This window comes from Onychomys torridus, chromosome 4 (assembly GCF_903995425.1).
Source record: "Onychomys torridus chromosome 4, mOncTor1.1, whole genome shotgun sequence".
NCBI classification, from domain to species: domain Eukaryota; kingdom Metazoa; phylum Chordata; class Mammalia; order Rodentia; family Cricetidae; genus Onychomys; species Onychomys torridus.
Genome location: NC_050446.1, coordinates 123,512,981 through 123,584,157, shown reverse-complemented (window position 1 = coordinate 123,584,157; position 71,177 = coordinate 123,512,981). Strand labels below are relative to the sequence as shown.

The window sequence follows — 71,177 nt, the reverse complement described above, 5'->3', positions numbered from 1 at the left end:
TATGTATGCATGTGTAGGGGTGTATGAGTATGTGTATGTATTTGTATGTGTGTGTGTAGGGGTGTGTATATGTATAGGGATGTATGTATGTATAAAGGGGTGTGTGTGTGTGTATGGGTGTGTGAAGGGATGTGTAGGTGTGCCCATGTGTGCTATGTTGGTCATGGAACTCAGGGCCTCACTCTTGACAGACAAGTGCTGTGTCACTGAGGCACATCCCCAGCCCAGCTGACAGTTATCAATCAATTCTGGGGCCTAGGTTATGTCTGGTGCCCTTGCTGTGCCCCCAGAGCCCTCATCTCTCCCATGAAAGGGCTGTGACCTGCTCACTTCTCAGAGCAAGATCAGAGAGGCCAGGACACTTTGAAAATGGTGGAATGGTAGATGCAGACACGATTTTATGGTAAGAGGGCTCAGGCTGTAATCCTCTTTTTGGTGCTGTGGTATGTGGTGTGGTATGGTGTGGTATATGGTATGGTGTGGTGTGGTGTGGTGTGGTGTGGTGTGTGTGTGTGTGTGTGTGTGTGTGTTGACTCTTTTAAGTTCATAGCAGTTGTGAGTATTGCTGTGGAATTCCTCCGAGGTGGCCCTGCCCCTGTGAGACCTGATTTGCTCTGAGATGCCTTTTCCATAGTGCAGCACAGGGACCAGCTAGCTGCCCTCACCTGGCCCACCTGTGCACTTATATGTGGCTACAGCTGTTTTGCCCTATGGGCTATCTGGATGGTTGAGGCAGACACTGTATGGCTCACACACTTGAAAAGACTTTGTCAAGTGTAAGAGTCCTGTCGCTACGTCCCAGGGTGGATGACAGCAGTTAGCACTGTGTGTGCCATGAAGAACAGTGATCTGAGAATGTCAGCCTCTGTGTGGTCTTAGTTAGGGTTTTACTGCTGTGAGGAGACACCATGACCACAGCAACTCTTAATAAGGGAAAACATTATCTCTGGCTCACTTACAGTTTAGAGGCTTAGTTCATTATCGTCATAGTGGGAAGCATGGCGGCATGCAGGCAGAGAGGTGCTGGAGAGGTAGCTGAGAGTTCTACATCTGGATCCACAGGCAGCAGGAAGTGAATGCTGCTAGACCTGGCTTGAGCTTCTGAGACCTCAAAGCCCACCCCCTAGCGATGCACTTTCTCCAACAAAGCCACACCTACTCAAACAAGGCCACACCTCCTAATAGTGCCACTCTCTATGAGACTTTGGGGGCCATTTTTATTCAAACCACCACTCGAAGGTACTGGATGAAACAGTATTTTACAGGAGAACAATCAGCTCAGCTTCTGTGATAAACATTGCCCCCCTACGGCCTTTTGGCTGGGACCAGTTCTGGGCAGTGAATTACAGCATGGCACAGCCCCCTGTGAAAGGGCTCTTCACAGGGCAGGCTTTGCAAACTCTAGCTTCAAGTGACATGCTCTTCAAGCCAGCAGAGACTCTGATGGTCCTGAATAATCTGCTATTAACTAATGAGGTCTTCATGTGTTTCCAACACGTTCACTTTCAGACTCTCAGGTACTTAGAGCAGGCATGTCTCTGTTCTCTGACTTAGGGACCTATTGTGTGTGTAAAGCAGTGGCCCAAGGACCTACTGTGTAAACAGCCTCTAGATATGCACTGAGCTCAAAGCTAGGCTCAAATATATTTCATTTCCCTAGAAAGGATCTCAGTAACATTGCCTCCCTGAGGGATTTATTTCCACTTCACTTAAATCAGATTTGTCCACTCAGAACGCTTCAGGCTAAGGCAAAGATCCTTAAACTTGGACTCCAGTGGAAGTCACAACTGGATGACTCCAGAACTGATACTAAGTATTTTCAGACCTCCCTGGAAGTCCTCTCTGGAGGTGAGCACCATACATTGTGTAGAGAGTCAGTACACAGGGAGTTTTACAAGCAAGTGTTCACTCTAGATCCCAGTGGGTTCAAATCCAAACCTCATCATTTAACTGGCTTCTGTGTGGGTTTTGTTATCCAAATGATAAAAATGATGGTCAATGGGCTGAGGATTTAGCTCAGTGGTAGAGCGCTTGCCTAGCAAGCACAAGGCCCTGGGTTCAATCCTCAGCTCAAAAAGAAAGAAAGAAAGAAAGAAAGAAAGAAAGAAAGAAAGAAAGAAAGAAAGAAAGAAAGAAAGAAAGAAAGAAAGAAAGAAAGAAAGAAAGAAAGAAAAGAAAAGAAAAGAAAAGAAAAGAAAAGAAAAGAAAAGAAAAAAGATGATCAATTCAATCACATAGATGTATGCAGCAGGGATTTGGATTCACACTGCTCACTTAGGCTGATCTACATAGATTTTGAAGAAACTATTTGCTGATACAGAATTCTGGGGCAGAATAGCCTGGGATGAGCTCTGGCTGAATGTAGTCTTTCTCCTCTGGAGAGACTGCTGCAAGAGCTCCATGTTTTAAGGTCACAGCTGTTGTGACAAGATGCTGAAAGGGATCCCAGCCAGTCATTGGAGGGTGTCCAGACCTCCAAGGAAGGACTGGAGGACCTGGAAGGTCATAGCCTGCAGGGAAAGAGAAAGCAAGTGGGGTGTGACCAGGGGCTGTGTGTGCATGTGTGTGTCAGAGAGGGCAGGTGGCTCTCACCTGGAAGATAAAACTGTTCTCAAGTTCTAGGGAAAAGAGCTGCTGAGCCCTCGGCCAGGGCCTCTGATGGAGCCTCTTCTTCACAGAGAGTTAGACAGAGCAATACACCAGCCCCTTCCAGATCTAAAAGTCCAGGTTCCTAACATTCCAGTTGAGAGAGGGGTGACTGGTGAGCATGGTAGGGACAAAACCACTTCTATTTTAGAGGTAGATGCTCACCAAGAACTTGGTAAAGGGTGGCCACACAGATTTCCCAGACTGCCCCCTGATGAAATGCTCAGTGCCCTGACATTGCTCAGCATCTGTCCATTTCTGGCAAGGTGGAGAATCAGCCCAGATCAGCACCATATGGGAAACTTGGTCTTTGCTCAAGAATCCAAAGGAGGCCCTCCAAACACTTTTGATATTTGCCGAGGTTGCCTGCGGAACTTCAGAAGGGCCATCCAGATGTGGCCCTGGTGTATCCAGAGCGCAGCTGCATCTGGACTTCATTGTCACAGTCTAAGTCATCCCCAGCACTGGCTTTCTTATCTGCCTCAGTCTACATGAGCAAGAGACACCAGCAATAAGGCAATCAAAGTTTATGAGGCCTGGAACGACATTCGCCGTGACCCATTTCAGATAAGCCAGGTTCTCCCTCCTTCCACACACCCTCCAACTATTACCATTATATACAATTGCATACACCATTACCAGCGGACAAACTGGTAATGACCTCCATGTTACTAGGGGCATCCAGTGAAGCCAGTGCAAACTCAAGAAGAAGGTTCAGAGGAAGAAAAAGAGTCTCAGCTGTGGAGGAAGAGGGGCTGGAAATGCCCTGGGGCTGGGGAGGCAAAGAGAGGCTAAAAATGGATGAGGAGAATGTGGTACTCGCACACGATGGAGTTTATTCTGCCATAAAGAAAAACAAGATTATAGAACTTGCAGGGGAGTGGGTGTGCTCTTAGGTGAAACACACCCAGTCCACAAGACAAAGAGTGTCTTCTGTCGTACATGGAATCTAGATGTCTGTGTCGCACAACAGAAGCAGAAGAGGGTCTGTTTCAGAGAGAAGGAGGGAAAATGGGTAATGGAAATAGATATGAGCCAAGGAGGTGACGTGCCTGTGTGAGGGTGTCCTAACAAAACCCGTTACTTTGTATGAGCGTTTAAAAAACATCCATTTCCTCCATGATAATAAACAGACGAAAGAAGGAAGCAAGCAAGCTGGATTACAAGAGAGCATGTGGCTGCCTGGACAGCCAGGCACACTTGGTTCAGCCAAGTGTCGGCAAGCCAGATTACATTTCAAGATGGTCTCATTTTTCTAAGGGAAGCTGGAACCCTGGGTTTGCGTGTGAAAACACTTTCAGAATAATAGTTTACCACTTTTTTTTTCCGAGACAGGGTTTCTCTGTGTAACTTTGTGCCTTTCCTGGATCTCACTCTGTAGACCAGGCTGGCCTCGAACTCACAGAGATCCTCCTGGCTCTGCCTCCCTAGTGCTGGGATTAAAGGTGTGCGCCACCACCGCCCGGCTATCACCACTTTTATTAGAAGTGGGTCCCCTCATCTGGGGGTCAGTGACAGAGGTCCACACAATAAACTGTGCTCTGGGGACAATCTGCTAGCCTTTGAGCAGAGCTGAGTCCTGTCCTTCCCGAATGCGAGGGGCCAGGCTTGGAGCCCAGCCCTGCTTTCAGAGCTCATGTTTCCCTGTGGAGTTGGCCTAGAATACCCCACGCCCCAAGCAACTCTGCAGGTCTAGAACCTTCCTGGAGGGAACTCAAGTCTGGCGTTTATAAATGTAGAGCTAGTTCTTGATTGGGGGAAAAACAACTGTTTCCTGACTGGTTTCGAGTCTTTAGGTACTGCCAACACTCCAGAGAGAATTTACTGGGAGGAGACTCTGTCAGTGGCTTGCGGAGACATTGTGCCAGAGGCTGAAGGCTGACAGAGTGATCTGCTGGCATTTGTCACTTGCCCACCGTGTAGGCTTGGGAGCAGTGGATACAGTGGGTATTGGGACCTGAAAATTAGCAGGGAAGCCAGTCACACTAGTGGCCTGGCTTCTTGTCAAGAGCCTTAGTGACTGTGGCATTGGTGGCCTCATCCTGTCTCTTGGTCTGTTTCCTCTCCTAAACATGAAGAGATGGCTGGTTTCTGAACCCTTTCTTCATCCCAAAGTTGTGTCATTCTAGTGGACTTATATCTTCCAAATTGCTCTTTGTCATCAGAAGGACTTCAACTGTGCATGTGTGTATGAGAGAGCATGTTAATGGTGTGTGAGTATGCTTGCGTGAATGGACTCATGTGGATATATGTGAAGGCCACAGGGTAGCCTCAGATGTCATTCCTTGGGTACTGTCCACCAGTTTTTTTGAGACAGGATCTCTCACTGGCTAGAGCTTTCCCAGAAGACTTAGTTGGCTGGTCACCAAGCTGCAGAGAGCCTGTGTTCTGCCTCCCTATAACTGAGATTACAAGTGACCTACCAGCCTAGGGGGTAGATTCAAGTCATTGTGCTTGTAATACAAGAGTTTTAGCAACTGAGGTATCCTCTGAGGCCTGTTTGATTTGTTTGTTTATTTGTCTATTTGTCTGAGACAGCATCTCCCCATGGAACCCACCTTGTGGCCCTTCCACTTCTGCTGTGGGATGTTCTGTATGCTGTGAATGTGTTGCTCTGATTGGTTGATAAATAAAATGCTAATTGGCCAGTAGCCAGGCAGGAAGTATAGGCAGAATAAGCAGACTAGGAGAATTCTGGGAAGGAAAAACAGAACTGAGGAGACGCCATCCTGCCATCCAGAGAGCAGTATGTAATGGCACACAGGTAAAGCGACGGAACAGAAATGGGCTGAGTTTAAGTGTTAGAGCTAGTCAGTTGTTCTGAGCTAATGGCCAAGCTGTTTAATTAATATAAGCCTCTGTATGTTTACTTGGGTCTGAGCGGCTGTGGAACTGGCAGGTGAGAGAGATTTGTCCTGACTGCTGGCCAGCCAGGACACAGGAAAACTTCAGCTACACACTTCAGCTTCCCAAGTGTGGCAATTTCAGGCATGTGCTGTACTCCTTTCTAAATAAAATTTATTGTCTATGTTTCTTAAACAGCTACTAGGCAAGTGGTGTGCTGGGTACAGTTAGCAAAACTAAACACAGTTGGAGTTGAGATGTGCAGTTAGCAGAGCGTTGCCTAGCACCCCATAAACAGAAACTAGTGGTGCATACCTAGAACTCCAGCACTCAAGAGGCAGAGGCAGAAGGATCAGAAGTTGAAGGTCATCCTTGGCTACATGGTAAGTTTGAGGTGAGCCTGGAATCCGTGAAATCCTGTCTCAAAAAACAAGAGAAAAACCCATAGTCCATGTTCATCTGGCATAAAAAGTCTTGAGGCAGATGTGATGACCAGTCTCCAAAAGAAAAAGTGCTAGCCTGGCATGGTGGTGTATGCCTTTAGACCCAGCACTCGGGAGGCAGAGGCAGACAGATCTCAGTGAGTTCAAAGCCAGCCTGGTCTACAAGGGACAGCCAAGGCTACATAGATAAACCCTGGAGAGACAGGGGAAGAGAGAGAGAGAGAGAGAGAGAGAGAGAGAGAGAGAGAGAGAGAGAGAGAACAAGAGGACAAAGGGAGTCAAAAGAAAGAGTTACCTACAGAAGCTTCTGTGACAAGAGAAAGGTGTGTTCACAGGTAATTCAAAACTGGCTGGATAGGGACAGCTCCTCTGAGGAAGTGACTCAAGCTCGGGTCCAAAGGGCAATTAGGGGTTGGGTAGGACAAGAAAAGCCATTGCAGAGGAGGAACAATGTGGGCAAGCCTGGATCAGGAGGGCACAAGGCTAAATTAAGGTTCCAAAAGGCCATATTGTCTCACATAGTGGGAGAAAGCCATGCACTGTGAGGCCAGCAAGGTTTAGGGAGAGCTGGACCTGCAGATCTTGGGGTCCAATGCCTGGCTCTCTGGAGAGTGCCATGAAGGTGAATCTACCTCCAGTTTCTGTGGCTCCATTGTGACAGGTTCCAGCAGCAGCTTCCATGGGGTGGGCATCCTCGGAGATGGCCCCATGACCCTCACTTCCTGATTTCCATGCCCTTTTATCATTGCTTCCTCCAGAGCATGCTGGGTTCACTTGCTGACTGGAATCTAACCAATCAGAGGTACCACGTGGAGAGGTCAATGTTGTGATGACAGGTGACAGGCTTGGAAGTGGATCTTCTGAGGCTTGTCAGCACCTAGTGAGGAATTGTGGAACCTGATCTCACCCCAGACAAACCTTGAGGTGACTGTTGGTAAGGTTGATGCCTTGATTGCAGCCACTCAGAACCCCAGTGAGTCAGAATCACTCAGCTAGGCCATGTTCAGAACCCACCCTCAGAAACAGATGGAATTAGTTCATGGTTCTGGCAACTATGTCCTGGGTGACCAATTAAACAGTAAGAGTAGACCATCACAGCTCATCCCCCTCAGGCTGTGCCTGGCTCCACTGGCTGGGATGGAAGGGGTAACCCTTGAGTCTGCAATTGAAGAGAGGCAGCAGGGGTTTACTGAGTGGGTAGGAGCATTTGGCACTGCTGCCAGCCAGCCCCAGCCCTGCTGGGGTGCTGGTCAGAGGAGGGCCTCTTGTTGGGGAAAGGGACATTCTGAAAGCTGATATTTATTAGTGGCTTCTCCACCCTCCATCTGTCCCTGAGTAGAGCAGTGAAGCTGGCCCAGGTTCCCAACAGGCATCCACTGCATGCCCAGATCTTCTGTCTTAAGAGTCAGAAGAGGGACTTTAGGGTTACCCCTGGTACCCAGGGCAGCAGGGAAGGAGGTTTCAGTGATGATGGGGAGCCCGTATTCTGCCAGCTCCACAGTTCTCATGCAACCCTGGTGAAGCCGGCACAGCCATAACCCATTTGCCAGGGAGAAGGTGGGCCACGGGTCTTGAGGCTGCGAAGTTCAGGACTGTCTGTCAGTCTGACCCCAAAGTTGTCTCTGCCTCCACAGCCCTTCCCTGATGAGGATTATTAGTGCTTTAGCAGTTTAGGAGAGCTACTTTGGGATAAGACGGGAGAGCTGTAGAGGCAGGAATCCTTATCCACTAACCCTGCTCTTAGGACACCAACTGGACCATGCCATGTCATGGAAAGTTCCATTTGAGTCAGCTACAAACCCCAAAGCCAAACCAGGCAGCATGGCTGTTCCAGAACATGCAGTCTGATCAGAGAACGTTCCAAGTCTCAAGTCTCCATGTTCTGTGTCACCTGGGAGCTGACGGAGGTTTCCCAGCTCGTGGGGATTTATGATTGTTGAAACACAGAGAAGTCAGGCATGAAAAGCTGTAAGCACAAAGCAAGGCACTGGGTGAATGCTTGGAACGGTGCTGCTGTTTGTTTCGGGATCTGTAAGGGGGTGTCATGTGGTGCACCACTGAGGGCATGCATTCTTGAGCTAGGAAGCAGACCTGGTGGGTGGGGGTGGGGGTGGGGGAGGGGGGAGGTCTGGTGGGTTTTTCCCTGAAACTCAAAGCTGATTAGACAGAGGCAGAGGAGGGATTGCCTGCCACCACTTCCCGGAGCCATAAATCTTGGCTCATTTTATTGGCAGCACCAGGGAGATTAAGCGGACTCTGAGAGGAGCCAGAGGCAAGCAGAGGCTGCCTCCCAGGGCCTCTGAAGAGCTGAGGGCCTGTTTGGGGAATGACCAACTTCTCACTCGGCACCCAAATCCATAACACCAGCGCTGGAGGCAGCTGGTCCTGTCCCCGCTGAACTCTTCCGGTAATGGTTGCTTGTTTGCATGAGGAGTCATCTGTTTCCACAGGGGTCACCCCGAAATACACAAGAACTTCTTGCTTATGCCACATGAATGTGTTGCTATCAGCTTGAGTACCTACCACATACCAGTGGGATAAACGGGGAAGGACTGGGCACTGAGCAAGAATGAGTCTGAACTCTCGGGAGGTAAAACAGCTTTCTTCAGTCTCCTACCTATGATGGCCAGACTTGGAATTTTCTGGCCCTGTGCTGGAGTGGAAACAGAACACATTCAGGAGACTGTAGTCTGGACTTGAAATTTATTATTTTGTGAACTAGTGATTTGAGGTGCAGTCTTCTCTTGAGGTACAGGTCGGTGACAGGAGGTCACAGCTCCAAATCACCCACACCATCATGGGGAAGAAAATGGACCCACTGAGCTTCCGTGGGTGAAGCTTTTTTTTTTTTTTCTCAGTTACTTTTCTATTGATAAAATGCAATGACCAAGGTAACTTCTAAAAGAAAGTATTGAATTTGGGGCTCCCAGTTCCAGAGGGTTTGTCACTATCATGGCAGGGCAGCAGGCAGGCAGGCATGGTGCTTACATCCTGCTCCACCAGCCGGAGTCAGAGAGCTAACTGAGATTGACACGGGCTTTTGAAACCTCAGAGCCCGTCTCCACACACCTCCTAACCCTTCCCAAAACAGTTCCACCAACTGCGGACCCCGCATTCAAAGACAGGATGAGCCCGTGGAGGTCATTTTCCTTCAAACCACCACAGGGTGTCCAGTGCATATTACCTAAAACATTTTCATCTTCAGTGGTTTAATCCGATTGCAACCCTGTCATCAACTGCAGGCAGTAAGTGCTGTGACAGAAATTAGAATGGGTGAGGACTGTACACATGGCTTGTTGCTGCAGAGATGAGTCAGTCAGTAACGTGCAGGGATCTGAGTTCAGGCCTCAGCGCTCTTGTAAAAAGCCAGGCACTGGGGTACATGCTTGAAATCCCAATGTTGGGAGGCAAAGACAGGAGGGTCCGTCCCTGAGGCTTGCTGGCAAGATACGACAGCTGAATCAGTGAATTCCAATTTCAGTGAGAGACCATGTCTCAAAAAGTAGGTTTGGAGAGCAGTTAAGGAAGACATAAAGTGACCTCTGACTACCACATGAACACATGTACAAACATGAACGTTTGTGCACAACACATGAGCACGCATACACACATGAACACACACACATACATACACAGGGACTATGGCCACAGTGATGCTGAGTCGTTTCTGGATTCTACTGCTCACACTGATTTTGTCCTGGTGTCCTCGGGAGTTTGTTTTCAGGCCCCTCTGTCTTGAAACCAGGTGCTAGGAGAAGCTGAAGCTAGATGGAGTGTCCCTGCGTAGACACCATGGCATCAGTGTCAGCCCTTGGAGGAGCTGTCCAGTCACCCCATCGCAGAGGGAGCCTTCAAATGGCAGCCTCGGCATCTGACTGCAACTGTCTCCAGAGCCGTGAAAGGCGGCTACTCTAAGCTGTGCTGGGTGGCTTGTTCCACAGTAAGGCCCTGCTGGAGGCCGGCAAGATGGTACAATGCGGGGAAGCTCTCTTGTACCCAAGCCTGATGACCTGAATTTGATCTCTAGTCCCAACTTTCAGAAGTTGTCCTCTGACCTCCCACACGTGCTTGGTACCACACACCCCACCAAAATAATAATAATAATAATAATAATAATAATAATAATAACTTTAAAAATAAAAAGCTGGAATATTGGCAATCTAGATGGAATGCCTTTGAACATAGGCCTCATAGAAGAAAAGGGCCTTGGGTATCTGAAAGACCAGAAATGGTCAAGTTTAGCTGGAGTCTAGTAGGCAGCTGGGGTGGCAGAAGCAAGCATGGGCCAGACTACAGGGAGTGTTGAATGTTTGGGCAAAGGCAAGTGATTCTGTCTTAGAGAACCCTTCTGGTGTCTGAGAGGAGAGTAGGTGGCAGAAAGACACAGACCATGGGGAGCCAGTGGGCTTATGCTTATGGGTGATCCTGGTGACTTGGAGCAGGGAGGTCAGACTTAGTGGCTTGGGAGTAAAAATCATCAGGTCTTGATGGGTAGGACAAAGGTTGAGGCCAGTTAGTGGGGTTTGGTTTTGATCAACTGAATGGCCAGTGATGCCCATTACTAAGGGAGAGCAGGTCTAAGAAGGAGCAGGTTAGAAAAGAGGATTCTTTCTTAACCCATGGGAAGCCTGGGGTCCTCAGGAGCAGCCTCACAGGGATGGATGTGAGTGGACAGTGCCTGTGTCAACCTAGTGTTTAGATGGATGTGAGTGGACAGTGGAAGTGTCAATCTAGTGTTTAGAGGAGGGTTCTGGGCTGGTCAGCACACAAAGCTTAAGCTAGATGAGTTGAGCAAGTGGTGCCAGATCAAAGAGGGGAGTGAGCTTGAAGGTGTCCCATCATCTGAGGTCAGGAGGAAGAAGAGGAGGCAGTGTGAAGCAGACAAGGAAGAGTGGCCAGTACGCTCCTAGGAGAACCAGGAGAGTGCTGAGCCCTGGCAGCCAAAGGAGGGAATTATTCCAAGAAAGAATATGGTCAGTTAAGTGCTGCCAGTAGGATGCACACTAGCAAGAGTTTAAAAAAAAAATGCTAGTATAATTTGTAATAGCCAGAACCTGGAAACAACCTAGATGCCCATCAACTGAAGAATGGATTAAGAAAATGTGGCACATATACACAATGGAGTACTACCCAGCAGAGAAAAACAATGACAGCATGAAATTTGCAGGCAAATGGATGGAACTAGAAAATATCATCCTGAGTGAGGTAACCCAAACCCAGAAGGACAAACATGGTATGTACTCACTCATAAGTGGATTCTAGATAGAAAGCAAAGAACAATCAGACTGCAACCCACAGAACCATAAAGTTATATATATGGCATGGAGGACCCTAGGAAGACTGTTGCTTATAGTAAGATTTGGTTTTACTCAATTACTGAGCAACCCTCAATGAAACATTACACTATTAAGGTAAGAATTCATACTATATCAAGTGGATAATGGAAAAATAAATCAATTAATTAATCTAAAAAAATAAAAAAGAAAAGAAAAATTTGAACTATTAAAAAAAAACAAACATATTTTGCTAAAGCAAAAAGGGGAAACTAGGGGCTCATCATTCCTCTCCACATTCTATTCTTTCCCTTGTATTATATAGTTAAAATTTTTTAATGGTGGATTTTGCTGGAGTATCTACTACAGATAAACACTGAAGGGCTCCTATTGCAAATGACCCTCTGGAGCGATGGAAGGATCTTTCTATTGACACTTGGAGGGAAACCAATCTGGTGTTGGTGTGGGCCTGGAGTTCTGTTTAAGTCTTTCCTCAGGACAATGAAATTCCTCATTGGGTTTCTGAGCGCTGACAGCACCCCCAGGCTGCAGCTGAAACCCAACACGGCAGAAACCTATTGGGCCTTCGTGAAAAACTCTCCCCTTGTGATGCCAATGGGGATTGAAAGCCCAATAGGGCCAGCTTTGGCAAGCATTAACGTACGCCTAGGAACTTCAGCCATGAGGTTGGATTCTCCAGAAGGTAATGTATGGTAACTGCTTTTTCAAGTATGTTTGAGAATGTGTCACCCAGACACCTAGGAGATTGAGGATAACACTGAAGATCCCTGACCTCTATTTATTAACAGTAGCGTGTCAGCTAAGCATTTTCATTCTCACAATCCTATTCAAGCTGAAGCAGTACCTACTTCTCAGGAGTGGCTCTGTGCAACATTGATTGGCCTCCTGAAATTCATTTAGCCCCCTTTGAAGATACCTTAAAATTTGTGAGTCTGAATTTAGCCATTATGAGACCATTAGTTCTGCTTCTTGTGAGATGCCTATTTTTCCTTTATGGTTCTTAGTTGTTCTTTTGCAGAGCTGCCAACTTAAGTCATGCTGGGATCAAGAATAATGGGCCTCGGTGGTTCATGTTCCTGGAGTTGTGTCCATGCCATTGGATACCCACAAGCTCCAGAAGACAATTTGACATCACTGCTGGCATTATTGCTGTTGTAACAGTGATGACCACTGCTACTACTGTTTCTGGGATTGCCATTTCATAATTGGTTACTACAGCTAGCACAGTGGAGACCCTGGCAGCAAAAGTAGCTACCTCAGTTAATTAATTTATCATTCTGTTGGGCATGACAAATTTAAATCAATAGTTATATACATTTCGATTGGCTTTGAAAGATATAAATTTACAAACTCAAGTTCCATTTGCTCTTGGGATACCATCTTACAAGGACTCCAATTTGCAGTAAGACTCGTTAGGAAGGGAATATCTCAGTTGCCTTTAGCCTACCAGCTATGGGTTAAGACTTCTGTTGGTCTTTTCTGTGTCAAACACACAGTTTGCAAGCCCAGTGCCACTTAGAGATCTTTGGCAACAGTTAACTCTGCAGCTCTCACACAATTGAGCCTGTATGATAATGAGTATTCAGAGATGGGTAATGCCTGTGGGGGCGCTCACCAACCTAAGACAGAACGCCTGTGTGGCTTGGACAGGTGTCTTCATGACGGGTAAGGTGACCTGCTGACGTCCCATGCAACCTAAGTCAGAAGCTCATTTTTTAGTAAAAGGGGGGGACCTGTAGGTCCCTGGCCCCCGTTTTGGGTAACCGTTGCCTTGCTTGATGACCTTGACCTTGATATCCTCCCTATGCTAATTCCCTGCGAGATTCCACCCTCCTGAATGCTCAAGGGAAGCTCCTTGTCTGTATATCCAGCATATTGGGCGTTAATAGCTTAGATACAACATTGTAAAACATCAGAAGGGGGGTTGGAAATTTAGCTCAGTGGCAGAGCAAGTGCAAGGCCCAGGGTTCGATCCTCAGCTCAAAAAAAAAAAAGCCCTCCAGGGTTCTCCCATTGTGCTGTAAGCCTGTATTTAAGACCTCCTCCCTCCTTCAATAAACTGCATTTGGCATTCAAAAAAAATGCTAGAACTTAGGGAAGCCATTTGGCATTATCTCCTACATCCCCTGATAAAAGGCTGGACCACACCCCTTCCTTCGGCCAATGAAGCATGCACAAAGGCTGTATGTATGCTGTATACACAGCAGTTTATAGTGCCAGAGAGAAAGCTGTGGGTAAAGTACTCGCTGCACCAGTTTGAAGATCAGAGTTCAGAACCCATGTGCTCATGTAAAAGCCAGGCATGGCTGCTCATGCTTGTAATGCCAGCGCCTTGGGGTAAAGGTAGGAAACAGGAGGAGTCCAGGGACTTGCTGGTCAGCACTCTAGCCAAAATGACAAGATCTAGGCTCAGCAAGAGACTTGATTTCACAAAATCAGGTTGAGAGTTATCAGGGATGTAACGTACATTCAATTGACATGTATTGTTAGAGCACACAGAGAAACTGTCTAGAGGTAGGGTTGAGATTAGTAAAGAATATCTGTTGGAATACCTGTGAGGGCATTCCCAGAGAGGGCTAGCTAAAGGGGCAAGAGCCGGCCTGAACATGGGTGGCACCATCAGATGGTTGTAAAACACAGACAAACAAAAGCCCGATGGCACAGGCATGCTCTATCTGTTTCCTGGAAACCTTGAGGTAAGTCCTCTGCTCATTGTGCCTGACAAAATGGACTGAAAGCCTCTGATGCCATGAACCAACATGAACCCTTGTTCTTAATGTCCATTCCAGTCAGATATTTTTCGCAGCAATGAACTATTTGGCTAACACAGACATTTTAAATAATGATTAGTTATAAGATGTAGATTGACCCTATCTGAGTTAGCTATCCTTGCCTACCTCTACCCACCCCTAACCCTGGAAGAAAGCCCCATGTCCTTAAAAACAACTGCCTGGCTAACCACAGTGGAGACCAGATGTCTTCATCATTTGATCATTTAGTGTTTACTTTTTTTTTAAAGGGTATTTCCACAATGAATAAATTGGCAAATCAGGTCCAGGATGTTCCATTAGGACAGCGGTTCTCAATCTGTGGGTTGAAACCCATTTGGAAACCCTCTATCTCTGAAAATATTTGTATTATGGTTCATAAAAGAAGCAAAATTAGAGATATGAAGCAGCTACGAAAAATAACTTTATGGCTGGGGGACACCACAACATGAAGAACTGTATTAAAGGGTCGTAGCATTAGAAAGGCTGAGAACCACTGCATTAGGAGCTCATTTCTTGAAGGATAGCTGATATAGAAAGTGAACATTTAGAGTGCATCCTCTGCACACTTTTAAAGGTGCCATTGGTAGCCTGGTGGTGGTGGCCCACACCTAAATCCCAGCACTGGGGAGGCAGAGGCAGGCTGGATCTTTGAGTTCAAGGGTAGCCTCATCTACAGAGTGAGTTCCAGGACAGCCAGGGCTACACAGAGAACCTTGTCTCAAAAAACCAAAATAATAATAATAATAATAATAATAATAATAATAATAATAATAATAATAATAAAGATGGCATTGTTGTTATGGTTTGAATGTGAAATTTCCCCTGTAGGCTCATGAACTTGAACTTTTGGTTCTCACCTTATGGAACTGTTTTGGTAGGAAGCTGTGGGACAGTTGTCAGGATGGCCAAAGGGACCAAGGAGACTGTGGGACCTTTAGTGGGGCCTCATGGGTTATCGCCTGGTTTTAGCCTGAGCACACTCCCTTTCCTGTCCCCTTCCTGATCCACTGAGGTTTGAGCAAGCAGTCTCCTTCTCTCGCTGCCATGGACATGGCCGTTTTGAAGGGCTATCATGGCTTCCCTGCTATGATGGACTGTACCCTACCAAAGCGTGGGCTTTGCTTCCTCTTTAAACTGCTACTGATGCACAGAGGTGAGAACAGTAGTTACTATGAAGGCCTGTTGCATGCTAGACCCAGTGCTGTGCTCTGGGTGCTCAGAAGGTAAGAGGAGCAGAGGCCAGGTGAGTCCTTAAATCATGTTAACTGTACTAAATGTCAATAGCCCAATGGATGAGGCCCTTTCAATCATAGTGAGTGCTGACAATTACCAAGGAGTTCAGAGGACAGACATGTGCTTCGGACTAGGGGCTATTGAGGAAGTCTTTGTAATGGCCTTTGAGCTGGGTCTTGGAAATCAACAACTTGTAATCACTCAGAGAAAAGAAGAAAGCAGGGGTGACTTAGGTAAGACAGCAGCCTGAACAGAACCATGAGTACCTTCTTACTTTAAGATTTCATTTTCTGATCGAGTGTGTATTTGTGGGTCTGAGTCTGGGTGTGTATGAGTACATTGCCCATGGAGGCCAGAGGCACTAGATCCCCCTGGAGCTAGAATGTCCAGTGGTTGTGAACCACCTGATGTGAGTGCTGGGAATTGGACTTGGGTCTTCTGCAAGAGCAGTCTGCACTCTTAACTGCTGAGCCATCTCTCCATCCTTACATCTTTTTATTGTATGTTATTATTTTTTATTATATTTGTGTTTTAATTTTACATATCAGCCATGGGTTCCCCTGTCCTCTCCCCTCCTACCCCCTCCCCTCCATTCCCATCTCCTCCAGGGCAAAGACTCCCCTGGGGATTCAGCTCAACCTGGTAGATTCAGTACAGGCAGGTCCAGTCCCCTCCTCCCAGGCTGAGCAAAGTGTCCCTGTGTAAGCCCAAGGTTCCAAACAGCCAGCTCATGCACTAAGGACAGGTACTGGTCCCACTGCCTGGGTGCCTCCCAAACAGTTCAAGCTATTCAATTGTCTCACTTATCCAGAGGGCCTGATCCAGCTGGGGGCTCCACAGCTTTTGGTTCACAATTCATGTGCTTCCATTAGTTTGGCTATTTGTCCCTGTGCTTTTCCAATCTTGGTCTCAACAATTCACTCTTACAGTCCCTCCTCTTTCTCAACAATTGGACTCCTGGAGCTCCAGTTGGGGTGTGGCTGAGGATCTCTGCATCCTCTTCCATCAGTTATTGGATGAGAGTTCCAGCACGACAGTTAGAGTGTTTGGCCATCTGATCACCAGACTAGGTCAGATCAGGCTTTCTCTCGACCATTGCCAGTAGTCTACAGTAGATGTATCATTGTGGATTTCTGGGGACCTCTCTAGCACTTTGCCTCTTCCTGTTCTCATGTGGTCTTCATTTATCATGGTCTGTTATTCCTTGTTCTCCCTTTCTGTTCTTGATCCAGCTGAGATCCCCTGCTCCCCTAAGCTCTCTTTCCCTTCAAACTTGCCCTTCATTACCCCCACTCTCATCCAGGCTGTTCATGTAGATCTCATCCATTTCTCTGTCATTGGGCGATCCCTGTGTCTTTCCTAGGGTCTCGTTTTCTAGGTAACCTCCCTGGAGTTGTGTAGCAGTCTAGTCATCTTTGTTTTACATCTAGTATTCTCCTATGAGTGAGTACATACCATGTTTGTCTTTCTGAGTCTGGGTTACCTCACTCAGGATGATTTTTTTCTAGATCCATCCATTTGCCTGCAAACCTTTTAAAATGCTCTAGTGAGATACAATTTATGAACCACACACTCACCCCCTCAAGTGTGGAATCCAGTGTTCTCAAGTCTATCACCATCATCCTTAAGTTCACAGGAATTTCATCATCCCCCCAAAAAGCACTCATTAGCAGTCACTCTTGACACCCCACCCCCAACCCCATGCACCCATGACTAATCTACTTTCTGTCTATTGGTCTGTTTGGGGTTATTTTACATGAATGGAATCATATAATGTGTGGTCTGTTGTGAGCAGCTTTTTTTCAGGTAGGAAAATGTTTTCAAACTACATCCATGTTGTACACACATCGCTACCTTCTTTGCACTGCGGGTTAATATTCCACTGTGTAGACAGTCTCCATTGCCCCTTACCAGTTAACGCAAGTCTGGGTTGTATCCCTCTTTGGCTGCTGTGAATGCTCCTGTACGTTTGTGTGGACATGTATCTCACTTTCTGGTTTCACCCTAGGAGGAACTGGTTGGTCAGATGTTTCTCTGTGCTTACCCTTCTGTAATACGCAATTGTTTCTCCAAACACCTGCAACACAGAGTGTCTCTGGTGGATCTGTGAGGGCATTCCAGCTTTCCACATCCTGCCCTTACTTGCCATTCTCTGCCTGAGGGTCACAGCCCCCATGTGGGTGTGATGTATCTCTTCGTGGTTTTGAAGGGAAAGCTCTGCTAAGTATCTTTCCATGTGCTCCGTAAGCCTTTTGTATAGAGCCCCTCCCTCCCTCCCTCTCCCCCACTTTTTTTTTTTTGTGTGTGTGTGTGTGTGTGTCTGCGCACGCGCACGCACGCATGCACATTTTCTGCCATGTAAGACTTCAATAGCATTTGAAGACGCTGTTAATACTGATCCATTCCTCTTCCAGGTCATTGTGAGGGGCTAATGGTAAATGCTTGCACAATGTCTCACTCTGGGTCCCACATTAGCACATGGTTACTTTTCCTGCAATTATTGTTAAAATCTAGCTCTGGGCCTAGGAAGATGGCTCAGTAGTTAAGAGCACTTTATGCTCCCGCAGAAGGCCTGAGTTCAGTTCTCAACATCTCACAATCACCTGTTCCAGGAGATCTGACACCTTCTTCTGGCCTCCACAGACACCTGCATGCATGCAGTGTGTGTGTGTGTGTGTGTGTGTGTGTGTGTGTGTGTGTGTGTGTGTGTACATTTATATACATATAAAATAAAATACATAAGTCTTCAAAAATTAAAGTTGTATTTAAAAAAAACAGCCCAGCTCTGCCCATTGTTTGGTGGTGACTTTGGCCGCCTCATGTCATTACCTTTCGATGGGCTTCCTTTTCCTCAGGACCACCAGGGGCCTCAGTAATGCAGACTGAAGCATCATCAAGTTCAAGAAGCACCCCCCCCCCCCCCCCCCCCCAAGGAATGGGCCGATGAAACAGGAGGAGAAAGAAGGGGAGGGTGTCTGTGACAGATGAGAGACAAACTGCTAGGACTGTGAGGATTTGGCACTGCAAAGCACCGGGTGTGGGAGGCTTGTTAGCACTGAGCAGGACCAGCCAGGCCTGGGAAAGAATGGAGGGGGAGTTGGCAGAGAAAAGCCTTTCAGGGGGGTTGGGTCTGGTGGTGCCTGGTGGGGCTTGGGCTGCTGGTACTCATCTTCGGCCAGCCCTGAAGGGCAGGACCACTGTAGCCCAGGAAAGCATCAGAGGCCAGGCTCCTTCCTCCTGGATCCTCATGATGGCTGCTACCCAATTCCCTCTTCCTGGCTTTGCCCAAACCTCCCAGCCTACCTCCCATCTACCTCCTCTCTGCTGTATTCACCATGGAAGGCTTCTCTGCCATCTCCCCTTTTGGGCAACTTGGCAGCGGTCCCTCTCAGGGCTCCCCACTTCTGCCCTGGCTGGACATCTCCTAGCTGGACACAGCTTTCTAGAGTAGCAAGGAGATTGGCTGCCACGACTGTCCAGACCTCCAGGGGGCGCCCATCATGAAACTACATCCCACTATTTCCCTGTCCTGGGGCTAAGCCCAAGGTTTTGAGGAGCCTGCTGCTTGAATGCTAGTGTAGGACAGCATTCCCATTTGGGTATGACATGTATGTAGAAAAGGCACAGATCACAGTGTGTGGGGGCTCACACCTGTAATCCCAGTGCTAGAGAGTTGAGGCAGGAGAATTACTGAGGGTTTGAGGCCTGGGCTGCTTAGTGAGTGAAACCATCTCAAAAGAACAAGAAAGGGGGAGGGGTGGGGAGATGGTTTGGTGGACAATGTGCTTGCCTAGCAGTTGTGAGGACTGGAGTTCATATCTCCTCAGGTAAAAGCTAGGCAGGCCTGGTGGCCACCTAGAATTCCAGCATGAGGAGACAAGACAAGGGATTCCCAGAGCAAACTGGTGAGTTAAACTGTCAGGAATTGGTGGGCTCCAATGTCAGCTTCAGCCCTCCCTCCCCCCTCGTACGCGCAGCACTGCACGCACAGTTGGAGGCGGTAGGCTGAGGAGTTTGGGGTCATCCTCTACACCAGAGCAGTCTGAGACCGGCCTGAGGTAGCTGAGACTCCGTCTTAACTAAAACTTCCCTGGTTTTGTGATGACAAAGGCAACTTAGGAGAGGAGGTTTATTTTAACACACAGCTTCACAGGGATACAGCCCACCATGATGGGAAGGCACAGGGACAGACCTGAGCGCTGCCTGGTTACATTGTGTCTGTACTCAGGAAACAGGGTGGATTGGTGGTGGGCTGGGCTATTGCCTCAAATCTCACCTCCAGTGAGACTGCCTCCTAAAGGTTCCACAACCTTCCCCATCAGCACCACCAGCTGGAACCAAGTGTTCAAACATGTGAGTTTATGGGGACATTTCATATTCAAACCCTTCCCCAGGTTAGGGGAGGAAGGAGGAGACACAGATGTTAAGTGCACAGTTACCAGTGTGTTTTCTTAAACAACTGGATCATGCTAACCAGCATCCAGACCCAGAACACTGCAGGCCCCCAGAAGCTCTCTGTTCCAAGTGCCCTTTCTAAGTTGTTGTTCAGCCCTTAAAGGTCTCCACCACCTTGACCTCCATCATCGTGGACCAGCTAAGTCTGGGATGGAGCTCCCAGGGAGTGAAACCATCTCGTCTCTGCTCACTAGCAGCTGAGACACAGCCTGCTGTCCCACAGTGCCACACTGGTCGTTTCTCTCCCCTGTGGTATTATCCACAGGACTGGTTGCAGATCCCCTCTCTATGCTGTGAGTGTCGGACCCTATGTTGTTTTCAGCTTTGGGATATCTGGAAAGAAAGATGTCCTGAGAATTCTTGCTTGTGGCTTTTGGAGGGCATGTGGGCTCCCATCTGTCTGCTCTATGTCCAGCAGGGCTTGCTGGCCCAATGAGCATGCCTCTATTTAAGCATTTGCCTAATGTTCCCCAGGGTGATGTGCCAAATCTCCCTTCCCACAGCCCATTCCACATCTTCACTGACACTGTGTGTGTGCGTGCGTGTATTATAACGTACTGATAGACTGCTATGTAGAATTTACTGTGGTGTGACAATATTCTCACATGAGATTATTATTTTCCACTTGTAGGGACACATTAAAATAAATAAACAACCACAGAAGAGCAGGATGTAGTGGCAAGACTAACTTTACCACTTGGGAGGTGGAGGCAAGAGGATCAGCAACTCAAGGTCATCCTGGGCTACATAGTGAGTTCAAGGGCAGCCTGGGCTACAGGAGACCCTGAGTCAAAATAAATGAATGAATAAACAAACAAATAAAAACCCCAGTCCCGATCGAAAGTCATGTGAGCTAGTCAAGCCTTTGTTGTAAAGTGGGTTTTGGCCCAGCCATAGGCTGTTGGAGTGGCCCGAGCATCCCTGAGGGAGGCTGAGCTGAACAACGGCATCTGGCTGCTTGTTGCAGTGACTACATTTTGTGGAAGAGCGTGAGGACTTGGCAGGACACTCACCTGGGTGGGCTCAAGTGGAGGCCAGAGACTGGTGTCCAGATTCCCTTCCTCATCACTTCTCCATTTTGTTTTCAGAGACAGGGCTCTCACGGAATGGGGAGTTTGGTGTTTCTTCTACACTGACTGGTCAGGGAGTCAGCCCTAGGGATCCTCCTGCCTCAGCATCCCCAGTGCTGAGGTTGCAGACACTTTCCACCCTGAGCCATCTCCCCAGCCTGTAAACACACATTTACTATAAAGCTTAAAGTTCTGTTATAACTCATTGTAAGTGGATAAATGTGCATTTTTAAAAATTCCTTAATTTTATTCTCTCTGTCAAAGCAATGGTAACTTTACTTTTTATTTTGACAGATTGGATTTAAGAAGAATACAAAAGGAAAATGATGTCTAGCAATTTGGACACAAAAGTAAATATTTGGTAAGACTGAAAAGAAACCACGGCAAATTGTCAGAGACTTCTAAGCTGCAGATTCCTTTCTCTGAAGTTTCTGAGGCCATTTCCCAAGAACTCTTTCTCTCGGATGCTTCCTGGGGTGGCCAAGCCCTGCCTGGAACACAGCAGAGCTCCCTGGGCCGACATAGATGCACAGATGTCCCAGCCACGGTACTCGGTACTCGTGGCTCCCTAGGAAATTATCTCCCCCACCACCCACAGGCTATCCTCACTTCCAACAGTTCACTACCACACTGCCTCCTGGGCCCTGGCTGATCCTCCTCAGGCTCCATTCTCCACAGCAGCTTCCCTGCTCCCTGCCTGAGCCCACCCCACCCAGGTAATGAACACTATACTGATAAACTGTCATGTGCTGTTCGAGCTTACTTAGAAGCTACCTCTGGAGGTGGGGTTCATCACCCCCCATTTCAGACCCAAGCATGTGTGTCTCAAAAACGTCTTCTAAGGCTCCTTGTCTGGGGATGGAATGGCCACCCTAACTCTGTGATAGGGAGTAGAGGGAAACAGCAAAGCAGGTGGAGAATAAAAACATGTGTCCTTACAAGCAGCTAGAAGGTAACCAATTCCCGGGACATTGCTATTATCCCATGATATGAAAGTTCAATTGATAGCCCATCCTCAGCCGGGCTGTGCTGGATGTTGTAAACACCCAGTCTGATGGTGCTGTGGTTTTGGTTTGGTTTTGTTTCTCTGTGTAGCCCTGGCTGTCCTAGAACTCATAGAGATCTGCCTGCCTCTGCTGGGATTAAATGTGTTTGTTCTTTTGCCTGGAAGCCTCACCTGAAGGCACACTCTACTCTGCCTGACTCTCTCAGTCCATTTCTGCTAGGTGCTTTGAACCTCCAATCTGATTATGTTTTCATCTCTCTCTTACTTTGTTTGGCTTGCTATCTACTTACTGAACGCACTTATTCAAAATTGAAAATAGGACTATTGTAGATTAGTCTCAGAACCACACAAAACACTGTGACAGGTGATGGCAGTGTGTGAAGTCGGGGACAGTGACCGTGAGCCATCTGGTATGGTTGGTGCTCTGGCTCTACTATCTATTTCTAAATGGTGTGACCCTGGGCCTGTACCTCTCAGGTCTCTCTTGATCTGCCCTTCTACATAACGGGGATGACAGGACTCACGACCTCATGTATGCACAACATTTAAGGGAAGTTTGGCTCTTAAGACAAAATGGCCAAATGGCCAGTGGGCTCTTGGGGTCCATCTGCCTCTGCCTCGAATGTTGGGGTTACATAGCTGTTGGGGATTCAAACTCAGGTCCTCATGCCTACAGAGTAAATGCTCTTACGCATTGAGCCAACTTGGATCTTAGAACTGATACCACATCTCTGCTCTTCTTGTCCCTCCATCTTGGCTCATCTCATCCCTCCCTGGAGTATGTTCGACATTCTATGGGGCAGTCTTGCCATGGTGACCTTGTCTCCAGAAAGCCTAGTGTAGCACCTGGTCCATATTAACTCTGATCCATATAGGTGTCTCTAAGCTATAATTCCCAAGATGCTCTAGACCCTTGCCCCGCCTACCCCGCCCCCATGGGTCCAGCAGCCACCTCTGCATTCGTTGTGGTGGGAGCTGATTAAACAAATGAGACCTGCCCCTGCCACCTGCTCTGGCCCCATCCTGTGTGTCTTGAAGCCAGAGTTCCTGCTGCCCTCTGCGTCCTTGGCCCTCTGTGGTTTGCAAGGTCCCCTTCCTTCCACAATCTCAGTCCAAGTTGGGTAACAAGCAGTGTTCAGGTGCTCCATTATAACAGAGGCCCGGGGAGGGCAAGTTACTTCCTCATAGTCACATAGCAAGAGCGTGCTGGGAGATGGGACATTAATCACCCAGAACTCCTCAGTGGGGACATTTCACCCTGGGTCCCAGGGCCATTACCATCCCTTCTGGGGAACTCTGCCAGCTAGCCATGTGGGGACACTCAGCTCTTCCAAGAAAAGTAGAAATGGTGGGCGCAGCTTTTGTCCTTATTCTTTGCAGGAGCATGCCCTGATCCCACCCATGTGTCACTTTCCCTGCCGTTAAAAAAAAAAAAAAGGAATCTTAGCAAATGAAGGCAAATCACTGCTCTAGCTGACCTAGCAGGCATTTTCCCTTGTCTGTCTGTCTGTCTCTTGTCTGTCCCAGAGTGACTCCAGAGGAATGGATGTTGAACTGACGAAGCTAGACTCTCTGCTCCTGCCTCTGGTTGTCTTCACTTTCTTTTTCAGAGATAGGGCCTCACTGTGTAGCCCAGGCTAGCCTTACCATGTAGCCTAGGCTGGCCTCAAACTCATAATCCTCCTGTTATAGCCTCAGTGCTGGGATTACAGGCATGTACTACACTGTTCAACACTTCTTGACCTCGGGCAGTGGCTGAGGATGCTGTCTAGAGGAGGCTCTTTGGCCAGTCGTGAAGTGTGAAGGGTGTAGGTCCAGGGTGACCTGTGATGGCCAGAGTGAAAGCAGTGGGGGATGATTAGGTGTTTACCAAGGCCCCGAGGAGCCCTCTGACTTTACCCAGTGGGCTGGAGTACACATAATCACAGACAGCTGTCATGAAAATGTAACAGGCTCCCAAATTGATGGCACTGCCCCCTTCCTCCCCCCTCATTTCACAGTGGCAACAACCGAGACCCAGGGAAGAGGGGTAGATTTTCACTGATCATGCCCAGGCAGAATCCTGAGACTGGACCCAGGCCACCACTCCAAGCTCAGCATTCTGCCTCCCTCTGCTCATATTAATTATCTAGACAGCTTTATTGAGGTAGAATCCACATGCTTTGCAAGTCGCCCATTAAAGTACACAGTTCAGTGGCCTCAGTTCAGACAACCACATCTATCAGCACAGTTTACAGCATTTCCATTACCCACTCTAGTTCTAACTCCGTTCCTCAAGGCCCAGGCAGCCACCCATCTACTATATCTGCTCTCTGTAAGTAGCACCATCCATTCTGAGAGCTTTCGTTTCTTTCTCTCTCTCTCTCTCTCTCTCTCTCTCTCTCTCTCTCTCTCTCTCTCTTTTTTTCCCCTTACATGATGTTTTCATCCTTACTGTAGCGTGTCTCAGGGATTCATTCCTTTTCATTGCCAAGTAATATTGCATGGCATATACATCATATTTATTTATCTCTTAATTAAGTTAATGGGCAGTTGGGTTGCTTCCACTTTTTTGTCTGCTATGAATGATGCCACTGTGGACATTATTGAACAACTTTCTGTGTTCGTGCATGCTTTCTTTCATTTCTCTTGGATAAATACCTGCAGGTAGAATTTCTGGGTCATAGAGTAACTCCATATTTACCAACTGGTCTTCTGACCCTGACTTTCTCAGACCCTGGGGCTGCTGATGGGGAACAATGTGTGGATAAACTCAGGACTTCCAATTTCCAGGGTTCAGAAAACAAGCCTGCCCCTTCCCTGCTCTCCCCATATCCTCTCCTCTCCTCTCTAGGCCATTCTTCAGAGAGCTGTGGGCCAGCCAGATCCCAGCTCCTCTCTGCTTGCTAGGGCTTGGGTGAGTTTGTGACCTATGACTCTGTTGCTCTGGAAGGTGGCTGTGGATTCATGTGAAGGGAGTCACCGAGCGGTGTTTTGTGTCTGCAAAATTTTCTCAGCACTCACTGAGAATATTGCCTTGTTCTTCAAGGCTAAACATACCATCCTTTGGATACAGCTTCTCATTTCGTTGGGCTATTTCTTTTCCCTCTTGTCACAGAACCCATGGGCTGCGTGGGGCTGCTAGTCGCTGTGTGCTTGCTCAGGCCTGTGCTCAGGAGGAAGCAGGGGAGACCCTAAATAACACCCCTGGTCTGGCTGTCGATAATAGCGGTATATACAACTTGTCTTTTCGTTCCCCGGTGGCTTCCAAAGTGGCTTTTCCCTTGTCTTCCAGAGAAAACATACCTTTTGGAGCCTAATAATTAACTGTAGAATGAACCTTTGTCAGGAGAGGAACCAAAAAGGCTCTGGCCACACACTTGCCTAATCAGTAACTTTTCTGCGGAACCCAGAGTACCCGGTGGCTTGCTGATAAGGGCAGCTTAGGAGAAAGGCCGACCCCACCCCCAGCCGATCTGCCCACACAGCCCTGTCTGTGCGTGCCTGCAGCCCAGGCGCAGTGGTCATGTCTAGAGACACCTCCTTCTTCTTTGGTTTGTTGGCTTTCTGAACAAATCTTTTCTTTGTTCCAGTCACATGCCCTCCAACCGCTGGCTTTTTTGACTAGGTTTCACTGTTGCGCCAGCCCCAAGGTAAATGTGCTTGGAGGAGGCACGGGCACGGCCCCACCCTACCCTCTCTCTTGGACTCTATCAGCGTTCTGTCATTCCAGGCTGCAGGCTGAGGGGTGAGCTGGCAGACACCCTAGGCAAACAAGTGCAGCTGGAGAGGAAAGGGCCCCTGGGGTGAGAGGACAGACGTGACCCACCCCCTCCCCGAGGGCTGCCAGGCATGTATGAAGGCCTCCATCCCAGGAGTTCTGGGCCCTGGTGAGCAGGGAGAATGCTGGGAGGAAGAGGCCTTCATGCCACACTCTGCGCTGGGCATAGCTGCTTGTGTAGACTAAGGCTCAGTTTTGCAACCTACCAGCTGTGTGACTTGGGGCAAATTGCTTAACCTCTCTGTCCCTCCATTTCTGTAATCTATGAATAGGTGAAATGGCACAACCTCCAGGGTTTCAAACATCCCAGAGGGAGATTTGGGAGTGTGCCACATACACACATTTGAGACATTCTGCCTTACCATGGGAGACCCACAGCAGGAGCCAACACATGTCTGTCCTGTGCAAACAGCTCCATTTCTCTAGGCTTTTATTGAAACAAGCAATGGACCTGGTGTGTGTGTGTGTGTGTGTGTGTGTGTGTGTGTGTGTGTGTGTACTTGTACATGGAAGCCAGACGTCAATGTCAGGTTTCTTCCTAATTGGCTCGCCAGCTTATTTTTTGAGACAGGGTCTCTCATTGACCCCAAGATCCACTTGTCTTACATGCTCAGCTCCATCCTCCAGTTACATGCTCAGCTCCATCCTCCAGTGCTGGGACTGTGAACTTGGGTGATGTGCACCCGGCTTCCATGTGTGTGCTAAGGCTCCAAACTCAAGTCCTCATGCTTGTGTGGCAGGCATTTTCTAGCTGAGCCATTGCCCCGACTGTGGCTGTACTTTTGGATCTCAAGGAACAAGCAATAAGTAGAAGTGTTTATTGGGGGTGGGGGTTGGTGCTGGGTAGGCAACAGATGGGGCACCAGTCAGCTGAGCTATGTACAGCTTGGCCCCTCCGTGTGAGGGGTCAGCAGGCAGGCAGGGAGCCAGAGCTGGCGGCCTTGACCTCCCTGGAAACCTCGTGCTGTGAGTCTGCTCCTGCCTTAGAGCACCCAGCACACAGGCAGGTGCAGAAGTGGCTGCTTACAGCCCCTGCCACCTGCATAAACATCTGCCTAAGACGCACAGAGGCAGAAGCATCTGGCACAGCCTAGGAAGGCCTCGGAGAGGTGGCCTCCTTGGAGAGGTGGCCTCCTCGGGGCCGGGTTTCCGAAGCCCAGTAAGAGTCCTCCATGTGGGGCTTACTTACGGGAAGTCAAGACAGTGGGTCCCACCCAGCCCATCCTTTTCTCTTGCTTGACCACCTCTGCTTTTTAGGGGAGTTTCCCAGAGTCCTTTACCTGCTGGTCTCTGGTAAGGATCTGCCAGCAGACAACGAGAAGGAGGATTAGCCAGACCAGCCAGCCTCTGTGGTAATCCCTCCACAGTGAGATAGCCCTTGTCACCTTAGGGCGTCCAGAATCCTGGGCCTTCAGTGTCTTCCAAGTCTTTCAGAACCCTTCTCCATGGGAAAAGACAGCTACATTTATTTATTTGTGACATTTATTTATTTGTGTGTATGTGTCCGCATGTGGAGATCAGAAGACAACTTTCAGGAGTCAGTTCTCCCCTTCCACCATGTGGGTACAGTCATCTTGCTTGGTGGTAGGGACCTTCACCTGTTGAGCCATTTTACTGACCCTGTTTCTGTCTTCTAGCGCATCACTTACTGAATCAACGCCCAAGCCACCCTAGCCAGCAAAGGGATGCAGCATCCAGGGATCATAGGGACTTGGCACCCAGGAGAGGTGATGTTAGGGTTATTTTGCATTTTGTGTGTATGCATGCTTGTGTAGGTATGCATGAAATCTGTGTGTCTGTGTGTCGAGTGCCAGCACGCATGTCTGTGTGTACCAAATGCCAACCCTCGGGTGTCATTGCTCAGGGACTATTCATCTTGTTTTTGAGATAGCCTCTAGTCAGCCTAGAGCCCACCAAGGAGACTAAACAGTTTAGCCAGTGAACTGGGATTTTTTATCCCTAGAAGTGGAATTATAGATGGGCACCACCACATCATAGTTTGTCACCCCAACACACAACCAAAGGTGACCTTCGTGTTAAGCCAAGTAGATGAGGAAAGACAAGGAAGAGTATTCCAGGCACAGGGAACAGCATGCAAAACTTAAGAGGTGAATGAGAAGGAGGACACTGGGGGGCACAGGAAGTTCCTGGCTCTGCAAGTGGGAGGGTTTGTGGATAGAGCCTTGAGTGCCAGGACAGTGTAAGGCCAGGTTAAGGCTTGGGCGAGGAAGCAGGGAGTGGGCCCAGGTGTGAGTGACCCTCTCCACCCACCTCCCTCAGAAGCTCCCAAAGGATAAGGGCAGATCTTGTTTAAATGTGAAAAATAGACCTTTATTTCAGTGCTCACATGTGATTCAAAAGCATGCCCACTGCCTGCTTGGAACCCGAAGTTTGCACAAACCAACAGAAGCGGAGCTGTGTGGGAATGGGGCAGATACACGGCTCATGGTGCAATTCTCTGTGTAAAGCGAAACGTGTTAAAGGCATCATTGTGATCCTTCCCAAGCTCTTCTCTGGGATTTCAGGGGGTTCCAGAGCCTCTGACCGCATCAGCCAGAGACCCCCTCCACTTCTGAAGTCTTCCAGCTTGAGGGCCCAGCCATGGAGAGGAAGTTGGGGATAGTGACCCATAGGCTCCCACGCTTTTTTTGTAGACAAGTGTTGTGTCTGGGGGTGCTGGCTGAGGAAGAAGGGCCAGTGGAGGCATGGCCCTGGTGGGAAGTGACCAGCGTGGACAGTTAAGGTTCCTCCTGTGAAGTCTAGTCTAAGCACTGTGAAGGCAGCTTATGGGTAGTCCTGGAACTGCATCTGAGGGACCCGGGCATAGGTGAGAAGCAGGATGGCCTGGTGCTGTTGTCTCCTTTCCAGAATGCCCTGGGCCTGGATGGCAGGCTTCAGAAGCATAGGGCCAAGAGACTCTGGAGGTGGACCTGCCAATCATTGCTCTGGTGAAGGAACATCAAGCCCAGAAGAGGAGGGCAAAGTGTGGCCCTCCTTGGAGCTCAGGCCTAGGCTCTGACTCCCAGCTCCCTAGCCTCCCTGTCCTTTCCTTACCCCCTCACCCCAACTGTGTCCTTCCAGATTGATCCCATATGGCTTCACTGACTCTCTCAGGTCAGGGCTGATGTCACAGATGGAGCACTAGAGCCCAAGCCAGATGGCACAGGTCCTGTTTCCAGGCTCACCCACTGGCCCCACAAGTGATGGCAGCCTACTGGCACAGCCCACCATGGACAGCCTCAGTTTCCACCCTGCAGTTTCTCATGTGCAGTAAAAAGGCTGGTGGCCCTGTGAGAACTTGAGGTGCCTAGCACATAGTAATTCCCTTTCATCAGGGAAGTGGATGGGAGACCGACGGCCAGGGCAGCTGGGTTCCTTCATTGGGCCAGTGGGTTCACCATCCCTCTGTACTTGCTCTGAGGTTCTAGAGACAGTTCAAACAACACAGGGTGCTGGCAATGGCCCTCTTCTCCCCCTGGTCTGCCAAGGCCAGGGTTTCCACTGTGTTGGCACAGAACACTCCTCACAGCTAAGGGGACAGATGGGGAACTGGACCAGAGGAACAGGATGAACCGGAAATACAGTTCCTTCCAAAGAGCCCCCAGGGAGCCATGTCAGCCTGAAGGGGTGAAGTTGCTCATTATCTTGGGATAAAGACCAGGTTGAGTTGAGGGTCGGCAGCAGGTGATGGGGAGCTGGGTGAAGGGGTCCCTTAGGCTGGGCCAATGATGACGTTCCGGTAACCCTTCACAGACTTCAGCTTGTCACACTGGAAGTTAACCACCAGCTTGTGGAGGCCAACTTCGGTCGGGAACAGGTCAACCCGCACCTTGACCACTTCTCCTGCTGGCACGGGGTCTGAGCTGAAGAAAAAAAGAGGGTAAGGAGTCAGGCCTGGCTGCCATGGGGCATCAGTGAAGACACACAAAGACTAAGTCAGGGCCTCATCGAAGGAAGACTAGTACCGGTATTAATGTGGGTCCTGCTGGTGGTCTCTGCAGGGCTTACAGAGTTGGGCCTCCTAGAGTGGTGTGTGTGTATGTACGCATTTGAGTGTGTACACAAATCTGGGTGTGTATGAGACAGGAAGTATACATGTTCGTGTGTGCCCAAGTATGTATAGGTGTGAGCAAGAACGTTGCTTGTGGATGGGCAGCCATATGTGGTACATAGATGTGCCCATGTGTGCTGGCAGTAGGTGATGGGGTAGGGTAACACGGACATGCTCAGTGGCAGCAGGAGAGACAAGGCATCCTATGGCTTGTGCACACACTTGATTTGTTTTGATTGTGTGAGTTACATGGCACTGGGAAAGAAAAACAGCATGTGTTCCTACACGTGCGTGTGTAGATAGGAATGGACGAGGGCACACCCATGCATCCCAGTTCCGTGAGGACTCTGTGGAGGCAGCACATGGTGACGGATGGGTCTCACTCACGTCAGGTGTGTGCTGGTGTAGGAATGGCCTGCAGTTAGCACACTGTGAACGTTGAAAGGGGGGTGGTGGATGCAGATGAACAGGAGTGAGTGGAGTGGGCTACAGGCTGAGTTGGGCTCAAGGGCCTTGTCTCCTGGCTCCAGCCTTCTCCTCCCTGAGACCTGGGTTCCCAGCACTTACACTTCCCCAGACTTCTGCTCCTTGGTCAGGCCAGCCCCCTCCACAGTGAAAATGCAGTCATAGAGGGGTTCAGAGAGCGGGTTCCTCAGGGACACCTCAGCCACCAGTTTGCGGTTCTGCTTGGGTTCCCCCAGGATCTGGAAGGGGAGCAGATGAAGGTTAGGGCGGGGAGCCAGGCTGGATGCCTACAGAATTTGCCCCACTGTTTGCTAAATGAAGCTGCTCCCAGTTCTGACATGCCCAGAACAAATCTTGGTGTCTGTTTCCTATTTGCAAAGTGCAGGTGATGGCTATGGCCCAGGTCTCTTTCACCGAGCTTTACTGAGGCTCCCCATGACCTTGGGGGTGTGTATGAAGGGTCTCCTTTGTCCCAGGGTCTGAAGCTTACTGACCCTGCCCTTCTCTACTGTGAGATTGGAGAAACTGGGACCCTCTCTGAGCCCTATGAAAGCTGCCAGTTCTTCAGGACAGGTGAGCTGAGGCGTGCAACACTTGGCAGACCCAGGCCCATGACTACAAGGCACTCTAGACTCTGGGGCTCAGGGGCACCTCAGAAGAGGGCTAGGGGGAAAATGGCCATGATAGCACAGTCGGCTTTCACCAACTCTCCAAATATATAGGGCATGCCCTAGTTGTTTCCTGTGGCCATACATCAATTCTCACAGCATCTCCAAGTGCCAGCATTGACCTAGTCCCACAGAGGAGTGAACTTGGGATAGAAGGGTGAGTTAGCATCTTCAGAGACACCAGGCACAAGCCTGGGCCACCATGCTTGCCACCCTTCCCTGGCCCCAGCAGTATCACCAAGGTGGGTACACTGGTCTTTTAAGGATACCCAGGTCCTAGATCCTGACAATCTCCCGACCCCAAGGCTTTAGGAGCCCTTCCCAGAGGCTCAAGTCCTGCATTCTCTTAGCTCTATGACACTCTCCTTCCACGGGGACCCTGAGGCACAGAAAGGCTCCAGGCTGCAGTAGATGTATATGTGGGTGCAGCCTGCCTTCTCCCCAGCCCTGGGCTTTCCTGGGGCTTCATCTGCTCCTTACCCGGATCTTGATTTCAGGATTCTCCAGGTAGAGGTCTCTCTCGGCCAGCAGGTAGCTGTTGGAAGCTGGCTCAACAAGGAGCCCCCGCACCTTGATGAGGTTTGATTCTGTCAGGCACTCACTGTACTTCTCGTAGAGGATGCGAAGGGGGATGCTATTCTCTGTGATGAGGGAGAAGGAGGGCGGAGTGATGTGTGAGTTATGAGGGCTGGATCCAACCAACTGTGGAGATTACAGACACGCACCACCACACGGGACAGAAGCCAGAGCCTCACGCACACCAAGCAAGCACTCTCTCACTGAGTTGTGTTCCTGGTTTGCCTCTGTTCCTTCTAGCTGATGTCCCGGCCAGTCTCTACCTTCTAGGACCTATTGATTCTATGTGGGCAGTATGGGTGCTTAGGAGGCTAGGAAGGGTTTCCTGAATGGGGCAGGGAGGCAGCTGACTGTGAGGGTAGGACAGCAGCTGCCCGCCAGGCACCACGCCTCTCCCAGTGCCTCCCATTTCACCGTCTTGACAACCCGAGCATGGATGTGCTTACACGCAAGGAAAACAAGACTTGGACAAGTAAAACATATTGTCAGGCATCACCACACAGCTGAACGTGCCACCCAGGCATCTGAGTCAGATCCCTAGCATCACCTGTCCTCTGAGGGCGAACTCACTCCCCACTGGGCCCACAGCCAGCTGGGTGAGCCCAGGGAGATGACCACCCTGTCTGTTCCCTCTGTTCCTGGATCACTCAGCATATTCAGGGCAGAGGTCTGACCGAGATGATGATTGCAGAGCAATGGCACACCACACAGCTGAGGGGCTGAGGGTGGGCTTGATCTCAGTTTTTTTCTGGAGGCCTGAGGACAGCAGGGGTCGGTAGGATGCAGAAGGGTTTGGAGAAAGGAGACCAGGGAGGTCTCTGGGCTTCCTGGCACCCAGGCATCCATCATGGTCCTGCAGGGAGCGGCTAGCACTCTGACAGCAGAGGCGCCCCTCCCCTTGCTACACCAGCATTTATAGATCCTGACTGGAATGATTTTCACACACTAGTAGGGTCCTCATAGTTTGCATGGTATTTTTCTATAACCTGCTTTATTTTTTAACCTTATCATCATCGTTATTACCATCACCATCATCACCACCATCACCATCAGCCACATCACCACCATCATTATAACCATCATCATCACCACCACCATTACCATCACCACCATCACCATCATAATCACCATCATCACATCACCACCACCATCAGCCCCATCACCACTATAATAACCATTATCATCACCACCATCATCACCATCATCATCACCACCATCAGCTGCATCATCACCACCACCATCTTTTGCTAAGAGAAGATTTTCATCATTATTTGTAGCAAACTAACAGCACAATAATTATAAATACAAACCAACCAAGTCTTGCTTGCTGCACTCTGCCAGGACATCATGTCACAGGGGCTAGAGCTAATGGATAATGAGGGGACAACTCGAAAGGGCTGGGGAGCCAAAGGCAAATTAGCACCGCTCGGCTCCCACAGGGACTGCTGCTCAGGTCAGCTGGGGGATTGACAAGGCTGAGGGGCAGTGGCCTGCTCATTGTTGGCTCAAGCCGCAGGTGGCACAGGCTTTAGAAACAGTGATGGCCTTCCCTGTTGCATTATCCCCAAAGGGACCTACTCCAGCCTGATGACATGATGGAGAGCAAAGCCCTATGCCCATGAGGACAAAAACCTGGAATGAACAGCACCACCCTAGGGGCAAAACAGAAAGGGGAAACACTGGACACTAGGAGGATGTGGCCAGAAGGCCAGCCAGGCCAGGGCAGGTCCTGGAGAGCCCATGTTCACAGATCAGTAACCAGACCTTGTCCTTGGGCCAAATGCTGGCTGGGAGGAGAAACTGAATGTGGTCAGCCTCAGTCCTCCCTTGGACATCATGCCCTGTTCTAGAAGGTCCCCTGGGGATGGTCACTGGACGCTGACTGCTTTCCTGACCTACTGGTGGCTGAGGAAGGAGAGAGGTGGAGGGAGGGGAGAGCGGCTGGACTGAGGCCAGGCTCGGACAATTGGACTCCGTTCAGCTGTCCTGGGCCTGGCTTCCTGTCCATTAGCACATGGAAGTCCCCAGATACCATCAAAGAACAGTAAGTGTCAGCAACACTGCCAAAGAGGCAGAACAGTCAGCCTCAGGTGCTCCCTGGATTTGGAGGCCCCAACAGGCCGTGTTGGACTAGCTGTGCCTTCCAGCCAGAGCCCAGCACACAGAGCCCTTGCTCTGTTCTCTCTGTTCCCTGTGCTGTCCCGCATGGATTCCCAGCAGGCAGGACACCCTCAGCTGAACTGTGGGCCTGACTGGAGCTCCTGCAGCACAATGCAGGCAGTCTGATGCTATCTGTGGGCAGAGGTGACTCCACAGCTGGATTAAGGAATTTAGGACTTGGCCTAGGTTCATCACTGCCTCCCTCAGGGTAGCTCATAAAAGGCTCAAGTGAGTGGTATCGGCTGGAGGGCCTTAAAAGATGGACTGGCCTTTGTCCAAATGGGGGCCTGTGGCCTGCATGGGAGAGAAATGTCCAGGGCAACAGCAGCAGGTGGTGCCAACTAGAATATGGGTATCCAGGCTACCCCACGTAGCCATGGTGACAAGGCCCCCTGCCCCTCTCTCCTGGGATCCAGACATAGTGGCGTCACGTGTGTTCTTCCCATGCCATCAAGGTGGCAGAGAGACCCTGAGCTAATACTGCCTCATGTCACCACAGTGGTAAGCTGGGTCTCACACGGAAGCAGAAGCATGGCACCAGGTCCTGGCCACAGTGACTCCATATCAGCTCTGAGTCCCCAAAGTTGTCCATCAGGTGAGCGTGCTGCTGCCTCACGTGATGGGCAGGGTCACCTTGCCAGTCTGTGCACTGTGCACTGTGAAGGCGGCAGAGGCGAATGCCACGTGAGTCCAGCTGGCTTCAGAATGCATCTTTCAATAGTTCAGTGCTGGGCCCCCAGCCTGGGGCTAAGGGGATCTTCCAGGCCCGGGAGAGAAGGAAGAGTCAAGAGCTGGCCCCAAACACAGACCTGTCTGCCCAGGAGAGCTGGGCTGTGTCAGTGCTGGGTGAAGGGCCTGGAGTACTCTGTCTACATGCAGGAGTGGGAGCAGGGGGAGTAACAGCTTGGGCCGCCCCTTCTCTAGGCAGGTCACAGTGGCTCTCCATTACCTAGTGCTGATAGTACAATGGTACATGAAGTCCACACCGGCCCGTGATGATGGGCTGTGGAGCTGGACTGTGTCCTGGCACTGTGCTAGCTCAATGTGTGACCTCAGGGCCCAGAACAATTTTAGGAGAACATCAAGGAAGGGAATTGGCTGTGACAGAGGAGCACAGCATCTGGGAAGGCCAGCAGGGTCGTGGGAAGATGCCATGAAACAAAACAAGCTCAAACCCCTGACTTGACAACTCTGTGCCTCTGTCTTCTCATCTAGAAAATGGGAGCAATGTAGGAATCTACACCACCACCCATACACATACTTTTTTTTTTTTTAAGCAAGGTCTCACTATGTAGCCCAGGCTGGCCTCAGACTCTCAATCTTCCTGCCTCAGCCTCCAGAGAACTGGAATTACAGGTGCGTTCCATCACGCCAGATCCTGCTTCTCTTCTAGCTATCAGAATTAAGCATAATGGGAGGCTGCGGAAACCACTCAGTCAGTAAAGTGCTTGCCTTGTGAGCATGAGAACCTGAGTTCTATCCCTGGAATGAACACAAGTGAAAAAAAAAAAAAAAAAAAAAAGCCAGGCTTGAAATCGCAATGGAGGGAGGAGGGGGAGGGGGGACAAGCAGATCGCTGGGACTAGCTGGCCAGTGAGAGAGCCTGTCATACAGAAAAAGGTGGATGGTACCTGAGGGATGATACCTATGGCGCCTTCTGGCCTACACACACACACACACACACACACACACACACACACACACACCCCACACACTGTGGTACCAAGAAAGTGCTTGGCCCTGGTGATGCCAGGCAAGGGTCTGGGAGGTGAGATGCACGTGTGAAGTACTGGATGCTCTGGGCAGGCACAGCCTTACCAGAGAAGGGATCCAGGGTCAGGCTGAGGGCCTCAGCGCCGCACTCGGGCCCCAGCACCCCGTTGTAGCTGACAGTGCGGGCGCAGAGCAGGAGACGACAGTCGCGGCTCTCAGAGGTGTCATTGCCGATGTGGGCAAACACGTCAAAGTCGCTGCCCATGCTCATGCTCTCGCCCACACGGATCCGCATGGCCACCCCCGTCTCCTCCTTCTCTGCCAGTTTGTTCAGGTGGTTGGCCCTGTTGAAGGCTTCCCTCTCCTCAGGCGACCCTGCACAATAGGGAAGAGGGCTCTGATCTTACCTGCAGCAAGGACCCATGGGAGAGGGTTGGGATGGGGCAAGCTGGCTTTTCAGAGTTCTGGTGACTCTGAGCAGCCCCATCCTTGTCCCCCTGGTTTGTAAGCCTCACCGTTTCAATGATTTGACTCTCAGTAAAATTGGAGAGCTTAGCTGCTAAGTAGGACAGACATGGATCTCAGGAGGAAAATTGATAATGTCCATGTTGTGTGTTATGTTATTAATGGGGTGTGTCAGGGCAGGGGTCTTTAACTATACACAGACCGTTGTTACAGTGTATCCATGCCAGAAGAGCTTGCAGTCCAAAGAGGCCATGAGGAACATTCCTGGAAACCAGATAGTAACAGGTTCAATCCCACCCAGAGGGCAGCATCTTTCTCTCACTAATGGAGAATCAGTAAAGGAAAAGGCTTTGCAAGACTGACTGGGCGCATCTACCAGCCCACTCAGTATGATAGAGGTTTCCCAAGTCTCACTGTGTGCCAGCCTCCATGACACTTACAGAGGTGACTGAAATATTGCAATCCTTGCCTTGGCCTGGCCCCCACTGAGTCCAAAGCTGCCTGAGGATTAGTACTATCTGGACATGCTCTAACTGGAAAGGAGAAGACAAGAAAACATGCTTTCTCTGGCCTTCAAAAAGTTCAGGGCTGGGGCTGGAGATATGGCTCAGTGATTAAGAACACTAACTTACTTAGCCAACTGGTGAACTCTGGGTTCAGTGAGAGACTCTGACTCAAATAATAAGGTGAGGCTGGAGAGATGCTCAGAGGTTGAGAGCAGTTCCTGTTCTGCCAGGGGCCCTTAGTTCAGTTCCCAGCACCCATATCAGTCACCCTACAGATAGTTACTGTCTGTAATTCCCACTGTAGAGGAACTCAGCACTGTCTTCTGGACTCCCTGGGGACACGCACAATTCACATGCATAAAAAATAAAATAGGTGTTTTTGTAAAATGGAGAGCAATAGAGGAGACTAACATCATCTCTGGACTCCAAATGCATACACATATGTACATGTGCATATATATATGCACACATATGTCCACATGGATGTACACATACACCACATTCTATCTCTTTTTCTTTCTTTCTCCAAACCAAATTCTTCTTCTTTTTTTTTTTTTTTTTTTAAGATAAAGGACATCAGCATTGGAGAGATGGCTCAGTGGTTAAGAGTACTGGCTACTCTTCAAGAGGACCTGGGTTCAATTCCCAGCACCCACATGGCAGCTCACAACTGTCTGTAACTCCTGTTCCAGGGGAGCCGGGACCCTCATGCAGACATACATGTGGGCAAAACACCAATGCATATGAAATAAAAATAAAAAATCATTTATAAAAAAAAAGATAAAGGACTTCACTGTGTTAGTCTTGAACTCATGATTCTCCTGTCTTGGCTTCCTGAGCAGTTGAGATTACAGGCATGCACCTCTATGTCCAGCTCAGACGAAATCTTTTGTTGAATGATTTATCTAAACGAATCACCCTTTACTGCTATGCTTGAGTGTCTACACCTGTTCTTGAGGAGTTTCTTAAGACAGACTATGACACATGGGTCACTGACATACATAGGTTGCCAAATGTAACACACATGTACACACAAGGCTGACAGGCTAGTAAAGCCAGGTGCTTATCTGCAAGACTAGGTTAAAGGCCCCGAGGATGTGGGCATCTACCTTCTGGGTACTTGTAGGTGTGGGTGATGTCCTCCCGCTCGTCACGGCCCACACTCTTAGTGCTGATCTTCTGCCCCACGACCAAGGAGCGGTTGATGGATTTGTGCAAAGACCCATCTTCCTGCCGGATCCAGTCCACCACATCAGCGTTGACCTCGGCGAACACAAAGGGTGCATCGTACTTGGTGCTCAGGTCACCCTCCTTGATGGCCCGCACCGAGACTGGGCCACAGCAGTACGTCCCTGTTTGGGATAGGAGGGAGGGATGGGCAGAGCTGCACAGAAGGTGACGCCAGGTCTCTCTATGATTGTCCCATGTGAAGCAGAAGCTCTAGGACTCAGACAACTCTCTGACCAGGGAAGCCATTCCCAGAGGCACCCGGGATAAGGATTCAGGACACAGACTCCAGAACTAGATGTTGGCATTCAACACCTGTTAGTGTGTGACTCTGGGCAAGTCAGCCACTTCTCCAAGCTGCATTTTACTATGGGGATTTATCTGCACCCGCCTAATGATGGCTGGTGAACTGCAGAGGTCAAGGCTCCACAGTCTTTGATAAGTCAAACAGAAACGCACCCCAAGGCATCATAAGAACATCAGGAGGCCAGGCCTCGCTCCCACCACCTGGGCATGTTGAGTCGAAATCAACACCTGTGTCAGCTTGGCCTCAGCCGGAGCTGAACGTGAGATCTGGGTTTACAGGGTAAAATTGCCCGATACTGTCCACACCTACGGTGCTAGGGCCTGGAGACGGGTGGGATATTCTGGCATGTCCTGAGATGGGACATTGTCACAGCAAATGAAAACTGAAATCACAGGAATGTCACCCTGGGATACGGACAAGGCTACAAAGAGGGAGCCTAACACTGGCACTCTTCACCAGCTCCATAGCCCTTATCCAGCTTCCAGCAGAACCTAAGGGGCCAGTGACTTTAGAAGCAGAAAAATGACATCTTTAACCTACTGAGCTTTGGCAGCTTGTCCTCCAATGACAAAATCAAGTGACAAAGCCCAGGGGCACTTACAACTGCCACCAACAAGAACCAGAGACACTGGTCATCACCTTGCAGCTGTCCCAGATAGCAGAGCCGTCACACACTGGCCCTGGCACTGGAACTTGCTCCACGTTACTATGCTATAAAGGGGGTTTTCTAGAACTTTCTAGAACTTTGAGGCTCTTTGTATCCCTTGGAGTCTGTGTATTTAAAAAAATATTCTGAGGGGATGTCCATGTGCTTTGTCAAGACCTTGCCTTGGTGCTGTCTGTCTGTCTCTCTCACGCGTACAGATGTCACATTTGGAACTGGCGAAAGCAATTGACGATGCTATTTTGGGAGAGGGTGAAGATGTTTCCTTTCCTTTGTGCCTATTCCCACTTTTCCTCCCGTACAAGGGGTGCTCCTTATTTCTAAATGGTAAAGAAGTACACTACGAACCCAGATGAAGTACTGCCATGCCATTGCTGGCCTCGGGTTGGTCTCTCAGCCCCACCACGCTGCGGCTCCCCCACCCCAGCTCTCCTGGGGAGACGCTGTCCCTCCTCACCTTCGCTCTTCTCCTGCGGTGTGGGGTCAATGGCCTGCCACCCCTCGTAGCCGGGTTCTAGGTCCGGTCTGGTCATCCAGGACTCCACCCAGCAGTGGAAGTTCCTAGTTGGGGACAGAGGCAGAAGACAGTGTTCCTGTCACTTCCTACAGACCCTCACCATGGCCTAAGGGAGACAGAAGCCCTGAACCCACCTCTCTAGGCTCCCCTGGATCCGTCTCAATAGCAAGCTCCTTAGTGGGGACTCCTTGTCCTCTGATCTTCCACAATCTCTGGAGCCCTTTCAGCACCTGTGTGTGTGTGTGTGTGTGTGTGTGTGTGTGTGTGTGTGTGTGTGTAGGCCAGAAGGCGCCATAGGTATCATCCCTCAGGTACCATCCACCTTTTTTTGTATGACAGGCTCTCTCACTGGCTAACCTCTCCTTCCTTGACTCTAGCTCCTTTCCTGCCCTTCATCCCTGCCTGGTCCAGGCCCCTGTCCACCCTGAGTACCCCAGCCCCAGCTCCCTGCTCCAGCCCTGGTCTGTGGGGATGGCTCAGTCCTCTCCCACTCTGAAGCTGAGAGTAGTCCTGGAAGCCAGCCAGGATCCCAACTCCCATTCCCAACCCCCACCCCCTCCCAGTCCTTCCTGCCAGCCCTTCCAGGGCTGTCTGTGGTGGGCTTCCTGCCTCAGCCTCCACCCAGCTTTCTCCAGCCCAGTTCCCTTGCCCATTCCTGCTCAGCAACTGAAGTCCAGTTCAACTGCGGCCTATCCCAGGAAGCTCTGCGGGTTTCCCTTCCCGGCCTCACTGCAGGCCCCTCACCAGATCATCTCACTCTTGCTGCTCTCCAGCTCGCCGAACTCATTACGGAAGTACTCGATGAGCAGGTTGCTGTTCTGGTCGTGGGCTGAGTTGTAGTTGGTCACCACTCTGGTTGGGATGCCAAGGCACCGCAGCACTGGAGGTTGGGCAGTGGGGAGATGAAGAAGGGTCCACATTGTTATTCAGGCTCTGGACGAAGCTGCCCCGCCCAGGCCTCCATAGGCCCATCTGCACCCCAGAGGATGTTGGGCCCACTGACCAGGCCGTGAGATTGTGCACCAGCTAATCTTGCCCGGCAATGATGCCTACCTGGCTGGTCACCACATGCCCACTATGTTCCTCTCTCATCTCTCTAAAACACAAGTAAAATCTTCAGTGGCTCCCCATAGCACTGGACATCAAGGCCAGATCTCTGCTGTGGCCCTGATCATCTCCTTGCACACTTCACTCCGGCCACACTGACCTCTGGTACCCCTCTAGCCTGGAAGCCCTGGGAGCAAAGGGCAGATGATGAGGGAGGTCAGAACTGGTGAGGAACACAGCAGGGGATGGAGCAAGGTGTTAAGTGCTCTGGGTAGGCTAAGCTCCTCTCTGCAGGCTCTATACAAAGGGGAGGGCAAGAATCATGAATGCCCCTCCTCACTTTAATTGTTATTTTTGGTTGTTTTGTTTTGTTTTGTTTTACGGGAGACATCGCTCCTGTAACCTTGGTTGGCCTAGCTATGTAGTCAAGGATGACCTTGAACTGTTGAACTTTGAATTTCTATTCTTTATCCTCCTGCCTCTGTCTCCTGTGTTCTGAGATTGTGGGCATTCACTATTAACACCCATTTACGTGGTGGTGGGTTTCGAACCAGGGCCTCGTATATGCTAGGTAAGCATTCTACCAACTGAGCTACAGCTCAACTCTTGTTTCTTTGCGAGGGCCTTGGCCCACTAGGCAAGCAGGGTAACCCTGAGACACACTCAGCCCTTACTATAAAAGGGGAAGATTCCTGGGGTGGGAACATAAATTTCTAAGAGATAAAGTCAGACAAAAGTTCACAGTGAGCACCAGGCACGAGTCTTGTGTTTTACTTTTCGTTTTGATTGACTTTGAATCTTTGAAGGGGGAGGGGGAGAGTGGCCTGTGCCCTTTGCCCTACATTGGACTGAGAAAGAGCTTCCCAGATGGCCCTGGCTTCTGCCAGGAGACTCAGAGGTGTTTGGAGGGGGAGGGACGCCAGTGACCTGCTGCCTCTTGCCTGATTCCTGCAGCCTCAGCTGAAGCTCCTGTGAGCCTTAGGCCTTGTTCCATATGCAGTGTGCCTCTGGGTCATCTGTTTGCTGTCGTGAGTCAGCACCCTTCCTGTCCTCAGGACAGTGTCCTGAGGGACCTCATCACCACAGTCTAAGGACTTTGTGGCTTTCCCAGAGCCATACATACCTGGTTCAGGGCTAGACTGTGCCCTGAGCCAACTGTGTGACCTTGGGCAAGTCACTTCCTCTCTGAGCTTCCAGTTCCCAGTGGGGAAGAGGAGCTTATAATAGCAGCTTGCTAGGATGTGGTGATTCAGAGAAGGCGTGGGTGTGACCGTCTCTTCTGCCTCATGCCCAGAGCAGCACCAGGAGGTACTATGGGGCAGCCAGTGTGTCACATGTCCTCTAAGACAAATGTCAGTGTGGTTGGAGGTGCTGATGGCCGGGCACTGATAAAATACCCAGGGAGCCACCAAGATGACCTGGGATCCTTGATGGACTGGGACCCTAACCCAAGCTATTCTTGAGACTATGCTGAGTGGTACTGTCCCAGGCCTTGGGACTCCCTGTGATCAGTTTACCACTGTTGCCTCTATTTCTCAGGTGGGGAAACTGAGGTTTGGGGACACTGATTCTCTGGCCCAAGTCCATCTAGAGACTGCAAAGTTAGGCTAAGCATTGCTCCCTGTGGACTTGACTGAGGGTCCCATGTCTCTTAACATACCAGCCTGGAAGGTGGCCACAGCCAGAGACAAAGGCACCTAGGTGGGAGGCTGGGGTATGGGATCTCCAGGAGACTTTAGAAGGGCCCTTGCAGGGAAGGTGTCTTAAGCCCTAGAGAACAGGATCAGGGTGTGGAATCCACAGGAAGAGGAGAGGCAGGAAAGGGATGGTGAGATGCTGTATTCTCCAGGCCACACACTGTCTTAACAGCAGAAACAGTACTGAAATCAGGTCTCCCTGAGTCCCCATGGGCTACTGGAGGCAGAGACTGGTCTCAGGCTGCCCAGCCTCAGCTTACCTGTGCAAGCCACGGCGGCAAACACCCAACACTGCCCATACTTCACTTGCTGGCAGCCATGTTCCTTCCAGCGCCGCAGGATGTCCACACTACCAATCCAGGCCATGGGGCTGACACCATCCCCATAATTGTTGTCCCATCGGCCCAGAAGTACGCCCTGGTCATCATTGCAGTTGACCTGCAATCAACAGAGCATCATAGGAGGCAAAGCCTGGGCCCAGGTGGAGGGTAGGTCAGGAGGAGCAAGCATACAGCAAGGGATCAAAGTCCGGTCACCCTAGGATGAAGGACTGCAGATGCAGTGTGGCCACAGTGCAATAGACAGAAGACAGGGATAACTGGGGGAGCAGCCAAGGGCCCAGGAGACAGAGAGGAAGGCCTAGCAAAGCCATGGCCAGGAATTTGATTCAGGGCCTGAATCTGCCCTGTGAATCCAGGGTCACTTGCAAGTGGCATGTTGTGATTTGAGTTCCTCAAACACCCACACTGGCCCCACATATCTCTCAAGCATCCACTGTTTCCAGAACAGAATCCAACCCATAAGGCCTTGGGTGCTCTGGCCCTGTCCACCCAGCTCTTTCTGAACCTACCCACTCCCCCTGCTCACTCTACTCCAGCCTCTCTGCAGGCCCTCAGCACAGGCTCTGTGTCTTTTCCTCCTGGTCAGCTCTGGGGGCCACTCTTGAGGGAGGCCCCTCAGCCCCTCCCTGTGGTGGGAGCCTGTGCTCAGCCACTCACACACCCTGCCCTGGTAGCACGTGTGTCTTGATGTATGCCTGTGCACTCATTCCTCATGTTTCCATTAGTGTCTGTCTCTTCTCACCCACCCAGGTGAATAGAGTATTATGGGATTTGGGACCACACACAGTTTAGACCCAGCTCTACCCTAGTGCCCAGGACATTATCGGCTGTTGGTCAATATTTGCTGGGTGAATGGCTGAATGAATTGCATTGGGAACCTCGTTTGTGTAAAGCTTTATAAATTTCTTTCGCTGAGACTTATCTCTGCCCCAAGTCTTCATCCTCCCCAACACAGAGCTGGGCCTCATCATCCCAGAAGGGAACGGCCTGCCAGAGCCCCCACACTCACCATGCCGCTCACCACTCGGCCCACATAGATGGGACTGCTGCGGCGTGAGCAGTCCCGGGCACGGTCCTTCAGGAACTTGGGGTTCACATCCAAGAGCATCAGGCAGGTGTCCAGGATCCCATCTTCAAACTGTGTCCAAGCAAACAATAGAACAGGAAGCTGGGATGCCAGCCTCTCCAGGAAGCTATCCTACACCCCCAGAGCTTCGGAAAGCCACCCTCCATCTCGCTAGTAGATAGGAGTTCAGCTGGTTCTAGGCATCCCCAGGACGCCAGCCGTTGAAGATCGAGGAGGGAACAGTGTGACATCTGGGGGACATGGTGTGAAGAGGGGTCAGGGTATGCCCATCTGGCACCTCAAAGATTCTCCTTCCTGCCTTTGCTCCTTCATCTTGTGCTGTTCTGGATCAAGTCTTGTTCCATGATACAGAACAGTTCTCTAGGGCTTGCCGTGGCTCCTGCTGCCATCACCTGATGCTCAGAGAGACTAACAACCAGGACTTTCCCCGTCTCACCCTTTACCCACAGCGTCCTTCTCAGGCAAGACGAAGTTTCCCACCTCTGAGTTCTCCTCTCAGAGCTAGCCTCTTGTATGGCAAACTCTTGCTTGTTCTTCAAAGCCCTGCTCAAATGCATCCTAATTCTAGAAGCCCTCCCAGACCACCATGGACAATGAGGCTTCTTCCCTGTTAAGTTTCTGCAAAGAAGAACCTTGAAGAGCAGGGACATGACCCTGTTTCCCAGAAGAGAATGCAAAGCCCTGGGAGCCGAGACTGATTTGTGGGTGAGGTTTATGTGTCATGGAGACGCGGCTTACTTACTCCCACAGCCAGGCTGCCTGTGCTGGGTAGGGATCTTTGTTGCTATGATCCCTCGGGAGGAAGCTGTGGTCAGCATGACCCTGAGGCATATGGGAGGACTTCCCTCCCTCCACCCAAGGAGGGTCTGAACATTAGACCCTGATCCAGAGGCTGCAAGATGAGCCCCACCCTAGGAGACCCCCAATGCACCAGCGGCCAGGTGCCATGGTTCTGCTTTCGAAGTTTTCTTGACAGAATCAAGGGGATTTCTGGGAGGCTGAGTAATGAAGGAAATGAGGCCTGGGGTTTGCAGAACCAGCCCTGGCTGGGAACCGGAAACAATAAGACAGATAGCAGCCAGTTGTCTGAATCCAACCTCCACAGCTTGCCGTGACTGGTCTCGATTTGTAAGGAGCCGTGACCTGATAATGGTTATTGCTTTCAGCCACTTGTGCAGTAGGCTTGTTTGTTACTGAGCAGTGACTGACACAAACACATGTCCTCTGGACAGCAACATCAGCACCCCTGGGAATGCCTTGAGAAGACACACTCCAGCCCTTCCCAGATCTGCCTATCAAAAGCTAGGGGTGTGGCTTGGCCTCTTGCACTTTTAGGTATCTCTCAGAGACTCTCATTAGGAATTATCATCCCAACAAGGTCCTCACCCACTTCCTGACACAGCTGAGCACACACTGAATATCTGATGAGTGTCATCCTGTGTCAAGGGGCCTTCATTGACCCCCTCTTCTGAGAACCCCAGCTGGCTTCACTGCTCCAGATACTCTCTTCATCCTGAGCCCAGGGGTGCTGACTCTGCTGTGTGACATTAGGCAAACCTTAGACCTCTCTGGGCCTGCAGCTACATGGGCACCCTGACTTTCTAACAGGATGGGATGGGTGACTCTGTAATCCCCTCCCATCTTGAAATCTCAGGCTCCCAGCCACTGTCCTACCTGTCCAAAGTTCCAAGGCACACTCTTGATGAACTTAGCGGAGCCCTGGTAGATGAAGCCCTGCTGGGTAAGGACATATTCCCGTCGCTCCTCCTCTGAGTCTAGGTACACGTCGTCCGCTGTGGACAGAAACAAGGGGTCTCAGCTTGAGCTGGCAAGTCAGGAGCCCTGCAACAGGGCAGCTGGGAGATAGCTCCCAAATCCAAGCCTCTCTCAATTAGAGAAACTAATCATTTAGAGACAAGGCTGCCATACATCCACTTCCCAGCATGCCCAGAGCCGCAATGAAAGCGGAACACACATGATTCCATTTACTCTTCCCTATGTTAAAGACGGGAGGGAAAACTGAGGCTTAGAAATGCTTCACCCCTGAGAAAGCTAACATCTAAACAAGTGATGGGGATCCTGGGCTAGGAAGTCCTTGGTCCTAATGCTCTTCTTCTTGTTGTTGTTTGGTTTTTCCAGACAGGGTTTCTCTGTGTAGCCCTGGATGTCCTGGAAGTCGCTCTGCAGACCAGGCTGGCCTTGAACTCACATCCACCTGCCTCTGCCTCCTGAGTGCTGGAATTAAGGGCATGCACTGCCACTGCCCCACTCTGATGCTCATTTTCAATGTGACCTGGGCCTCTGAGCCCATCATCAGCACCTCTTGGTGTTGCCTAAAAGTGAAAGGTGTGGCAGATGTGGTGTACTGGGAACAGAATCCTAAACCAGCCTAGGAAGGTGCAGGACTCCCTGGGGAGAAGATACCAGAACCAGAAAGACACCAAGAGAGAGCCACCACAGTCCCAGGGAGGCAGAGCTTGGCCAGGCTCGGGGTCAGGGATGCTCCCTGAGACATGCCTGAGGAGGCTGGAAGACGCCACCATAAGCTGAGGACACTGTTTTCACCCAGGGAAGCTTTGGCCCAGGGAAGGTGTGAGTTACAGGGTTCCCCATGACTAGCAGGGAGGAAACAAGGCCAACAAGCCTGAGACTTAGTGGCCAGGTTGGCTTTATGATGTCTGCTTCATAGACAGGGAAACTGAGGCTGGGAGGAGAAACCCAGGGCCTCCAGCCTGGATATCTATTTTCTATGAATTCCTCCTCTCCATCACAAAGAAAATTCAATTATGCTTGATGTCTTAAAATGACACAATGAAACAGTTCACTTAAAACAACAACAGCCGGGTGGTGGTGGCACACACATTCAATCCTAGCACTGGGGAGGCAGAGACAGGCGATCTCTGTGAGTTCGAGGCCAGCCTGGCTACAGAGCGAGATCCAGGACAGGCACCAAAACTACACAGAGAAACCCTGTCGAGAAAAAACAAAACAAAACAAAACAACAACCATTTTTAAAGGCAGGGTCTCATGGATCCCAGGCTGATTTCAAACTCCCAATGTAGCTAAAGGTGACCTTGTATTTCTGATCCTCCTGTTTCTATCTCTTGAGTGCCAGGATCACAAGTGTGTGTTACCTTGCCTAGTTTTTGTGGTGTTAAGTATTAAACCTAGGGCTTCACGTATGTTAGGCTAATACCTTACCAACTGAGGTGCAACCCCAGCACCCCCTGCCCTGCTTTTAAAAAATTAAAATATCTTCATGGTGTCTAAAGAATGGCAAACTCTAGTCCCTGCTGAACCTGCTGGAGAATGGATTCTAGGGGCTACACTGAGGCAAGGGTAGAGCACCAGAGAGACCTGTGTAGTGCCCAGCACTTCTGTATTTCAGCGAGGAAGGTGAGTGTGATGGGCACCCTGGGCACACTGCTCTCTGGCTCCAGAGCTGGGGCAGGGGCTGAGCGGGGGAGATTAGCTTTGCATTACTGAGCTCTGTGTAGAGTGAAGGAGGAGAATAAAAAGAGAAAGTAAAATTCAGGGTTGCCACATGGACTGTGGTTAGCACATGTGGAATTAGGATCACCGCTCTGATTTCTGGTAAAGTTGAATGCACTGGGGACATGAAGCCATATGCATGCTGGCTTTATCCTTAGATACAGGCCAGGGGCACCCATTTCCAGGCAGAACCAGCCCTTTCCCATCCATCCTTGAAATTCCCCCCATAGCTGTCCCCACCCGAGCCCAACTTCCTGCCTCTTCCAAGCCCTGCAACGTGGGTCACCTTAGTCATTCACTGTACTGCTTGGCAGGGACCCACTCCAAACCCTCAGGGTAGGGTAAGGTGGAGCCAGAGGAAGGGGGACATCCCCAGCAGCTGCCCTCTCCCTGCCTTGAACTCTAAAACCCTGTGGGTTGGCAAGGGTTCTTCCTCCACCCAAACAAACTGTAGTTTGTCTCAGCAAAGCAACCTCTGCTCCAAAAAAAATCATGGCATTGTGTGCTCTGCGAGACACCCCACAGGCTGCTGGGGACGACCTCAGGGCCATTAACAGGGCGCTGGGCAGATGCAGTTCCTGTTGGCAAAGTACAAGGCATTTGGACTCTTGGAAAGACTAGGCAGCTGTGTTCAGAGTACTAAGCATAGATCTGAAGACGGCTGCAGGAGAAACCAGATTTTAGACAACTGGATCTTGGTCTTTAAGGGTGCTAAGCAAGCACTCAGCCACTGAGCCACACCCGGCCTTCTTCTCTTCCCATTTTAAGTCAGGGTCTCATCAAGTTGCCCAGTCTGGCCTTGAACTCACAATCCTCCTGCATCAGCCTTCAAGTATGAGAATTACAGGCCTGCATCACCAGACCCACCTGACAGAGGCCCTCTTGGAAGTAACAATCTCTCCAGGTGCATCTGGACAGGGCTAAAATTAACCTATGTCAGCAGACAACAGAGTCCCTGGAGTAGTGTCCAGTTAGTGTGTGTGTGTGTGTGTGTGTGTGTGTGTGTGTGTGTGTGTGAGAGAGAGAGAGAGAGAGAGAGAGAGAGAGAGAGCATATGTGTGAGTGTGTGTGTGTGTGAGAGAGAGAGAGAGCATATGTGTGAGTATGTGTGAGAGTGCATATGTGTGCATGTTGAGTGTGTTGTGTGTTTATGAGAGAGTGCATATGTATGCATGTTGAGTGTGTGTGTGAGTGTATGTGGGGGGTTGTTTCACTGGTATACATGTATGTACAACACCAAGGAAGTCAGAAGAGAGCATCAAATCTCCTGGAACTGGTGTTACAGATAGTTGCTATCTAATGTGTGGGTGCTTGGATTCAACCCCGGATCCTTTGGACAAGTAGTCAGTGTCTTTAACCACTTAGTCACCTCTCCAGCCCCACAAAATGGGGGCGGGGAGGGGTATTTTTAACTGGGTGTGGAAGCAGGAGGATCATAAGTTCAAGGTCATCTTCAGCTACATAATGAGGCAGAGGCTAAACTGAATTGCATGAGACCCTGTCTCAAAATAATAAATAAATACATAAATAAAATAAAAAATAAAAAGGCTGTCCTGGACTCTGTGAGAATTAGAAAAGAATTTTAAAAGCAGAATTTTAAAAGCCTCCCTATCAAGTATGTCATAAAATTTCCCAAAATAGAGAAGAAAAGAAAACAAGCAATGGTCCAGAGAAAGGGGTTGCCTAACAGCAGAGAGATCAGGAGCTAGCCTGGAAGGCCACTGAGTTCCCAGGCTGGACAGCCTCCCTGTGTCAGAGCAAGAAGGAAACAACTGAGATGGGGAAACTGAGGCTGGGGGGGGTGCACCCCCGCCTGGCCTCCTCCTCATACTCAAGCTGACCTGGGCTTTCCCCAGCTCTCCTCTCTCACTTCCTCCTTTGCCGTGGTCCCCTAGCGGACTGAAGGAGCTTCCAGGAACCACTTCACTTCTCTGAGTATCAGTTTCCTGTCTGAGCAGCAAGGATGTTGGCGTCTCCCCCAGCAGCTGTGAGAGGAGGTAGTTACAGCCAGACTCAAACCCTGCTGTGCCTCGTTCAGTTTCCCATCCTCCTCATGCCAACCTGGATGAGTTTAAACCAGGGCCTCATGAACAGAATGAGCACAGTGTCTGGCACTCGCCATAAGCTGGGTACCTCTCCCCTAATGGGGACTCTGTGGACCACACACTGCCTTGTGTCCCCAAGGTTCTTGCTTTGTTATTTAATCCCAAAGTGATGATGTTAGGAGGAGGGCCTGATGAATGAATGACTCTTGTCTCTACTAGAGGACTGGGTTACTTACCTCGCGGTTGGGGTCACTATAGAAGAGTTTATTCCCCTCTCACCATGTGATGCTTTTCATCATATTGAGTAACAATAAGAAGGCCCTCATTGGATGTGACCCAGTCTTGATCTTGTACCTCTCAATCCCCAGAATTGTCAGCCATGTTTATAACCAGTCTATGGGATTCCATGATGGCAGCCAAATGGATTCAGACACCTGGTTCCTAGTGCTGTAGGAACTCACAGGCCCCAGACCCGGACTGCATCCTTTGCTACTGGATGAGTCACCTAGCTTCCTGTCTATAAACTGAAACGCCAAAAGAATCCTTATTTTGAGGCTGGCCAGGAGCTGGCCCACGGCCCCACCCACCCAATCCTTTTTGACACTTCCTTGATCAGTTCCTGCCACTCCCCAGCCCCCATAGATGGCAAATGGCTCACCTGGGCACCAGGCATTGAAGAGCAGGGTGAAGTGGCCCAGCACGAAGCTGGAGCCTTGGTAGCCAGTAGAAGCCTCCAGGCTGAGGCGGTACTGGCCGATGGGAGCATTGGCTGGGGTGCAGAGCTGCAGCGCAAGGACATTGTCCTGTTGGTCCAGCACCGAGGCTGTCCAGGACCCCTCCTCTACATTGTCAGACAGTGGGAAGCGGACCTTGGTCCCTGTTTCTTCACTGGGAACTGGGCCTGCAGAGGGGAGAAGGCACGCACGGCTGTGAATGAATGAAGGGCTGGCTGGCAGGACACTGTCCAGGCTCCCAGGCCTGGGGTCAAGACCTAGTTCCACCTCTGGCCACTGGAGGAACTCTGCCAAGAGGCTCCACACCTCCCGAAACCTCTGCTTTCTCATTGGTGAAGTAGGTGTTGCAAGCCCACTTGAAAAGTCATAGATAGGCTCATAGTGAGTCTACAATCAGAAAGAGTTCCCAGAAAGAGGACAGGACAGCCTGCCATTGTTGCGGTCACACACCTCGGATCTGAGGTGATGTCAGACAGGCTCCGCTTGCTTGTCTATGACAGCAGCAGGAATGAAGGCAGACATTGCCAAGGATCAGACACAGTTCTGAGTCCCTCTCCTGAACACCACTGTTCCTCTCCCAAGAGAGCTGCACACTCCTGAGACAGAACCTCAACATCTGAGATCATGGCTACAGGCTGGTGGGGGCATTGGCCTACCGGGGACCCTCTGGCTATGGGTTCCAATGCCATGGGCAGCACGAGGGCCACCACTTCCCTACAGCCCTGTACATCTTACACCTGGCTATGACTCTTTGGGCTTGCTTTCCCTTCAACTGCTGGAGAGTGGAGGAGTGAGCTCTGGAGAGGAGGGCTCTTAGGAGAGCTCTGGGTTTCTACCATCTTGAAGCCCTGATACTTCCACACTGCTTCATTTCCAAAGATTCTGCTTCCTGTTGGGTTACAAAGGTCCTGTGTCCTGGTCTGCACAGACCTCTTCCAGGTAAGGGGTGGCCTGGCCCACGCAAGCAGGCCTGAGTCACAAGAGGGCAGGGCTGGCCACTTTGGCCTTGGGTAGAGAGTGGAGAAACAGAGGAGCTTTCTGGCTAGCTGGGAGGCAGCCTGGAGGTTTATTTTTATTTCTCCACGCCCTCCCTGTGGCTCTGCCATCCGCTGCTGACAATATTGGGGCCTGCTCACCGAGGGGCTCCCTCCCAGCCTCCACCCCTCCTCCCTGCCTGCCAGCATCACTACACCCAGGCCCAAATATAACCGTGAGCTAATAGGCATGACACAGGCTTCAAGAGGCTGTCTGAGTGCCAGGGGCTGAGGTGGAGGCTTTCAAACCCTCCCTGACTTCCAGAGCTGACATTTGGAGAGGAGCCAGCTAGCCCTGGGACTCAAGAGAGCTACCCTGAGTTCAGTTCCCACCTCTACCCCAATCCAGCACTGTGCAATCTAAGCCAAGAACCCAGGATTCTCTGACCCACAGTATCTTCATCCAAGAAACAAGCGTGGGTCACATGGCCCAGAAAGTCCAGTCTCAAGTTTGAAACTTCCTTGAAACCTTGTAGCAAGGGACTTTGTTTCTCTAAGCCAGAGTTTCTGTCTGTGAAATGGAGGCCTTTCTCTATCTATGAAATGAAGTCATTCCTTCTAAGAAGTTTCAGAAGGCAAGCCTGGCACACAGTAAGTGCTCAGCAAATAGTTACTATGGCCTATTATTCTCACCACTGCATCCTGGCACAGCTGGAGGGCTCAGTGAGGGCCCATGGAAAGCATTCAGAGCAGGGACAGTCCTCAGGCATGCTCCCTCCAAAGATAGCTGAGTTCTCAGGCCAGAGAGCAGGCTCTGAGGGCTCTGAGCCAAGGCACTTTGAGCACAATGAATAACTCCACAAACGTGGAGACTGAGGAAAAGGGAGGAGGGCTGGTTAGGAGTGGGCAGGGCAGCTCAGTCCTGGCTATGCTTGTAAGCCCCAGCACAACCTGACCATCACCCTTCCCTTCTCAGAAATGTCCCTGTTGGGATGATCAACTATCTGGTCACTCTAGTAACCTGCCTGGGCCAGGTCCCACTGCCAGTGTCTCTGTTGACATACCATCCCAAGGGCAGGGCAGGAAACGCACATCCCACCTCTCTATCTGGGAACAGTCACACATGTACTTGCATATGTACACACACACACACACACACACACACACACACACACACACACACCGTACACCATACACCATACACATACCCTTTTCTTCCAAGAGGACTTGCTGGGGGACAGGCAAGGACACACTGTCCCCTGGTCCCACCACTGCTTACATAGCTGGCTTTGCCAAGTTCCTGGCTTGCAAAGGTAGTCTTGGTAAGGTCAAGGATGCCAATGATGGGCCACTTTAGACCCATGTAATTCTAGAGACCCGAGGGGTCTTGGCACTGTCCAGACCATGGTGACAGGGTAACACCTTCAGTTAGCCTCACAACTGCTCCCTTCACCTCCTTAGGCTGGCCTCATCTCATGCCTTCACCCTCCAAAGAGGAGTGTTTCGTCCTGTAACAAGGGCTGTTTGTCCACTGTGGCCTGAGCCTGCTGCAGAGTCCACCAGACCCCAAACTGCCTAGGGAAAAATAAACAGCCGGGGTACGACCACAAATCCCTTCACTGAGTGACTTGATTAGCTCTCTCCCCTTTCTCAGCCTCAGTTTCCCTGAAGTGGTAGGACAGGCTGAGCATAAACTAGAGAGTTCTAATGGAGGAGGAGGTCCCCAGCCAGGCTTGGGCTGGGCACTGACTCAAGCCTGGCCTGGAGGTAGGAGCCTGGCTTCCTGGTATTGTCCCTTAGGCTTCCCAGGCACCCGGGAGGGTCTTGGATAGTGGACAGGGAAGCCAGGACTGCCTACAGATGGAAGTGACCCATGGGGACTGGTGAACAGAGATTAGCTGCAGGGTTCAGGAGGTCAGTGTTCCTCCCAGCACTGAATTCGGGATGCTAAGTACCTCTGTCCACTCCCCAAACCATGGGAGTGGAGAAGGAGAAGTCTGTGTCAGGGAGGAGAGAGAACATGGGTGCTCACTGGCTGCTTAGGCTGACAGCTCACCTGTCACCCATGTCAGAGGAATACACTGAAGCCAGGCAGGCACTCAGGTAGACATGGGATTAAGTGACTGAGAGCTTCAACTCACAGCTGGGTCAGGGACTGAAACCTGCTGGGCTTCTAACCATTTCATGACCCACCAAGTGAGTGACTTAACTATCTAGCCTTACCTCAGGCTCCCTGTCTACCACATGGGAGCCCATTATGCTTCCATACTGGGGGCATTTACATAGGCATGATGACCTTTCCAAGCATGATCCAGCCCTCACAACCCCATCCATACTGCCCCCCTTCCACTCTGCAGGGGCTGGAAGGCCAGATACTAGCTAAGACCCTTTGGTGGGTAGAAAGAGCCCTACAGGTGCTGGTGTGGGGTGCCCCTGGTAATGGCTTCATCTATGGATGAGGAGGGAGGAGGGAGGGATGGGGGGATATCCTGGCAGCCTGCAAAGCCTGAGATAAGCTAATCAAACGGCCCTCGGATAGAAAGGGCCTCAGCTGGGCTGGGTCAGCAACTCCTGTCTGCCACTCTTTCTACCCCCAAAGACCGAAGAAAGTTGGCCTTTCACACCCTTGGGCCAGAATCCCAGCCAGGTGGCCCCTTGCTGACCTCAAGGGAGTGGTTCCCACAAGAAGCCAGACAACTGATTTGGCACTCAAGGCCAGTTCCCTAGGTTAGTCAACCAAAGAGATTGCGAACAGGGTGGACAGGGTCCAACACCTCTTTGCCCATCCCAGGAGCCCCTGGAATAAGACAAGCAGCAGCCATCAATATGTATGGGACAATTCCTGGGCCATCTCACTTAACCCTCCAGTGTGAATTGCTGATAAAACTCAGGCTCAAAGAGGCTATGTGTCACAACAGGTCAGCAGTCCACCCTTCCTCTAGTAGGACTCTTTCCCCACTGCCCAGAGCTGGTTTAAGCCAGATCCCAGAGGCCTAGTGGGTTCTAGGAAGCCCTGGTGAGAAGAGGCAGGAAAGTTGTTTGGTGTGGGAAACATTATGCTGGATCATGCTGTAGAGTAATCCTTCTGTACACCGTGAAGAGGGGTTGCTCTCATTGTTATTAAAAAACTGATTGACTAATAGCTAGACAAGATTTTCAGGGCAGAGAGAATGCTGGGAAAAAAGAAGGCAGAGTTGGAGGAGTTGCAAGCCAGACTTGGAAAAAACAACATGGGAAGTTCATAGATGAGGCAGCACATAGATTAATAGAAATGGGTTAATTTAAATTGTAAGAACTGGCTGGCAACAAGCCTAAGCTATTGGCCAATCATTTATAATTAATAATAAGTCTCTGTGTGGCTATTTGGGAACTACCTGGAGGGACAGAAAAGTCACCTACAGGATTGTGGTGAACCTCCAAGGCAGAAAGCTATGGAAAGTGGGAACCCAGTATACGGGCTTGGGTGGCCTGAGGTGGCCACTTCCTCTTCCATTCTGGTCCTCAGTTTCTCATCTGTGAAATGGGGCTAATGACAGCTGAGATACTCACCAGATGGGAGAGATTGTAAAAAGGGATTAGAATTCATCTGTCCTATGCCCACCAGGTGCAGGTTACAGAGAAGATCAAAGGTACCCACCTGTCACGGCACCAAATGTAAGACTGTCCACGCTGGCCTCATAGCCACGGCCTTCAAAGTACAGCGTCAGCCGGAAGCGCTGACCACGCCGCAGTACCAGCTTCTCCTGGCACAGGTCAGCCGTGTGGTGGTCACGGCTGTTGGCCTGTATCTCCAAGTCACACCTCTCCAGGATCAGCTCTACAGAGACAGAAACAGGGGACAGGCATGAGCCACTGTGGCATCTCAGGGGGCTGTGGTCTTCAATGATATAATTCCACTCTCTGCATATGGGGGCTCTGCACCCCCGTGACCTTCCCTAGACGCTGGTGACACTCTCTCACCTCTAGGAGGTCCAGCCCCAATCCTTTCAATCCATAGTTCTCCACAGTCACAGGAGTCTGACAAGGTTAACTATCTCCAGCGTTTTTAGTCACAAGGCCATGCTTGCAGCAGAAGGGGCCTCTTTCATGCCCCAGTCATGTGATCTCCAGCAATTCAAAATTTCTGGGCCTCAGTTTCCAGGACCTACCTCATAGGGCCATGGCAAGCATTAAAAAGTTGGTATGGGTGAAGCCCCACACAGCAGTTAATGCACAGGCACCTGGTCCACACAGCTAACCACACGCTCACAACCTTCAATGGGTCTGTGGTGGGATCTACTGGAGTTACTCAGCATTTGCTGCCAGAGCCAAATACCTTTCCCCTCCCTCCATCCTCTTCTCCCTTCTAGTCCTTTCCTTCCCTCCCTTCCCCCTTTTGTTACACAAAGCCTCACTATGGCGCCCAGCCTGGCCTTAAACTCCTGCCTGAAGACAGCCTGTGCCATCCTGTCTGGCTCAGACCCAACTTTCAATGTACAGGAAAGACCATAGACTAAGGATCAGGCTAGAGGACAGGACCAGGGCACAGCCAATGAAATTCAGGCCCTGGGAGACCGGCAGCAAAGGATCTGTTTTCCCTAACACATCAATTGCTAGAGAGAACAAACAAACAAATAACAACAAACCAGTTTAAAAGCTCAAAGGGAGGCCCCATGGTGAGAAACTGGGGGTGGTTCTGCCCATTGCCGTGTGTGGAGCTTACTAAGACTGACTTTACAAGATGGTTTTAAAACATTTCCTTTGTGCAGGAGACAGCTGGGAATTGAAACCGTAACGGAACAGAGACCTCCAGGGACTCTGCTGACTGGTCTCCTTGTGAAGCAGAGTCTTTATTTTCGATGGCATGTGTTGATAGACTCACAGCTGATATAACCTGAGATTTTCTTCCCAAGAACATCAGAGGGGCTGGAGGCAGGCGCAGGCTGGACAGTGAGAGCAGAATAATTTATTGCATTGTGTTATCCTCTCTACTTCACAGATGTCCAGTATTCTCCAAAACAAAAGGTTTTTAAATGACAGTTGGCAAGTACTACAGACCTACATCTTGATTCTACTATGTTGCTTTGGGATCCTAGACAAGTGTCCCTACCTCTCTGTGCTCCCTTCTCCAAAACCTCAAAAGGTGCTACCAAGTGAAGAGAGGACCCAGCCGGGAGAGAGGGATGTGGAGTGGAAGCTTTATTTTTCTGTTCCAGAAGGAGCTGAGGACCTGGGCAGGCACAAGGTATGTGTGGGAGTCTGAATAAGCTCATGGTCAGGACTGGGGAGTCCTTCAGGTCAGGGCTGGGCACAACACTCTCAGAGTTCTCTGGCCAGTGAAGAATTATGTGGTCCAACCAAGGACCTGTGTGTGCATTGGCCCAAAGTCATCCAGCCCAGGTGCCAGGCCTCCTGATGTGCAAGAATTTCAGATTGAGGGGAAATGTCCCAGAAGTTCAGGGGGCTTCACCTAAATGAAATGTGTGATCCTGGGCCCACAGCAGGCAGCTACTTTGGTTTGGAGCAGGACTCAAAGGCTTTCCTGGTAATGGCCTCACCACAGTAGAGAAGTTAATACCACTGTCATTGAGGCAGGACAGACCCACAAAATCCTCAACCTTGAAAAGCTAGGGCAGGCGGGAAAGAGGCTGTCTCTCTAGAGACCCTGGGGGTAACTAACTATCCCTCAGCCTTCGGAGACAGGATGCAGTACCCCACCCACAGGATGAGGGTACAGCAGACGGGGCTCAGAATCACAGAACTCATGGCCTCATGCCTTCTGGGCCAGGGGTGGGGGGGGGTGGGGCTGCTGGAAGGATCCCCAAGGCCTGGGCCATCTCCCAGGTGTCCTAGCTTTTGGAAATAGGGATGGGAAACTAACTAGGGGGACAAATAGCCCCTTGGGTGACAGCCCGTTGTGTGACAGCCTGTTGGGGTTCCAGAGAAGGGAGTGACCAAGGCTAGTCCTCTGGAACTTCCCCTCAGGTTCCTTTTCATATCCCCTCTCTCCTTGCCCCAGGTCCCTTCCATGAGGTCACAGTGCAGGCAGATGCCATCCCTGAATGGACTTGACTCAACAGTCAGCTGGGATTCTGGTTGGACAGTGTTAGGAACATCTTCCATCGTTCGAGTCCTGGCCCCTGTGTGTCCGCGTGCTTCCCAGATATGTATGTGAGCACATGCCACACGAGGGCGGCGGGCAGGAAATGAACAGGACCCTGGACCCTTTCCATTCTTCTCAGCCCTCGTGGGAGCACCAAGGCTGCTACTACAGTCCCTAATTTACAGGGAACACTGAGTTTCAACAGGTGGCCAAGGTCTGGGCTTGGAGAACACGAACGCTTAAAGGGACCTCAGGGAACAGGCCTGGCTTCCGTGGTGCTCCACCAAATGCTGGAATGTCCCTTCGACTTGAGGCCACAGAATCAGTCAGGAAGGCTGCGCCCCTCTCCAGGCACCAAGGAAAGCTAAGCACCCCACGCCTGCCAGCATCCTCGTATCTGGTACACAGCAGGGACGCAGCTCTAACTGAGCAGGTAGGGACAGGTGACAGTACCTTCTGGTAGTATCTGCGACCCCTTCAGGGGCAGGGCTAACAGCTGTGCCTGGGGTTCAGGGACAGCAAGGTCCCTCCCACTGGCCCACCTGTTGTTCTTCTCTGGGGACTTGGAGACTACCCGGCCTGCTCCCGACCCCACTTCCTTGCGGCCCAGGCACTCACCCTCGGCCATGGCCAGGTTAGCGGCGACAGCTCGGACGCGGCGGGACACTCGGGCGCGGACCACCAAGCGCGGTGCTGCGGGCCAACCGCGCGGCGCGAACTTATAGCCCGTGGCCGGGCGGGCCCGGGCGGGGCGGGGCGGACACTCCGGGCAGTCAGTCCGGAGACCAAGACGGCCAGGGGCGCCCCCTGCCGGACACAGGGCGACCTAGGAACAGAACCCTGCACCGCGAAGTACACCCAGATCAGGGCCACTAAACACACAGGTATGAGTCACAGGCCAGATCAGTGACCAAGAACACGCACCCCTCCACACACGTACATGCACACACACACACACAGATACACACATATGTACACCACACACACATGCACCTGGGGCAGACACACAATGAAGCAGGCAGACTTAGCGATCCACGCATAGCCCCACAGAATCCACTAAGGATTTTGGACACGCAGTGATTAGATCACATCTGACATTAAGCCATGTTGGAAGCTTAAAGATCAACCAGGATATAGACAAGACGTGAGGTTGGGTTCCCACTAAGCCACATATAGCTCTCAAATGAGTAGGTATCTGGATGTGGGAGCTTATAGACTCTTGGCAGACCAAGGCACAGGTACTGGCTTGTGGACACCCACAGACACCCAGATCCTTCCTGTCCCACCCAGTCACTCATTCCGTTAATCCCCCACCCACCCGCTGCTCTCCCATCCACTCACCTATTCTCTCTTTCCCTCCCTCCCTCCCTGTGTCCCCTTCTTTATAGCTAGCCCACCGTGAACTAAAGCAGGAAGAACCCCCTTCCAGGGACAGTACCTCTGACCCTTCCCACAGAGCAGCTCCCATCCTGGCTCCTCTGGTGACAGCTTGCTACATGCCCTTACCACCCCGAAGCCTGAGTGGGGGCTTCCCGAAGAGGAACAGGCCTGTGGGTCCCCCTAGCTCCTTTCTTTGCATGACTCACCATTTTGGGCTGAGAGGACACCCCGAGGATCTATTTGAATGTCACTTGGGATGCCAGGACCTACCCCACACAGTTTCTGGGGGCTCTGGGGTCACTCCACTTTATGGTTGTTGTTATGGAATTGCTCCCTGTGGCTGGTGAAGGATCAGAGTTGGTGAGTGACTGCCAGCTAAGAGGCTAACCCTGAGTGCCCATGCTGGCCCTGACAGCTAGGGGCTCATGAAGGTATCTCAGCTCTGGGGGCTTCCATTCTGTCCTGTGAAGAACAAGGACAAAGAATTCACAAGTTTGAATGGAGCATAGTCAAAATGCTCAACACATAAGGTCTCTTGAGCCCAGGCTGGCCTAAGGGCCAGGTGTCCCAGGGTGTCAGTCCTGACACCAGAAGGGTAGAGACACTTCTGGTGACCTTTCCATTCCAAGAAGGAACATTCTTCCCACCTCTGCCACCACCGTAAGTGCCTCAGAAGACAGGAATGCTGGGAAGTTGTCCAGCCCCTTACTGCTACTGCCGAAGGGCCACAACCAGCCCCCTGTGGCTGATGTGGAGGCCCACCACTCTTGCCACTACAGTGTCCCTGTTATTATGGTGGCAGCTCATCCTCCTGAAGTCCTGTCTGGGTTCCCCCAACAGTGGTGTAGCTTGGGGCTTCCCTTAATCATTGTATCTCAGTTTCCCACCTGTAAGGTGGAAGGAAGCATTGCGTCACCATGACGCGTTTGAGAGGTCCGTGTGGGCTCAGACATGGACAGGACTGGTACATCCGTTAGCAGACAGTGACTCACTGAGGAGATTGTGGGAGGACCCCCCATCAATTATTCCTTGTGCCTGCAAGGGACTCAGCATGAAACTGCAGGCTTACCCCTCACCCGGTGGCCAGCCCTGTATCCTTTCTCTGTCTCTTTCCACAGAACTATGGCTACCTGAGGGACTCAAGGCCTTGAGCCATAACAGGGCTGGTCAGTTAAATCCAGACTGGCTTCAGGGAAGGTGGCAGGCAGGGGCCAGGGCAGAGCTGGACCCAGAGACTTGTTCCCAGTCCTAACACCAGGGTCCCTTGCCCCACTCTCTGAGTTCTGGTTCCTCCCTCTGTGAAACGGATGGGTCCCCAATTGGGGGATCAGATATTGTCTGCCAGGTGTTGGTCACATACACATATAGAATCAGTAAACATCACCAACTACTTCCTTATGAAGATACTCGCAAGGAGTATCTGGTGCCTCCTCACAAAGTAGGGCTCCCCAGGGATGGGAAGCAGGGTACAAATGCTGAAGACTGTTTGCTGGCAGTGCTCCAAAGGGCTCCTGTCCCCCAAAGACTCTGTGGACCTGGGTCAGAGTCTTATAGTCCTCAGAACTTGGTCTCTCATCCTGAAGGGATGGTCGGGTCTCACAGTGTGACAAAGGTGAGCTGTGGGATACTTGACTACTCCATTTATGGTCCTGTTGAAGCCTCGCTATATGCTTTTTGTCATTTGTGAAATGAGGTAACAGAGGCCCATGAGGGGAAACGGCATGCCTAACTTCACGTAGTCAAGTGCTTTAGCTAAAGACAGGCTGACTCTTCTGGGACTGGGCGGGCTTCCACTCCACCAGCCCCAGGGAAGCCCTCAGGGGCCTGGATCTGTCTAGTCCCACAGCCCGCAGCAAGGGAGGCCCTCAGGGCTGCAGCTCATGCATCTGACCTATGGTCTGTCCTTTGCTGTGGGAGTCCAAAATGTCTGCGACCTTACAGAAAAAGGGATCAGTTGGGGAAAACTGAAGAAGGAAAGGCAGAAGGGGAAGATTAAATTCAGAGACTGAGCAAACCTGAGGTCACACAGCATGACTGGTCTCCCAGACATTGTCTATTCCCATAGGACAAAGGTCCCTGGGTCAGAGCTGACCCTGGGTTTCATGAAAGGGTGGGACACGGATGGGGTACTAGCAGGCTTTCCCTCTTCTAGCAACTGTGACTAACAGGGATGAGCAGTATCTGGTCTGAGGCACCCAGGGCAGCTGGGCCACTCCCCTGAGCTGAGCTGATGGTGCGGTGGGGCCATTAGCATGGGGGATGTGTGGAAACGTCATGGGCTGGACAGACCCTGCAGGCCTTTGGAGAGGACGGCATGTCTAGGCTGCAGGGGGGTGAAGGGTGGAGAACCGTGGTGCTCTGACTGGAAAGCTACCAGCACTCCATCCAGAGGTCAGTGTTGAATGTCCTTGTCTACGCCCTACCAGCACTGGAGTTCCATATAGGTGTTTACCATGGTATTTGCCTTTACGTAATGCTCAGGTCCTAGTGCTTGCCTGGCAAATATTGTACCCACTGAAATATCCTTCCAGCCCTCCTGTCTTCGCTTTTATCCTGTTCCTGTGATAAAATCCTCTGGCAAGAGCAGCTTAAGAGAGAAAGGGTTTAACTTAGCTCACAGGTCAAGGTTAGAATCCACCATTTCGGAGGAAGTTTGGGGTCAGCAGCTTGAAGCATCTACAGCCAGGAAGAAAGGAGAGGTGAATCCATACCGCTGTCTGTCCAACCCTCTCTCCACATAGTTCAGAGTCCCAATCAAGGAATGGCACTAGCCACAGTGGGCAGGTCTTCTCCTATCAAGTGACTGTGGCAATTAAGGTTCTTGCTGCCCACAGGCATGCCCAGAGGTCCATCTCCCCCATTACAGATTCTGTCAAGTGACAATTAGCAGTAACTGGCCTGCAGGCCCTTTTAAGTCACAGGCCAGCAACAGGTCACAGGCTAGGTCCAGGTTTAGCTCTGCCAGCTACTTTTGTTGTGGTCCTGGGTGTGTCACAGGGTCTTGGGAGAAGCAACTCAACATTGCCAGCAGGATTTTCTCACAGGGATGTCCACTCAGGGGCAGCTGGGATCTTGGCTCAGACAGCAAAGAATTGCAGGACCAACCAGAATGAAGCCAAGTTGGGGTTTATTAAGGACTTGGGGGGGGGGGCTGGGCAATGGTGGCACACACCCTTTTTTTTTTTTTTTTTTTTTTTTGGTTTTTTCAAGACAGGGTTTCTCTGTGTAGCTTTGTGCCTTACCTGGAACTCGCTTTGGAGACCAGGCTGGCCTCGAACTCACAAAGATCCGCCTGCCTCTGCCTCCTGACTGCTGGGATTAGAGGCGTGCGCCACCACCGCCCGGTAACACACACCTTTAATCCCAGCATTTACAAAGCAGAGTCAGGCAAATCTCTGTGAGTTCAAGACCAGTATAGTCTACAGAGTTCCAGGACAGCCAGGGCTACAAAGAGAAACCTTGTTTCAAAAGAAGAAAAAGAAGAGGGAGGAGGAAGAAGAGGAGGAGGGGGGAGGAGGAGGGGGGGGGAAGAGGAAGAGGAGGAGGAGGAGGAGGAGGAGGAGGAGGAGGAGGAAGAAGAAGAAGAAGGAGAAGGAGAAGGAGAAGGAGAAGGAGAAGGAGAAGGAGAAGGAGAAGGAGAAGAATTATTTGTATCTGAATGTCTTAGGTATACCTATATGGAAAAACTGAAGACCAACCTGAGTTACATGAAACCTTGTCTCAAAAAATAAAAAAAGGCAAGAAAAATAGATATTTAAAAAAATTATAAATGCAGTCATAACCATGTCTGTGAGCACTGTAGAAGCACATAGATTTACAGAAGGCAGTGTGATTAGGTCACTCTGTGTTCTGGCTGGTTCATTGGCTGTTTTAACAATTGTGTTCGAGGTATCACCAGAAAGGGGGACCTCTTTTTTGCCTCCATGCAGGCAATCTTCACAGCTGTTAGTTTTGAAGAAATACTGATTCCAGCCAATGACAGACTGAAATCACATTCGCATCCCTCCTCATGGCCTCCTAACTTTCCCTGTGTTCTCTCAGGCCTCAACAGTACTACTCCGGGCCTCAGTTTCCTCCTCTGTGAGGTGGGCAGTGACAACAGGACTGAACTCACAGGCTTTTGCGTCTACCACCACACTTGGTAGGCCTTGAGCACTCACAGCAGAGGCCATTTATTGGGAAAAAGAAAGACTGGAGTGCTGAGACACCCTAGGAACTCAGAATTGCGTGTGGATAAATGAACCAGTCACCACTGACCGACCTGGGGCCACAGAGCTGTGCCTATCTGACACCAGGACAGGCAGACCCTTGGAGACAGAGTGGATCTTCACCACCAAAAGCCAAGGAATGATGGGTAATGAGTGAGGGACGTCTCCGGGCACATAAAGAACGTATTATAAAATCAGAATGTGGTGGATGCTGGCCAAACCTGTGAATCTGCCAAAACCACCTTAAATGGATGGTTTTTTCCTTCTGTGTGATTTAGAGCTAATAATACACAGGTAACGACAGGATGTGAGGGAACTGGTGGTGGATCAGTACAAACAAAAGCAGAAAGCCAGACCTAAGCTCGGAGGCTTGGACAAACACTGACACACACGCAGAGGGACCAGTGCACATCTGGCCAGCAGTGTGCAGGAGTTTTCAGACCTGAAACGTTCATGAAGCTCCTCTCACACCCCTAGGTCATCTTAAAGTTACATTTATGTCTCTATTTGTGTAGATGTGAGGATACACCAGTGCCACAGCACACACATGGAGGTCACAGGACAACTTGTGGGAGTCAGTTCTCTCCTTTCATAATATGGGTTCTGAGGACTGAACTCCGTTGTTAACCCTGGGGGCAAGAGCCTTCACCTGCTGAGCCTCCGGTTCACTAGTCCCTGTTGACATCTTGGAAGCAACAGGACCACCCTACCTCCTCAGATCCACATCCATGAAAGAGCTCGAAACTCACTTTGTCTGGCACTGATGGTTATATCAAAAATCAGCCACAACTTAGGTGCCCAAGAGAGGGTTTGATAAATAAGCCATGTCCAGGAATATTATTTAGCAACTGAAAAAAAGAGGAAGTGGCAGGGGGATGACTAGATGGCTTAGTCAGTAAAAATCTTATGAAATAAACCTGAGGACCTCAGTTTGGATTCCCCAGAACTGTTACAGACAGTTGTGGGTGCTGGGATCAAATTCAGATCCTCTGCAAGAGCAGCCAGTGCTCTTAATCCAGCCACCCCTAATCCCCCCCAAATATTTTTAAATGAAGGTGAAGAGCAAGCAAGAAAAGAAACTGTATGTGAAACTTGTCTTTACTTGTGTTTGCACACATCCAGACTAACAAATACACCACATACACACACACAAACACACACCACACATCACACACACACACACACACACACACACACACACACACACACACACACCACACACCACACACACACACATTTTTTTAAAAGAAGAGATAGGTCTAGGAGTGTGGCTCAGTGGCAGAGCTCTCATCTAGCTTGGACCTAAATTAAATCCTCCTCACTTTAAAAAAAAAAAAAAATTCTGAGTCTCAGTGTTGAGCAGAGAGCAATTTGCAGAGCAGGGGGTGGGGTCTCTACAGACCAGCCCTGTTGTGTGGGAACAGACAGTAAACATGTGCTCACTGTCTGAATGTAAACATGCAGGGGAGGGTTTGGAAAAATCCAGCCAAGCAGCCCACAGTGCTGGGAGGGGCCCTGGCCCAGACTGGGGGTGTGTTGCTGCCCTTAAAGGTTTCAGTGTTCCCTGGGAGGAGAAAACATTTGTAAGTGGAGAGATGATCTTCCGCCCCACTTAGGTGAAGGTTAATTTGGGAATGAATGGCCTGTTCTACACTCTCGGAATGGAGCTTTCACAAATCCCGGGCATTCTCCAGGATGGAGGAGCGCTGGGCAGATGAAGTCCAGAGACAAGAGAAGGGGCGCACTTCCTTTACACCCACAGTCAACCCAGAAAATACTAACTACTGTCGATTTATTGGCACCATCTCTCCTGCCAAAGCCACAAATGGAGTTAGGAAGAAAGAGGAGATTCAGGGTCCCCACATCTGAAGCTTGTGGAATCCTGACTGTACACTGAGCTTCTTCTGTACACTTCACAGCCCTGTTTGTGTATTCAAAAAAAAAAAAATTAGTCAGGGTCTCACTATGCTGGCCTAGAACTTATTATGTAGACCAGGCTGGCTCTGAACTCGCAGAGATTCACTTTGCTCTGCTCCAGAGGCTGGAATTAATGATGCTTGCTGCTCGACCACTGCACCTCCTCAGACTCACGTCCCTGGAAGTGTTGAGGACTGTCACTTTTTATAACGCAAGCCAGAGGTGAAGCGAATGGTCCAAGGTCACAGAGCACAGAAGAGATGTGCTGAGGATGGCCATCAATACTGCTGGAATATAAGAGAAAATCATCAGAGTATGGGCATAGGTGACCATCCAAGCTTCCAAGGCCAGTGGTGCTGCCTGGGATCCTGGGATCCTCTGCTTGGATTCTGCTGGGTTACTAGGCTCATCCCTCCCTCTGACTCAGGGAGAGATGTACCTACCAGACACACCCAGTTCAGTCAGACAGAGCCAAGTGCACTTTCTTTCATGGAAACAAATGAGCCTCTAGGGCCCCTGTTGAGATTGTCCTACTAATTTAAACACTGTCTACAGAATGTATCCCAAGCTTCCTGAGGGCTTATACATCTGTAGCAACAATCAGTGCCACACACGGAGGCTCGATCCCACTGTCGTCCTGGAGGATGGGAGGCCTGGTTCATACCTGGGAGGGTATCGATTGAGCCCTGGATCAGAACCCCCAGCACATGTGAGCTTCTACATTGATAGTACGCTCTATAGACACAGATGGCCCAGTGGTTTGCAGCCGGATAACGTTCCCTTCCTATAAGATCCTGGGATTGATAATCAAGTGATCTTTTCCAATTCTAGTTCACGGCCAAAGTCAGCCAATTGGACACTCTCCTGGGACTTTGTGTCTTTACAACATGGACATAATTTTTCAGCAAGGGTTGGCAGTTGCTGATCCATTCCTAGTGGGCTTCAGTTTGGGCATTTCATCAAGCTTTTGTTCAATATTTTTAAGATGTCTGATTCTGAATTATAATTTACATGCCATCCTCCCATGCTGGATTCCATACAGTGCAGTTCACTCAAGTCAACTATGACTCAGTCATGATGCTAATTCATTGTCATGATGCAGATTCTAAAACATTCCTGTTGCTCCCCAAATTGCCTTCAGGCTTGTTTGCAAGCACAGCTGCTCCCTCTGTTCTGTGCCTGGCAACCGAAGATCTGTCTACAGTGCTGGGATTGGAATCCACAGCCTCTGGCATGCCAGGCCAGGGCTCTACCTCTGAGCTACAGCCCCAGTCATTTTTCTTTTAAATTTTTTATTTTAAGACAAGGTCTCCTGGGGGCTGGAGAGATGGCTCAGCGGTTAAGGGCACTGGCTGTTCTTCCAGAGGTCATGAGTTCAATTCCCAGCAACCACATGGTGGCTCACAACCATCTGTAATGAGATCTGGTGCCCTAGTCTGGAGTGCAGGCATACATGTAGACAGAATACTGTATACATAATAAACAAACAAACAAACAAACAAACAAACACATACATACATACATACATCTTAATAAAAAGATTATTAAAAAAAAAAAAAAAGACAAGGTCTCACTAAGGAGACCAAGCTGGCCTTGAACCCACCCTATATCCCAGACAGGCCTTGAACTTACAATCTTCCTGCCTCAGCTCCTACTGAGTACATTAGTAGGCCTGAGCCACCAGGCTCAACTTGACTCTTAGGTCTCTCGTTTCACTGTTTCCTGACTGTCGCAGGAGTGGGATCCTGTGTAGATACGGCTTTCAGCATCCTGCTTCTCTCACTTAGACTAAGCGGTGGATTCTTCCACATTGCCGCTGACCTTACCAGTTGTTTTTTATTACCAAGCAGTATTCTACATCATGAACGTCCCACAATTTATTTCAGCGTGAACCATGCTGACTGACTGGTTTCAGGTTGTTCTGGATGACGACAGAGGTGATGCTGTAAACCTCCAGGTGGGAGGGCCAGTGTCTTCACTCTCTGGGTAAATGTCTGCTAGCCGGCCTTATGTCCCTCCAGCTGAGTTGGGGAATGTCATCCCGCTGAAAACTGAGTGGACACTCCCATGTGCCTCCTTATCTAGTGAGGTAGTGCTGACTTCAAATCCTTTAATGACGCCTGCCATTATTCTGCCCAGAAGACCAGGACTCAGAAACCCCAAATAACATACTCACGGACACACATTGGATTTGGGGACTTCCTTACAAGGTAAAGTGTCAGGGAACTGTAGCCCCTGTCTGGGCTCTCTGGCCTTGGAGGTAGGCAAGTACCTCCTCAGTGGCAGGAGGAGGCAGGGAAGGTTCTGAGACTTCCCACTGGCTGAAGGAATTCTGTATATCCTTTCTCTGGGCCTCAGTTTCCCATTTGTGAAAAGATTGAATGGGATCAAACAATGCATTTCCGATGGTCCCACTTCCTGCCATGTTTGGTGTGTGCTGTGATAAGGGTAGGTGGGAGGGGCATCATCTGCCTCTCTACTGACTCCAGGGGGTGGGGCTGCTAGATGCCTAGCAAGTTAGCGCCGCGGTGCCATCAATCCCAGAAGAGCAATTTGAACTGTCTGCCTCTTTGGTTTAAAAAGAGAGATACCCTGTCAGCTTGGATTAGCGTCACTCCTCGAGAGGAATCTTCCAGCAGGCACAGCCCCCTCTTGTAGCCAATATTTTCAGAATGTTCGAGTTCCTAAATGAGACCTGACAGGCCTTTTTCCCCCCACCTTTTAAAAATAAAGCGAATTGTCCCTGCACAATCTGGAAACTCTGATTAGATTAACCCTGTCACTTCCCAGTGGCTGTATGTTGTGCAGTAGCTGTGGCTGGATGAGGATGTGGGAGATATTAACACGGGGGTGGCTCCTCCTGTGCAGACTCTGCCCTCCTTCCAGTCCATTACTGATTCTTACTGTTTTGCAGCCTCACCTGATCCCACATCGTCATTCTCTGGGCAGTTCTCTGCAAAATGGCTCTGTGCCCTGTGTTCATGAAGGAGACAGAGGTTGAAGAGCATGGCGCACCTGCCTGTGGCCTCTGATGGGATTTCCTGGGCTGCACTGGGTGCTGGATCTGTGGGCTGGGTTCATACTTGTGCTGGATCTGTCTCTGTGGATCCCACATGATCTGCATCAGCTGCTCTGCTCTCCCCATCTCCAAGTGAACACAAAGTGACACCTCCCTTCCCTGCTCAGTCTCCCCAAAGCACCCAACACCAGCAATCCTCCATGCTGGGATCACCTTTCTGGCTGAGACTGTCCCCAGAACTCCTTAAGGCACAGGGCTTCACGATTTTAACCTCCACCAGTCCTCCCCACCAGACCCACAGGAAGCCAAGAACACCAGCTTAGTTACCACTAATGGTCCACCTCTTACAGATGGGAAAACTGAGGCACTTGCTCTGGACTAGGGTTGCCCGATTCTCATATTCACACTTCTCAGGAAAGGACAACTCCAGTCCTGGTGTCTTTCACTTGCATTAACTCTTCCTGCTTCCTCCCTTGTCCCCTGGCCCTAGTCTATGCACCTTCCACATAGTAGTCAGAAGGACCTCTGGTCTGTTAGATTTAACTGTCAACCTGACACAGCCCAGATTCCCTGCGGAGGGAGCTCCGAATGAAGAATTGCTCGGGCCATACTGGCCTTAGATCATGTCTACAGATGGCCGTCTTGATAGTTACTTGATGTTAGAGGGCCCAGCCCACTGTGGACACCACTATTCCCTAGACAGGTGGTCTTCGGCTGTATAAGAAAGCTAGTTATGGCCGGGCAGTGGTGGTGCACATCTTTAATCCCAGCACTCAGGAGGCAACGGCAGGCCGAAAGCTAGTTAAAGTTGAGCATGAGCCTTTGAGTGAGCCAGCATTCTCCATGGTTTCCTTAGCTGTGAGTCCCCTGGTTAGAGACAATGCTGAAGGCATGAAGTGGCAAGCAGCCCTGCCTTCACATTCCTGCCTTGACTCCCTCAGTGATGGACTATGACCTGGAACTGCAAGATAAACTAAACCCTTTCCTTCCCTAAGTTGCCTTTGGTCAAAGTGTTTAATCACAGCAACAGAAAGCAAATTGGAACAGCTCTTTAAGACCTAAGGCAGACTACACCACTCCTCTGCTCCAGACCAGGCAACGGCTCCTCCATTTCACTTGAGCTGAAGTGCTCCATGTGCCCCCCGTTACGCAGCACTTTTCCTCTGGCCATAACAAGATGCCATTCTTGGATTTTGCCCTGTAGCCATGGCAACGAGATCAGAACAACACTGTGGTGGCCAGGTCTGTGGTAATGGGGCTGGAGCTATTGACCCTTCTGAAGGGTTCATTAGACCCTTGCCTGGCATTCCAGCCATTTCTCCTTCCACAGCTGCAAGTGACCTTGGGAGATGCCAGACTACACAAGAAGAGAAAGGCTGAGTAAAAGTAGGAACCTGTATGAGGTAACCAGTCATGATGGGGTGGGACTTGGTGGTGATGCAATTGGCTGGGGATCCCCCACTCCTGTAAGCAACTCCTCACCTGTGCTCTGTAGGAAAGCTGATAAACTCATTGCTCTCACGAATTTGGACTTCCGTGGAATCACACTTTGGTCTGTTACTGATGCAGGTCTGGAGCGATCAGACATCCGCTCGCGTCTACCCCACACCGCCTGCGTGGCCTGACCATTGTTCTTAGACCTCCTCTCCAGCACTGCCCCTGCTCCCTTAACTCTAGCACAGTTGCCCTTCGTCACTTTTGTGATGGCTCTTCCCTCTGTCTGGACAGGACAGACAGACACACTGCCTCAACTTTGTGCCTCAGCTTGGGGAATCTTGGAGAGAGGGGACTCCACAGTGGAGATTTGGCCCCACATGTTTGGTGCTGTGGGCCTTGAAGCCAGCACCACTTTCTCTGTCTGTTTCCTCTCTAGTGGAACTAGCTGGCAGCTTCCCAGGGCCCAGGCTGGTTACAGCTGTGGGAAGACAGACATCATGAGGTCGTGACCTCAGAAGCAGCTAGTTCAGTCTCCCCTCCTCTCCCTCCTCTGCTCTCCCTTCTTCTTCCCTTCCTCCCCCTTCCTCCCCCTTCCTCCCCCTTCCTCCTCCTTCCTCCTCCTTCCTCCTCCTCTCCTCTTCGTTCTTTTCTGGTGCTAATGGTGGAACTCTGGGTAAACCTTGATGCTGGGGTCAGCTCTCTACCACTGCGCCGCACCCCAGGCCAGCAAGTGATAGCTCCCACTGTCAGAGACCCCAAAAAACTTAGAGGCAGAGCTGTGTGGTGTTTTGGAGACTGACCGAGAGAATAATTTCCTGAATTTTTATTGAGCCCCTCGTGTGTCCTGAGTTGTAAACAGAGTTTTGTTGAGGAACATTTGCTTCAGTGGTGTGAACAGGCAGGCCCCAAGGTGCTCACTGGGTAAGGGGTTCATAGCCTGAGCTCAGAGCTGTGGCAGGGAAGATGTGAGACCCAAGGGGCTGTCTGAAAGATCCCGACAGGCTCCACCGAGTTGACAGTCTGAGTGTTGCAGTATGAGTTAGGCAGATATGGCAAAGTACAGTGTTTCCAACAAGAGACCTGGGTGTACACACAGCACCGAGTCAGAGAGGTGAGAAGGTGTGGAGAATCACATGACAGGAGTATTGCAGACTATTTGTTTACACTGTAAGGATGTGTCTCTGCCTAAGGCACCTTCTGATTAGTTTAATAAAGAGCTAAATGGCCAATAGGTAGGCAGGACTATTAGGTAGGCAGTGGTTAGACAGGACTTCCGGGCAGAGAGAGGAACTCAGGATCTGGGCACTCAAAAGAGACACCAGGGAGACACTGAAGAGGTCAGACATACAGTACAGAGGAGAGGTGACCGAGCCACGTGGCAGAAGGTCGACTAATAGAAACAGGCTGGTTTAAGTTATAACAGCTAGTTGGGAACAAGCCTAAGCTAAGGCCAAGCTTTCATAATCAATAATATGTCTCCATGTTGTTATTTGTGAGCTGGCGGCTCAAAGGAAAGTCTGACTACACAGGGCTTTCAAAGCCATGGAGGGAGTGAACAGATGAGTGGACCACAGAACAAAGCACAACCAGGCTTGGGGTTTTCACAGTGTCCATTATTTTGAAGCAAAGGGGGTGACATGTTTGAGGCAGAGTTTGGGGATGTTGACAGTGAGATCATTAGCTGTGGGCCCTAGAGGTGGATTTGGTACTGTCAACATCCCTGGGTTCTTTTTGAGGCCAGAGGTAGCAGTGGTACCCATAGCCACCCAAGGCAGCAACTCCCACCTAGTTGTCGGGAGAGGGGGACAGAGGTTGAGGGTGAGGCCGATCAGCCCCTGGGCCTTTGGTGACATCCCTCTCCGTGTCTTCCTTTCGGTCCTGCCCTGCAAGTGTCACCAGGAGTTCTATTTACCAGCTGGCTGTTGGCAAAGGAGGGGAAACTGAGGCATATAATTTGCTTCATCAAACTCAGTGTGTTCTGGGTGGCAGAGGCCTCTAGGACTCTGGTCTTGTGCCCTTCTCCATCCCAACACAGTGACATGGGCACACCCCCATGAGGGTCTTCTGGTGATACCCTGGGCATCCCTGGGGAAGGGCAGGCTTCCCCAACCTCCCATCTCCAGAAAGCCTCTGTCCCTAGCTACAGCTGGGAGCTTTGATGTCAGGACTGGTTTGGAAGCTCGTATAGCAATGGCCCAGGGCCCTGATGGGTGTATGGGGGAGCTGAGTTGAGTCATGGATCCTGTCTTGACAGACCCTGAGCATCGCCTGAGCCAGCCTCAGCAGCACTTAAGACTAGACTTTTCAAAGGACCCCAAGCTCCGGCACTCAGCTAACTGAAGCACTACCACAGAGTTAGGGTCACCCTGGAAGCTCAGTTCCCCTCAGGCTCTCAGAAAGACTTGGGAAACCTTCTTCCTGCCCGCCCAACACACACACACACACACACACACACACACACACACACACACACACACACACACCAGTGCTGAATGAGGCTCAGCGAACAGGGAGCAGCACTCACTGTGGGCCCAGTTTGGCCAACCCTACAAGAAAAAGAGCAATGAGATCAGTGTTTTCCCTCTGAGGCTCTTCCAGAACATCTGTGCTCTCTCTAATTGATATTGATGCCTGCTCACTGTTTGACATTTACAAAGTTCAAAGAGCTAAAAAGAGGAGAGTGAAAGTCACTCTGAAAATCACCAGCAGAGAGCAACTGTTGGCACCTCTTCTGCCTTGCTGTTATAGCCAGGCAACTGTAAACTTGCATAGCTCTGCATTGCGTGCCTAAAAACAGAGTCACTACATCATTCAAGATTTGTGTTTTGAGAGCCTCCTCTGTGCCGAGTACGTGTCAAGTGATGGACAGGAAGGAC

General features: G+C 50.5%; 1 protein-coding gene across 1 annotated transcript; it reads right to left on the bottom strand.

Annotated features, from left to right (window-relative positions):
- Window positions 1–27,831: 27,831 nt before the first annotated feature.
- Tgm2 (transglutaminase 2) lies at window positions 27,832–57,070 on the bottom strand. Its single transcript, XM_036186341.1, has 13 exons — window positions 56,959–57,070; window positions 53,896–54,075; window positions 49,209–49,451; window positions 44,688–44,806; window positions 42,936–43,064; window positions 41,846–42,023; window positions 39,586–39,721; window positions 38,782–38,885; window positions 37,236–37,478; window positions 35,261–35,530; window positions 31,187–31,347; window positions 30,141–30,277; window positions 27,832–29,385 (listed from the first exon to the last, which is right to left on the bottom strand). The coding sequence occupies exons 1-13, from the start codon at window positions 56,966–56,968 to the stop codon at window positions 29,235–29,237; spliced, it is 2,061 nt and encodes a 686-aa protein (XP_036042234.1). The 5' UTR covers window positions 56,969–57,070; the 3' UTR covers window positions 27,832–29,234.
- Between the last annotated feature and the right edge of the window lie 14,107 nt (window positions 57,071–71,177).

Bases quoted from the DNA above. Each gene is read 5' to 3' on its own strand.
- Tgm2 (XM_036186341.1), bottom strand. The intron at 43,065-44,687 runs GTAGGACAGTGG...GCTTGGACACAG, and splicing joins TGCCTTGGAACTTTGGACAG to TTTGAAGATGGGATCCTGGA. The intron at 42,024-42,935 runs GTGAGTGTGGGG...TGTTGATTGCAG, and splicing joins GCCGAGTGGTGAGCGGCATG to GTCAACTGCAATGATGACCA.